The sequence below is a fragment of the Erigeron canadensis genome, chromosome 3 (assembly GCF_010389155.1).
Source record: "Erigeron canadensis isolate Cc75 chromosome 3, C_canadensis_v1, whole genome shotgun sequence".
NCBI lineage: Eukaryota > Viridiplantae > Streptophyta > Magnoliopsida > Asterales > Asteraceae > Erigeron > Erigeron canadensis.
In genome coordinates, this window is record NC_057763.1 from 3,844,348 (window position 1) to 3,909,649 (window position 65,302).

The 65,302-nt window shown below is 33.5% G+C and overlaps 10 protein-coding genes across 12 annotated transcripts; 2 read left to right on the forward strand and 8 right to left on the reverse strand.

Moving 5' to 3' along the window:
- Positions 1-1,667: 1,667 nt before the first annotated feature.
- Positions 1,668-5,713, reverse strand: LOC122594126 (eukaryotic translation initiation factor 3 subunit G-like). The gene is made up of 2 exons (XM_043766602.1): positions 5,272-5,713; positions 1,668-2,357 (listed from the first exon to the last, which is right to left on the reverse strand). The coding sequence occupies exons 1-2, from the start codon at positions 5,624-5,626 to the stop codon at positions 1,822-1,824; spliced, it is 891 nt and encodes a 296-aa protein (XP_043622537.1). The 5' UTR covers positions 5,627-5,713; the 3' UTR covers positions 1,668-1,821.
- Positions 5,714-10,832: 5,119 nt separating this feature from the next.
- On the reverse strand, positions 10,833-12,158 carry LOC122591380 (glycine-rich protein DOT1-like). Its single transcript, XM_043763651.1, has 2 exons — positions 12,009-12,158; positions 10,833-11,111 (listed from the first exon to the last, which is right to left on the reverse strand). The coding sequence occupies exons 1-2, from the start codon at positions 12,156-12,158 to the stop codon at positions 10,833-10,835; spliced, it is 429 nt and encodes a 142-aa protein (XP_043619586.1).
- Positions 12,159-20,842: 8,684 nt separating this feature from the next.
- LOC122591381 (extensin-like) lies at positions 20,843-21,688 on the reverse strand. Its single transcript, XM_043763652.1, has one exon. It carries the CDS (start codon positions 21,686-21,688, stop codon positions 20,843-20,845), a length of 846 nt encoding a protein of 281 aa, XP_043619587.1.
- A 5,023-nt stretch (positions 21,689-26,711) lies between these two features.
- LOC122591382 (vegetative cell wall protein gp1-like) lies at positions 26,712-27,395 on the reverse strand. The gene has a single exon (XM_043763653.1). It carries the CDS (start codon positions 27,393-27,395, stop codon positions 26,712-26,714), a length of 684 nt encoding a protein of 227 aa, XP_043619588.1.
- A 3,240-nt stretch (positions 27,396-30,635) lies between these two features.
- Positions 30,636-31,565, reverse strand: LOC122591383 (leucine-rich repeat extensin-like protein 3). Its single transcript, XM_043763654.1, has 2 exons — positions 31,166-31,565; positions 30,636-31,054 (listed from the first exon to the last, which is right to left on the reverse strand). The coding sequence occupies exons 1-2, from the start codon at positions 31,563-31,565 to the stop codon at positions 30,636-30,638; spliced, it is 819 nt and encodes a 272-aa protein (XP_043619589.1).
- Positions 31,566-32,690: 1,125 nt separating this feature from the next.
- Positions 32,691-40,476, reverse strand: LOC122592951 (serine/threonine-protein phosphatase PP1 isozyme 2-like). Of its 2 annotated transcripts, none has more exons than XM_043765284.1 (4): positions 40,135-40,476; positions 35,601-36,160; positions 34,499-34,714; positions 32,691-32,999 (listed from the first exon to the last, which is right to left on the reverse strand). In XM_043765284.1, the coding sequence occupies exons 1-3, from the start codon at positions 40,334-40,336 to the stop codon at positions 34,541-34,543; spliced, it is 936 nt and encodes a 311-aa protein (XP_043621219.1). In that variant the 5' UTR covers positions 40,337-40,476; the 3' UTR covers positions 32,691-32,999; positions 34,499-34,540. The 2 variants fall into 2 exon arrangements, with proteins under 2 accessions (XP_043621219.1, XP_043621218.1); XM_043765283.1 differs by having other exon boundaries at positions 32,691-32,984; positions 40,135-40,475.
- Positions 40,477-41,213: 737 nt separating this feature from the next.
- On the forward strand, positions 41,214-42,020 carry LOC122591384. Its single transcript, XM_043763655.1, has 2 exons — positions 41,214-41,373; positions 41,811-42,020. Exons 1-2 carry the CDS (start codon positions 41,224-41,226, stop codon positions 42,018-42,020), a joined length of 360 nt encoding a protein of 119 aa, XP_043619590.1. The 5' UTR covers positions 41,214-41,223.
- Positions 42,021-46,818: 4,798 nt separating this feature from the next.
- On the forward strand, positions 46,819-48,016 carry LOC122592774 (metal tolerance protein B-like). The gene has a single exon (XM_043765083.1). The coding sequence runs from the start codon at positions 46,832-46,834 to the stop codon at positions 48,014-48,016; it is 1,185 nt and encodes a 394-aa protein (XP_043621018.1). The 5' UTR covers positions 46,819-46,831.
- On the reverse strand, positions 47,998-50,587 carry LOC122592775 (ras-related protein Rab2BV-like). Of its 2 annotated transcripts, XM_043765085.1 has the most exons (3): positions 50,240-50,587; positions 48,150-48,632; positions 47,998-48,041 (listed from the first exon to the last, which is right to left on the reverse strand). In XM_043765085.1, exons 1-2 carry the CDS (start codon positions 50,402-50,404, stop codon positions 48,162-48,164), a joined length of 636 nt encoding a protein of 211 aa, XP_043621020.1. In that variant the 5' UTR covers positions 50,405-50,587; the 3' UTR covers positions 47,998-48,041; positions 48,150-48,161. The 2 variants fall into 2 exon arrangements, with proteins under 2 accessions (XP_043621020.1, XP_043621019.1); XM_043765084.1 differs by having other exon boundaries at positions 47,998-48,632; positions 50,240-50,573.
- A 2,484-nt stretch (positions 50,588-53,071) lies between these two features.
- LOC122591385 (protein ANTAGONIST OF LIKE HETEROCHROMATIN PROTEIN 1-like) lies at positions 53,072-54,316 on the reverse strand. Its single transcript, XM_043763656.1, has one exon. It carries the CDS (start codon positions 54,314-54,316, stop codon positions 53,072-53,074), a length of 1,245 nt encoding a protein of 414 aa, XP_043619591.1.
- Between the last annotated feature and the right edge of the window lie 10,986 nt (positions 54,317-65,302).

A 65,302-nucleotide genomic window follows, 5' to 3' on the forward strand; every position in this document is an offset into this window, starting at 1 on the left:
TGATTATTAAATTTAGTAACGCATGTGTGTGTTTTTGGTATACTATGTGAGCAACTGTCGGGAAGGGAAGGGACACGCGTAAGAGTTTCTTTTTAGGGTATTTTTGGAATTTCAGGGATAAAGTGTTTGATGGTAGTATAGATTAAAAGGATAATTAGAGATTTTAAAGGTAGAGTGTTAAATTTTAGGAGAGATAGTTTATTTATATAGATTGTATAAAAGTGTAGATAAATCAATTTGTGTTGTCATACAGTTCCAAGTCACTTTTTTTTAACATTACCATGTCCCTTCTAACACATACAATTAAGCTTTTCAAAAAAGGAAAAAAAAAAAAAACATATACAACCAAAGTGTGCCTTTTATCTGGTATATTAGAAAAGTTCTTTCATCTTCTAGACCGTCAGTTTTCTTTAGCCACTATGAGTACCAAGTTTCCCAAGAACTCAAGAAAACAGCATCGCTAAGCATAAATCTTGAGTATTACTGTTTAATAATCAAGTCTCCGAACCTTAAAACGTTATATCTATACTATATTATAAAGCAAATTATTTCTGTCTATATTTTAAGTTTCAACATTTACTTTATCAAAATGTCCCCTATTAATTATATATTTACCTAAAATAATTATATTACCCTTTATTTCTCCTCAAATTTCAACCAATCATTTTTTTCTCAAATCTCAACCAATCATTTTTTTCTCTATCCTCCATAAATCATTTATTCTCCAATTCATTCAAAAAAAATTTATCTCAAAAACCATACATCGATAAATTATAAAAATTATATGGATGTTCTTAAAATTTCATGCTCATTCATTAGAGATGTCATTCGATATACTTTCGACGAATTTTTAAATCCGAGGGCGGACGGCTAAGGCATTTGACTATCACACTCTATGACCTATCACCTCATATGACCAATCACACTCTATGACCTATCACCCCACTATCTCACCACCACTAACTCGACGGTCGCCGCAACGCGCGAGTACCGTTTTCGTTAGATTTAAAACACATTTAAAATGATTTAAAACTGCTTACTGAATTTCATGATATTTTTGTAAACTGGGTTAGCTGTATGCAAAGGTCTAAAAAGTAAAAAAAAATAAATAAAACACAAAAAACTGACTAGCGGAGTTAACATTCCATGGTGAAAACGGTATGCACATAGCAAATCATTAAAAATTAAAATCCATCAGTTATTTTCAGAACATTTTCCTGACAAGAAAAGAGCTTTATACAAGGCAAGAACCAAAAAACCCTTTCAAATATCCATCATGGTGCTCGAATGTAGGACTTACATCAATAGCAACATAACAAACTACAGCAGGATTAAGACGATCTACAAGTATATAATTGTTCTACATCTAAAGAATAGATTGAGTGCAAACTGAAAACACATTTTATGAACTGGTGAACATAAAAAATCTAAAAAATCGACTACAAATGTCTGAAGTCTTTAGAATCATACAAAACTTCGTCACTGAAATTAGTTTGGCCCAATTTTCAAATGTGAAACTTGCATAGGCTGTTAGCTAAACATGTAGGAACCAAAATTTGTCCAACTGGTAATGATATATCAGCACTCGTCAGTTCAAAACTGGTAACTGAGTTAGGCACATACTCCTTATTGCAATTTCAAAAAACTACAAGAGGGGTCACAAACAATAACAGGGAACACCATAATTTGTACCAATAACACACATCTAGTAAAGTTAAATTATGCATGATAAATTTAACAAGACATTTTCAACAAGTCTTTGCTTACACACAAACAACTCTTAAAAGCACAAGCCCGAGTCTCAAATTCCGGCCAAAAAGACTAATTTGCCCTGGGAGCAGCCCATTCAACATTCAAGATAAGGTTATCATATCCATACCCATTGAGTTTAGCAATCGCTCTCTCTCCCTCTTCCCTCCTCACAAAATTGACAAACCCAAACCCTCGGCTCGTTCCGGTTTTCTGATCCATTGCAACATAAACACGAGATATGCTACCAAATGGACGGAACAGCTCCATCAAGTCGGGCTCTCGGGTGTCCTCTGAAAGGTTATTGACCCTAACAGAGTTCTCGTCATTCCTACGTCTCATGTCAGAACCAGCAGTGGTTCTTGCTGCACCAGGACGCAGGGTGGGTGGGACATATGCTCCTTTGGTGGGCCCTGAAGCTCCAGGGGGAGCTGAATCTGCAGAGCTAGGATTCTCGACAAATGTTTCACTTGGCTGTGCAAGATCTTTGTAGGGGCACTTTGAGGTCCAATGTTCACCTTTCTTTCCACACGTCCTACATACCATGAGAACGGCTCCACTTTTTGCTAATGGATCTCCGGATGCATTCGTGTCTTCGGTTTTGGAACCTATTACAATGTCAGAAAGACCAAAACATCAGACTCGTAAGGCAAGAGTGAATTAACAAAATAAAAATAAAAAAATCAAATAAAATGAACAATGGAGTAGATACAAAAAAATCAAATAAAATGAACACTCCTATCGAATTGGGTAAATTAACAAAATCATAACCTAGTGCTAATCAAAAGTTTGTTATCTTGAGCCCTATTCGAAAGCTGGATTGTAGCAAATTACAGCCCTATTCGAAAGCTGGATTGTTACTTCTAAAAAAAGTACCTTCTCCAAGTTGTCCCACTTGGCCACCTAGAAGGCCAGAATTCACTTTTTTGTTTAAAAAGTCAAATCACTTTATTTATATTTTGCAAAACTTTCAAAAAACTACTAAACATTCAGTAATATATAATGGAATCAACCGTTGGCATGCTTTAATAGTAATAAAAAACTACTCGTATAGTATTATAAAATGAAAAATTTCTGATTTAAATGAACCTACTTTTGATTTATTGTATGAGTAAAAGATTAGTAAAAGTAACGAGTCATTTCGACCCAGCCCATATTTTTAGGAGCATGCTATCACCCTGTGTAGCTTTTGACCCAAATCTGTTTTTGACCCGTTACTTACGTCCCGACCGATCAAAATATGTTTCTACTACTGCCGAAAGAGCTAGTAACTTATCTCCACATCCTAAACACTTAAAATAGACAGTATCATAAACTATGCATCTGTTCCAAAAGCGTTGATATATCCAATAAAATCCATCCAAACACTTCTATAGAGTTCAAAGCATTTATGTTATTCATAATACCTTTCGTAAATAATAAAATGAAATACATAACTTGCTCAAAAGCAAATATTACTCTAACGTATCTTACAGTACTAGACAAAAAATAATAATATTGGTCTGCTCAAAAGCAAATATTACTCTAGCGTATCTTACAGTACTAGACAAAAAATAATAATATTGGTAACTTGGTCTTTTTTCAAAACCCGTACCATGATAACTATCCATCTAAAACCAAAAAACCAACAACAAAAAAAATCCTATCTTGTTACATATAAGTATATAACCAAAACACCCAACCATTATATCACAATCTGTATCTATATATCTATATCTAGTGGTTTTCAAAAAATCCGAATCCGTGATTCGAAATATCAGAAAATCCGATCCGAAATTATCCGAAAAATCGGATATCCGGATTTTCGGATTCGGATATCGGATGAACTTTTCAAAAATTTCGGATTTTCGGATAATCCGAATATCCGAAAATTACTAATTTGGCTGGGCTGGATTTGCTACTATGATAAGGAATTGGGCCACTACCACTTGTTCAAGACATAGATCAAAAGAATATATCCCTAATTTCTCTTTTTACTTCATCTGCTCTTTTATTTTGCCCCATCGAGAGATTCACTGCATCTCTCTCTATCTTTGCACTTTTCCCTTTTCATCCATATATTCGATCTAATTTCTCAACCGCCCACCCTCGTTTAATTTATTACTTGTTCTTTTTACTTCAATGTTCAAACTACATCTCCATAATTTGTAAAAAGAGATGTTGTGAATGGTTGGTAAGCACAAAGCATTGAAAGGAAATAGTGGCGGTGGCTTGGTTGATAAAATGGTCATGGCTGTTGTTATTTGATATTGTTAAATCAATAGTTAATTATAATGAGAGAACCAAAATTCACAGTCACACACAATACATTAATGGGGTTTGGGAAACTCAGTGCCATAAATATGATGATATATGGGCATACAAGGATAAGAAAAGTGATGTAGCTGGATTTGGCATTTTGGCCTAAAGATTTTAACATATGTCGTTGTTGGTGGGTGCTATTTTTTTTATTTTTATTAATATAAATCTATTACTAAATAAAAGTTTTGGATATTCCGAATCCGAAATTTCGGATGTCTGATTTTCGGATATCTGAATTTTCAGATTTGGATTTCGATTGAACAAATCCACCATCCGAATTTTCGGATATCCTGATATCAGGTTTTGAACACCCCTGACTATATACGAAAAAGCATGAGATCCCTAATCCCTAAATCTTTAACGTAATGGCCTTAACACATATCCCATAAACTATATATTCACAAAAAAATCATTAAAAAATTCAACCTGATTACCTTATAGCCACTTCCCGGAAACACTATCCCAAAACCCGTATCTACAATTATATATATATATATCAATCAAATAATTATCTAGACCCTTAAATCTTTACCTTAAAACCACAGCGAATATCCCATCAAACATATATATACTACATATATCTCTATCTCTACTACATTATAAAGTATTTGTTCCCGCCAAAAATTTTCAACTTTCAACTTTTCAACCACTCATTTCCATCTCTCTCTCCAAATCATAAGCACTCATTTTTTTTTCCTCTTCTCCATAAATCATTTTAATCCTCTAATTCATTCAAAATCTTTTATTTCAAAAAGAGTACATCGATAAATTATAAAAATTATATGGGTTTTTCTTAAAATTTCATGCTCTTTCATTAGAGATGTCATTCAATATACTTTCGACAAAATTTTTAATCCGAGGGCGGAACCGTGCGGCTAAGGCATTTGGCTGTCACACTCTATGACCTATCACCTACTATGACTTATTACACTACCTATCACCCTAACCATCTCACCGCCACATGGGTATTTTCTCTCGTATAACAAATAATCACAAGAAATAACCAATACAAACATATAATATATATATATATATATATATATATATATTACTTTTAAAATAAGAATGGTGAGAACACGTTAAAAACATCATTTTGATGCATTAAAAGTCCATAAAACTAACATAGTGCATAACTAATTATAATTATTTAAGTGATTAACAACACATTGATTGTCCTATATATTTATATATATATATATATAAGAGATAGAGAAAACAAACCAGCGGCTTTAGGCCTTTCCAAGATAATTTCTTCAGTGGAAACCATAGTCAACCTAGCACCAACATCTTCATGAACAGCATCACCAAACTTACTCCAAGACCTTCTTTCTACAGCGCGTTTGCTCAAACGCGCGTTAGCTAGTTTCCTAACGCGCGTGGTGGTTGTAGTCTTGACCCTGTTTCCTTCATCATTAAACTTATATTCCACCACTTTCTTTATCCCGTGTTCGTCTGGCCCGATTATCTGCTTGGGTGGCAACAAGAAATCGTAATCGGTTCCGTCATCTTCTTCTTCTAACTCGCCCCATCTGGGTTTTTGCGGTGGTGGCGCGGTTGGGAGTGTTTCGATCGCCATGGCTGCTGTCTGTGGGGGATTTGAGAGAATTGAATAAAGTTGAAGTTGGGATTTTAGTGAGAAAAATTTAGGGTAGAAAGGAATAATGATGGATCTGGTTAGTTTAGTCGGTGATTTATATTGTTTGGGCTTTTTTATTGGGCTAAAAGTTTAAAAGGATTAATCACTTTTTTTGGGTTTTTTAGTAACAAGTTCGGCTCAGGTCAAGCTTAAGTCATAGTTTCTAAGGACTCCTTCCCGTTGGTATGGGAGAAAAAAAAAAAAAAAAAGTTTTTATTTTTCTATAATAATTTTTAATCAAACTACAACAATTATAAATATTATACACAGTACATACTGTATGAATCATGCATTGTTATAAATGGCTAAAAGTTATTATAGATTTATCATCTCCCTATTTTCAAGTCACTTATTTTAATGTTTTAGATATGATCAATATATATATATATATATATATATATAATATATGGACAATCTAATAAGAATGAAATTAAAATAAGAATCGGTGAGAACACTTTATCAAAATGATGCATCCAACAAAAAATATAATTTTTTCGATTTTGACGGATCAATGTGTTGTTAAACACTTAAATAATGATAATTAGTTAAGCACTATGTTAGTTTTATGGACTTTTAATGCATCAAAAACCGTTCTTATTTTTAAAGTGTTCTCACCGAAGTGTTACCCATATAGTATATATATATATATATATATCACGTGGCATTCTCTCGTCGCGCCACATCAGCTTTTTCCTAGGTGTCGACTCTATATTACTCCAGATGACACGTCAACTTTCACATAGGCATACATCATGTTTAGAATTATGCATATAATAAAGATGCACTTACAAGGATTTGAACTTGTGATGCATGGATAGCAAGGCTAGCGCTCTTACCAATTGGACTAAAGCTAATTGGATGCCTTTTTTCCATTTATTAATTTAATTAATTTAAAGAGATGAAGAGTATAATATTAATTCTAAACTTTAAAACAAGTGTATTAATGGTCACCATACAAATATCCACTTTTTATTAAATTATTATCTACTAAATTTATTATATTATCTTTTTTATATATTAGTTCATTGTTAACTTAACAAGTCTAATTTTTAACTATTAATAATCAACATATTATTTTACATTTATATTTAATTTTACTAAAAATTATATTTTTTGTAAAAATATTTGTAATTCGATAGTTTTAGATAACTTAAATTTCAGTAATTCATATTGACTTTTATTTCCGTGGTTGAAAATAGTTATTCTTTTTGGTATTTTTAACGAACGTTATTACTAGAACATCTATCGTCGTTAATACTATGATAATTTTTTTTTTTGTATTTCACATCTGTCTTCTATAGATATAGAGATGATAACACTAATAAGTAAATATCATCTATTCATGTAGTTCCGTTTGTCGGGCGGGGGTGGTTTATCAACAAGTCATTATATATGTTATGCATTTAGTTTCTTTTTTATTTTTAAATTACTTTTAATGTTAATATATTGTAAACTTGATACTATTATTGCAAATATAAATGTTTATACCTACATTTAAATAAGTATATATAATCACCTAATTATGTTTATATATTTCTATACTTTTTATATACATCTACTAATAAATTATTAAATTGTTACATGAATAAAAAGTTTATCCTATCAAAGTTATGATATAGTTGATAAACACTAAATATATAATCATATATATCTTCTTATAGTCGGCTACTAAATTTTAAATCTATGTTTAATACAAAGGGATATGATGTTGTTAATATTACATGTAATTTATTATAGTTTAAATATTCTTAAGTTTTTTTATTAATAAAATATAACATGTTACTGTCATTTTATTTGTTTTTGTGTTACACATCGTGTATTACATTCTTACTTTAAACTATTAGATATAATATCTCATTTTTAGATAAAACATATCATAAATATTTAATATGACAAGGTTATGTGTGTTTCATATAACAATGACATCTTTACATGCTTTGTTTTTCTTATATATGTCAAGACAAATATTTTTTTTTAAAAAAAGACCTTAAAAGAAAGATAATAATGCAATTACTTTTAAAATCTTAATATGTTTACAATGAATTTTATTAATCTTTAACTAACTAATTCTGTATTTATAAGATAGATAACATTGATATTACTATTAGGATATATACTAGCTATTATTGATAAATATTAACTATTATTTTTGATTTATTATATTAAATTTATTGGGTAAAAAGTGTAAATTAGTAATTTAAAACAAAAAAGTGTAAACTTTAAAGTCAAAATTGAAAAAGAAAGACAATCTAAAGAAATTGTAGAACTGTAATTGGTCGGTCGATAACTTATTAGAACATTTATGTTTTCGTGTATAAGAAAATAGCCTTATTTATTATATATATTACGTTTTCTTATAGCAATTTACCAGTTTGTTTTGCAATGGCTATCAAGAAAAGTCAGGGTCTTGGCCTAAGTTAGATTGTACTTGAAGAATTCAATTTTTAAATATGACGAAATTATATCGGCCATTTCAAAAGTCAAAAGCAAAAAAAAAGTAAATTAAAGTCAAAATCAAAAAGAAAATTCAACTTAAAGAAATTAAGAACTGTAATTGATCGATAAGTTATCTTTTTGTATATAAGAAAATAGCTTTATATATTATATATATTACGTTTTCTTATAGCAATTTACTAGTTTGTTTTGCAATAGTTATCAACAAAAGTCACGATCTTGGTCTAAGTTAAATTGTACTTGAAGAATTCAATCTTTAATTATGGTCAAGAGGTTTTATATTGGAAAAGTATTGTTTTGAGGAGGTTTTGAGTAATTTATAACTCATTTTATATTTATATTTAAAATATTTGTTTAATGTCAATCAATTGTGCAACTTTTTTTTTATATTATAATATATCAAGTACCTTCATTGTAGATATTTTATTATTGAATTTTTATGAACATTTTATTTTTGATATATTTATTCACTTGAAATTATAAGATCTATTTAAGTACAAGTCATTTATAAATAATTGATCTTTTAACAATATGTAGCTACCCTATGTTTAGTTTCAATTAGTTTGCAATTTTTTATGCGTAATAAATACTAAATATTTTCATTCTGTGACTATTTTTAGGGTTTAGTATTCCGGATTGTAAGTAACTTTGCAACTTCTTCTATTGTGTATATGCATCAAAAATTTTGAACATTTTATGTAAGTACCTCTCTAAATTGAACAGTTAATGTAAAATATTTACGTCGACCAACAAAAACTTTTACGTGGACAGCTCATATAATTGCCACGTATACATTTTTACATTATGCGTTCAATCTAGTGAGATACTTACATAAAATGTTCAAATTTTTTTATGTATATACACAATAAAAAAGTTGCAAAGTTACTTACACTCCGGAATACTTAACCCCTATTTTTATTGGTGAATCTATTTTATTTTTTAGATATACATTATCTATTGTTTTCAATGGAGGGACATACAATCAAGTATATATTACCTATTATTCTTGAGTTATTATATTGGAATTATTTTTAAAAAAGCTTAAATTTGTGATGGAAACAAAAAAGTGTAAATTACAGTCAAAGGTGAAAACAAAATTCAACTTGAAAAAATCGAGATTTGTGATTGGTCGATTAATTATTAGAACAACTGTCTTTTAGTATATAAAAAATATTTATATTTTTTGATATTCAAAACTTGACAGTGAGGAGAAAGTTTATATAAGTGTAGATTCAATATGTGAAAATGACAACGGATCTGATTTTCACGAAGAATTGTACACTCAAGTTTTTCTTAATAGTATTAAAGTATCTAACATACCACATCATCGCTTGATTCTAAAAGTAAGTGTATCGATTATATTACTTACAAACATAGATCAACTAGATCGATTATGAAATGACACCAAACTTTCAGTAAGGAAATTTGGTGAGCGGGTTGACAAAGCTTGGATACTTTTTGGTACAATACTCGGAAATTTATTTTCAACAATGATTATCAACAAGTTGTATGCTGCCTTTTCAATAGTCAAAAACAAATAGTCATTGATAGTTTTGATTTTAGACAGCGATGACAAACGTATGAACAACACATAAAATATTATTATTAAGAAAATTTTGAGTCATCTATAATTCCTTTTATAATTATATTTAATCATGATATTAATTAGTTTCAACCATTTTTGCAACTTTCCTCATGTAATAAATTATAGATACCTTCAATTTGTGGACGTCTTTATTGCTGATTTTTATTTTAATTTTTTCAATGTATATGAAATGTCTGTTTACTATATACAACTATTCACTTTTTGTTAAAATAATATTTTTATTGTATGTAATTTACGTTGAATTACGTAAAAAAATAAAATAAACCGGTGCAACGCACGAGTTTCACCTAGTTAGTATATATTTAAATAAAGTTATATTTTGAAAGTGATTTATTTTGAAGTTTTATTGTCCTTAAATTCATTTTTAATTGGATTATGACTTTTAAATTTTATTGCAACATTTTGTCACCTTAATGTACTTAAAGTCAATATGATTTAAATACCTCAAAGTTTTTCAAGCTCAGCCTTTTATGCATTTTGTTCAAGTCGAATTCGAGCTTGCTCATGAAATCGTCCAGCTATTGAGCAGAACTCAACCTTGGCATGATTTTTTCAATTCGAGTTCTGGCCTTGTCGATGAGAAGCTTGATTCAGCTTGTTTGAAGATATCAATTAGACACAGGTAACAGGTCAGATAGAAAATATTAAGTAGATATTATTTTATATATGCAACCATATTAGGACAATCTAGATAAAGCTGATAGTTTTTGCGAATTTAAGATGTGTGATAACTATAAGCGAGTTTAAAAATGAGAAATTACATGGTTTGTTTTGGTGTTTGAGAAGGTCTACAGGTGAACATTTGTCATTGCCAAAACTTAAAGAGAAAAAACACAATTACAAGTAAAAGCAACTTTTTATTAGCAACAAGTAAAATTTAGATACACTTGGCTGATATTGTTAGAATTTTGTGACACCCCAAATTAAGTTAGAATAATAATATATCAAATAAGTTGATTCAAATTAGAGTGATCTAATAAATGGAAACACTTTTAACATCATTCAAAAACAAAATAAAGTTTACATTATGCCAATTAAGACAAAACATAATATAGACTGGTCGAAACTATTTGTGGCACCAAGTTGTTAACAACCTCCGGAACCATCACCACCAGCATATCCACTACCCCCACCACCACCATGACCGCCATGAGAACTTCCAGATCCGCTCCCACCCATTTCGGACATATGTGTTGCGCCTACCATCACAGCCGCCGCGCCTGAACCTTCATGACCACCAGAATTACTACCAGTATTACTACCCATACCAGGGTTAGCTACATTGTCACCACCATTAACTCCACCTCCTATTGAAGATCTGTCTAGCGAAACTGGTTGTTTGCCAGTCTTCCTCCCACCACAAAACTTAAAACAAAAAGACATGCTTTCACGTAGTAACAATGTATTTGTATATATGTGTGTGTCACAAGTGTAAAATTAACTACCTTTTATAATGTGAAATTAAGACAATTTTTAATTAACAATTGTAATGCAAAATTACAGCTCAATATTGGATACCAAAAGGACAAAAGTATAAATTATTGTTTATAATGGTGTTTCTTAAAAGCATGTGTGGTACAAAAGCTTTGCTTATTCTATATGATTAAAGATAAAGCAAGATGCTAAACCAAATGATTGTTGGTTAATAGAAATTCAATACTACACAGTATATAAAAGCTTTTGTCTTTAATCTCAATGGTGCAAATAACATTTAAGTTTAATGAACTCTATATCAAATAATTTCGTATGCAATAATGGGTATTTTCGATATAAATATAACTAGTTCTTTTTTAACAACAATTTATATTAAAAATAAGGGTTAAAAGCATGGGAGTGTAACCAACTATGACCAAAAGACTATGTAATGTACCCATCTACTCGATTTGCTATCTAGTGTAACCAACTTTGTTTTTTAGGTTATGCTATGTAAGCAACCTGCTACAATAGGTTTCCATCAGGTTATATGTAATGTATCTGTATCTATATGACTATATCATCATCATCATCATCATCCTTACTAAACTCGCCGGAAAAATTAAAATCGCGATAACTTTGTTGTTTCTTTGAAATAAGACTTGAAACTACCACCTATCGACTCAAAATTTGATCCCGCACAAACCTTACCAAAAGTTTTCGAATCCAACACTTGCCCAAAAAAATGGTGATTCGCCGGAAGAATTAAAATCGCGATAACTTTGTTGTTTCTTCGAATTAAGACTTGAAACTACCAGCAATCGACTCAAAATTTGATCCCGCACAAACCTTGACCAAAAGTTTTCGAATCCAACACTCGCCGGAAAAAATGGTGATTCGCCGGAAAACACCCCTGCGGTGGTGGTTAGCTGCTGAGTTTCTCGAGAACTCCATGGAATCTTGGCTTCCTTTATCTATGCTTGATCCGTCAAATTCCATTTCCCCACTAACGGAAAACACCCCGAGGTGGCCATTGGTGTTTGCACATCAGAAACTTCGGAAATAATTTTAGTGGTATGCGTCGAATTCAAAGGGGGAAAACATCAGGGTTTTGATCAGAGTGTTTCGAAGAAGATCTAAGAAAATATTTTGAAGCACGAGTCGGTTCATCGACTGAATCGTCGGAGGAAGCAGCTACCGGATTTTTCACTCCTTTCCCTCGATCTTTAGGTGGAATTGAGTACATGAGTTTGTAGAATACCTTTGTTATATGATTACCTTTGTTATATGGTTTGAGGTTTGATCAAACAAATTTCGTATCTGAGGTAAAAGAAAAAAAAAATGAAAGTGGTAACCTGCAACTTGTTTCTTAGCCTGTTGCTTACATTGACCCAAAAAACAAAGTTAGTTACATTAGATAGCAAGTCGAGTAGATGAGTACATTACATAGCCTTTTAATCATAGTCGGTTACACTCTCATACTTTTAACCCTAAAAATAAAGACTTTTAGCAAAGTGCTAAATGTCGAAAGAGGCAAAGAGCTAGTACAAGATCAAAGCAAATACAATTACAAACACGCCATCTATATAAATATAACTAGTTATATATGTCACACGCGCATTATGTAAATTGTATGTCTAAAGAATTAAAGTATTACGGAGTATCACAAATATTATACTGTACATCCGAAATACCTGAATTAACAGTCACCACTCTAACGCTCCCTATATTAATATCTTAATTTATGAACAATACGTAGTCGCTCATGAACGTATTGGGATTCATTTTAAATATTAATGCATATATTATTGTCGTGTTTTAGTAGTAACATGTGTGACTTTTGAGAAAACACCAATACTTGTCATCCGTAAAGATCGAAATCAAAACCATGGATAAAATCAAGAGTGTTGTTGCCCAACTAGGCTAGACATCATTGACTTTTAATAAATGCAGCTAGCTAGATTATAAATAACTATATTTGTCAAATATGTATATTCTCTAAAGTTAACAGTTTGATCAATGAGACTTTGACAACTTGAATAGTAAGTGGCAAGGGGCTGAAATCTAACTAATGCCTCAACATTAGCAGTAAACCGAGTCCGGGTTTTTTACTAACAGAACTTTTCACATTTTTTGGGCGTGGTATCTTTAATTTCACACACTATTTTTTCTCCACACTTATCTTCAATCAAGATTCGTAAAAGTGTTGAGATATAAATAAAAAAAATATGTGGAAATTTGAGTTTTTTTTTTTTTTTTTTTTTTTATAGTAAAATCGTCTTTGAATTGTGCAACCCAAACAATAATTCTTCCTCTCAATAAGCTCTTAACTTGGGCCATTAATATGAGCCATGGGCTGAATTAGTGAACATTAGCAATCAGCTATACATTGTGTAGTACTTGGGGCTAAATCATCAAGTAAACCGAATAAGGGGACATACGGGTCAAACTCATCCCATATTTAGTTATTTCAGCCGGTACTAATATTAAGGCCGGTGCTTATAGCTATTCTTTGCGAGCGTCCCAAGGTGCCAAGACGCGGACGCCCTAGTGGCCGTTGTCGTCCTAGCGGCTGCGTCCTCTGGGTTGTTCTTGGCGAAGAATATGGAAGACGCGAGGGTGTGGGTCCTTTGTGGCCGTTTGAATGTTTTCCTTTTTTTTTCTTTGTAAAATATATATATGGTTGATATATATATGTCTGTATCATTTAGCTGAGAAAGAAGACTCACTCACACACATATATACATTTATTATATAATAAGCAATTTTCATTTTAACCCCTAGAGAATAGTATATTTATGAAATAACTCTTGAGTTTTAAAAGTTATCAATTTAGTCCCTAACATTAATTTATTATTATTTTTTATTTATGTTTTTTAGATTTTATTAATCTAAATATGTTTTTAATATCAAAAAAATAGTTATTTAATTTTATATTTAAGTAATTGAAAAATATAAAAGAATTAATGATATGGCGAATAAGTTCTGAAGAAGTTGTCCTTATATACAATGAGAGTCCTGGGTAGAGTCCTGGGTAATTTGATGCTGATGTGACAGGGAAGAAGTTTCAAGAAGATCGCCCTTCTAAGCACAAGCCTAATGTGTGTGCATTTGAAAGCATACAACTGCAATATGTCATTGACGAAATTTCTTTTCAAATAATTTGAGTGTTCTGCATCTTCTTATTAGAGTATATTGCTGTAAGTTAGAAAAGAACTACTAAAATATATTAGAAATTTAGAATGAAGAATTTACACAATCACACAAGTATGATATATATATATATCTATATAGGTTTGGGGTAAAATAAAATAATTATTAAGATAAAATAAGTAAGACAAATTGTAAAAGTGACATGTGTCCTTTAATGATTTCCATTAATTAATAATTAAAAATAAAATAATAAGGGTAATATGGTATTTTCACTATAGATCTTTCTTCCAAATTTGTTCCTCTTTTTTCTCCACAATCAAACCTATCAGATACGCAGTTCATATATATCCGTGAATCCGTCCATTTCATTATCATCGTCGAGAATTTTTTTTTTCCATCTATTATTAATAATAGTATTAATACTAATTACATGTGAAGAAGAAGAAGATGGCTGGCATTAAAATGTTGCCGCCGTCCCGCCACCGTGACAACCGTTCACCATCGAGGCACCAACAACAGCCGCCTCATGTCTCTTATTAAAAACCCTAAAAATACATACTTTCTTTCTCTTTCTCTCTCTCTCTCTCTTCTGCTTGTGGCACCGCCACCCTCTGCTGCTGATCGTCGGAGCACCACCAGAATCATACTTGTGTGTTTGTTATTTTTCAAATAGAAAATGGTGAATGGAATGCCGAACCATTTGATTTTTTAATTGATAAAGAGTCACGGTGGATCAGATTGTTTGTAATTTGGTTTGTATGAAGATGCAATGTGTATAAAAATTTAGATTTGGAAAATGGTCATCAAAGTTAATCATTGTGCATCAATACTTTTTGCTAATACTGCATCAATGTTAATCATGGTGAAAGTGAAAATGGATCATCAAAGTTGATCAAAATGTAACAGCGTGCATCAGTTGCTACCTTTGCTGATATGTCATTAAAGTTAATCTGGAGTTGAAGATGGATCAACAGTTTTGTATCAATAGTGGCGGCTGTGCATCAACAAATTTATTATTTCATTATTGTGCATCATCATTCATCATTTTCATACGTTTGGTTTTTGTTTATTTTTTCACTTTCAACAATTTTTTGTTTATCTTTATTAACGTTCTGTACTTTTTGTATAAAGAGACTTTAAAACGAAGAAAAGAAGTCAGACATTTTGGTAGAAAATGAGTAAACAAATAGAGGAGATGACAAATATGTCCCTGGTCGCTAATATTTCAGTTTTAAAAACTTTAATTATCATGAAACTTGATCAAGTTGATCCAAAGGTTCAAATGAAGGTATAGAACTACAACTTTAAGTTGAATGAAGTAGGAAATAAATCTACTATTATTGAATAAGTAATGAAGAAAGAAAATGGGTTGTACTTTGATTGAATGTGAAATTAAGGTACATAGAACATGAGATTAAATACTGAAAATAAAATAACTAACTAGCAAGAAATCTGCCACTATCCCACTAGCTAATTAGACTTATTCTTAAAAACTGAAACCATAAAACTAGGAAAGAAATGCAACGTGTACTATGACCCATTCCCAAAATAACCGTTGGTTCCATTAGCCACTTTCCATTGAGTTTGAAGTATTTTCATCATCCCCCCTTACTTCAAACTCCTTGACTCCAAGCTTATGCCTAAAATGAACCAGTTTCTCACGACCCAAAGGCTTGGTTAACACATCAGCCAGCTGTAAATCAGAACTGCAGTATTCCAATTGAATCAGTGAATGTGCCACCATATCTCGAACAAAATGATATTTAAGTTCAATGTGTTTCGATCGACTATGCATGATAGGATTCTTTGCCAAGTTAATAGATGACATGTTATCACAATACACCACTGTAGGAGAGTTTTGAACCAAACCAAGATCACTTAAAATCCTTCTTAACCATATAGCTTGACACGCAGCTGCTGCAGATGCAATATATTCAGCTTCCGAGCTCGAGAGCGCCACTGTGCTTTGTTTCTTAGAACTCCAGGTCACTGCCCCACTCCCAATTGAAAAAACATTGGTAGACACGCTCTTTCTATCATCTAGCGAACTAGCCCAATCACTATCGGTGTAACCCACTAACTCAATGTTCGTACCGCGAGTGTACCATATTCCAAAACCTGTTGTACCAGCCACATACCTCAGAATCCATTTAGCAACTCCAAAATGCAACTTTGATGGTTGTTGCATGAACCGAGAAATCAAGCTCACCGAATAGGCCAGGTCGGGTCTAGTGTGGGTTAAGTAAATCAAACCACCGACTAGACTCCTAAACTGAACCTCATTTGTTTTATCGGCCATATCATCTCTTAGCAACTTCTCATTTGCATTCATGGGGGTGTTGTCAGCCTTGCAATTTTGCATACCAAACTTGATCAAAAGATTATTTGCATACTTTTCTTGAGACAGAAAAACACCTTTCTTAGTTTGTTTTACTTCTAATCCCAAGAACAACTTTAAGAGTCCCATATCAGATATCTCAAACTCCCTTTCCATTCCTTCTTTAAACTCTTTCAACAGAACACTTGATGAACTTGTATAGACAATATCATCAACATATACACAGACATAAATCAGCTCACTTTGCGCCTTCTTTACATACAAAGTTGGCTCATTTACGCTCCTTACATACCCATTTTTTGTAAAATAACCATCAATCCGAGAGTACCAGGCCCTAGGCGCCTGCTTTAACCCATATAAGGCCTTCTTTAACCGATACACCTTATTTTCATTTCCCGCTTTCTCAAACCCCTCAGGCTGCTCGACATATATTTCTTCACTCAAATCTCCATTTAAGAAGGCTGACTTAACATTCAGTTGATGTAAAGCCCAACCTCTTTGAGCCGCAATAGCAATAATTACCCGAATAGTTTTGAATCGAGCAACGGGGGCAAATGTCTCTTGATAGTCGATCCTTTGTAGTTGAGAGTACCCTTTAACCACTAATCTTTCTTTGTGTCTTAACACCTTGCCATCTACTCCCAACTTTGTTTTGTATAGCCACTTTAATCCCACAACATGTTTGCCGGGAGGTAAAGTTACCAATTCCCATGTACCATGTTTTACTATCGACTCTAACTCATTTTTCATAGAAACTTGCCACTCTTGTTTGGAATTAGCTTCAACATATGACGTAGGATCAGAAGCAGCTAGAGCAAAGAATTGGTCTTCTTCATCAGATGATAAGCCTTCACCACTTACATAGTCTTGAAATCTTATAGGTGCATTCGAAGCTCTTTTTGGCAAGGCTACTTGAGATGAGGCAGTAGGTAATTGAGTATCATTTAAAGGTTGAGTAGTGGCTAAGGAGGTAGTATGAGGTGGAATGATGTCATTGGTTGAAAAAAGAGGAGTGTTATTTAGTGTCACGTGAGTATGGGATGGAGTAAGTAAATCATGAGTGTGGTCATTTCTAGATGAGGTTGCTTGTGGTGAATCAAAGTTTGGTGCATTAACTGATGTATCATGTAAAGGCCCATGTGAGTTGTCTCCATCAAAATCTAAAGTACCTTCACCCATGTAATTTTCTTCATGTAAGGATAAGGGAAAAAAATCATTTAACCCATCACTTGAACTTTTACTTGACGTATCACCGTCGCCCCATTTCCATTCTTTTTCTTCCAGGAACACAACATTTCTCTTTATAGAGAGTTTTTTACTTGTGGGGTTGAACAATCTATAGCCTTTGCTTTCATCAGAATACCCAATGAAAATGCACTTTTCCGACCTATCATCAAGTTTTTTTCTTAAATGAGCAGGTACATGACCAAAAGCTATGCAACCAAAGACCCTTAAATGATGAACAGCAGGTTTTCGATTAAACCAAGCCTCATAGGGGGGTTTTATTTAGTAAGGCTTTTGTGGGGGAACGATTAATTAAGTAAATTGCAGTAGCAACCCCCTCAGCCCAAAAACTATGTGGTAAGTGTTTTTCCTTGAGCATGCTACGAGTCATCCCCATAACAGTTCGGTTTTTTCGTTCCACCACTCCGTTATGTTCTGGAGTGTATGGAATAGTGAGCTCTCGTTTGATGCTGTGAGTCTCACAAAATGAATTAAACTCACGAGAGCAAAATTCACCTCCACGATCGGTTCGTAAAACTTTGATGGGATGATCTATTTCTTTTTCAACCAAGGATTTAAGCACTTTAAATTTTTCAAAGGCTTGTGATTTTGTTTTCAGAAAATATACCCAACACATTCTTGTAAAATCGTCTATTAAGAGAAAGTAGTAACGACTACCACCCAAGCTCTCGACTTGCATTTCCCCACACAAATCTGCATGGATCAATTCGAGAGGTTTTGAAGCTCTCCACGAATGTGAAGAGTAAGGAAGTTTATGGAGCTTCCCTAGTATACACCCCTCACATGATGTAACAAGGTTTATACTAGGAAGTCCATGAACCATGCAATTGTCAGAGAGTGATTTTAAGCCATTGAAATGCAAATGATCATACCTGGAGTGCCAGAGGCGAGATTCTAGATCACATTCATTAGAAGATTCTAGATCATGTAGCAAGGCTTGATGATAGGAAGCTTTTGAAGCATCAAATATAAACATATTGTTGCTTGTAACCTTGATAGTCATAAGATCAGCCCCGGTCACATTATTTTTGATCATGCATTTTTCCCCGTCAAAGAGAAGTGCATATCCCATTTTCATTAATTGGCCAACGCTCAAGAGATTGTATTTCAACGCGGGAGCATAGTACACATCCTCGAGTAGTTTGCACCTTCCACCGCTCAGGTTAATCCGCACGGTACCCTTGCCTTCAACCTGCAGTTTCTTTTTGTCTCCAAGGTTAACTTGTAGTCGAAAGGATTCATCGAGTTTTGTGAAGCTTTCCTTAACTCCAGTCATGTGATGCGAGCAGCCAGAGTCAAGAAACCACAAACAATGGACTTGGGGGTCCTGAGTGTCATGAAACAACATGAATAGATGTTCTTCTTCAGGTTCTTGAGGAGGGTTATCATGATCAGCAACTTGAACAGCAGCAACTTGGACTTGTGAATCTTCAGTGTTATACCAACAATCTTTTTTTATGTGACCAAACTTTTTGCATACATGGCATTGAGGTACATTGCTTCGATCAGAAGAAACTCTCCCACGTCCCCGTCCTCTTAGAGCACTTCGTCCTTTTCCTCGAGAGGACATAGGTTGAAAAACCCGGTTAGAATTTTGAAAAACCTGCAGCGCTTGTTCGTCGGACTTTTCTCCTTTTTCTTTTGAGCGACTTTTGAGACGAGCCTCTTGAGATTGCAATGAACCCATGAGCTTAATCGGGGTGAGTTTGGTCAGGTCCAGGGAGACTTCCATAGAGGAGACAATGTAATCAAACCGAGGGGTGTAGTCTACGAAGCACCTTCTCTATCATGGACTGGTCAGAAACTGTTTCTCCATACGAGCGTTTCTGACTCACGATTGCCATTACTCTAGAAAAATAATCACCGATCATCTCATCGTCTTTCATCGACAAGTTTTCGAAATCTCTTCTCAAGCCTTGCAGTTTAATTGCTTTGACTTGCTCATCTCCTTCGAACTCCATCTTTAGGATCTCCCATGTTTCTTTAGCACTTGTAGCAGCAGCGATTCGGGAGAATAATTGATCGTGGAGAGCTTGCTGTATAATAGCCATTGCATGAGCATCTTTTTTGACAGCCGTTTTGAGTCGGCTTTGATCAGTTTCAGTTGTGTCCACACCTGATTCAACAAGGTCCCAAAGGTCACGAGACCTAAGAATCGTCTTCATTCTAATGCTCCAATACTCATATCAGTCCCCTTTGAAAATGGGAATCGGAGTTGGTTGCATCGGCAATGCAGCGGTAGGTTCAGCCATGATGGGTTTTCGTGATTAATTTCGGACTGGGGTGGGTTTACGAGAGCTGTGCTCTGATACCACTGAAGGTATAGAACTACAACTTTAAGTTGAATGAAGTAGGAAATAAATCTATTATTATTGAATAAGTAATGAAGAAAGAAAATGGGTTGTACTTTGATTGAATGTGAAATTGAGGTACATAGAACATGAGATTAAATCCTGAAAATAAAATAACTAACTAGCAAGAAATCTACCACTATCCCACTAGCTAATTAGACTTATTCTTAAAAACTGGAACCATAAAGCTAGGAAAGAAATGCAACGTGTACTATGACCCATTCCCAAGATAACCGTTGGTTCCATTAGCCACTTTCCATTGAGTTTGAAGTATTTTCATCATCAAGTGTTATCTTATTTGTTTTACAATAATAGTTGTTTTACAATAACTAACCTATATATATATATATATATATATGCGGTAAAAGACAATTAGAATTTGTGTATTGTTTCCGTTATCTTAATTGAAATAATAACCCAAGAAGTAATTAAGCAGAATCAACACCAAATTTATTAATTAGTACCAAATTATTAATAACAAAACAAAATAAAAGAAATGCATAACAATATTATAGAGTCTAAAATTTTAAAATAAGTCTAATGCCGAATGCCAAGAAGCGCCGCAGTCATTAAATAGAAGACAATTGTTGATACTACTATGTTGACGGCGGAGGTTGTTTATATTGCGTGGTTGGTACCGGAAGAGTTTGTCTATAAGGAGTACTTGGTTGGTAGCCACATGGTGAGGGTGGCGGTTGTGAGACTGGTGGTGGGGGTGACTTAAGTGGGGTTGGTGTTGGTGGAGTTGTTATATAAGGAGGTAGTGATGGTGAGATTGGGGTTGGTGCTGGTGATGGTGATGGAGTTGGTGGTGGTGGTGAGGTCGGGGTTGGTGGTGGAGCTTTATATGGTGGTGGGTTGTTATTTACTGGGGCGGGTGGTGGGGGAGTTTTCTTGTGTGGAGGTGGTGGCGATGGTGGTGAGGTCGGGCATGATGGTGGTGGTGGTTTGTTTATTGGAGCTGGTGCCGGTGGAGTTTGATTAATATAAGGAGGACGTGGTGATGGTGATGGTGATGGTGGTGGTAATGTTGGGGTTGGTGGCGGAGTTTTGGGTGGTGGTGGCGGATGACGGCGTGATCGTGGTGATGGCGGATAAGTAGTGTGAGGAGGTGGATTATGATAATGTGGGCTCTTTGGTGGTGTTTGGTCACTAGGGGGAGGTGGATAATTGCGGGACTTTGGAGGTGGTGGCGGCGAAGAATAACTGTGAAAAGGTGGGGGTGGAGGTGATGATGGCGATGGAGGTGGTTGATTGTATCGAGAAGGTGGTTCATGGCCATCAGATGGCGGTGCTACATAAGGTAGGCATGGTGGTTGTTGAGGGGGTTTAGATGGTGGTGAATAACGGACATCCAACAACACTCCTCTAGAAGCTAGTGACAAAGGAGAAGAAGCCATTGAGATTGCAATTGCTACAATGAAGAAAAGTAACACTCCCATTTTTGTTAATTAGAAGCTTTTCTTGCAAGTAGAGGTTGATGTACAAAATGTTGCAAGAAGGCTTTATATAGAAAATGAATGCACGTGGTATGCACATGTAACTACGACGTTATGCAGCATTTATGCCATGCGGTACTTATCAATTTACGTTTGATAATTTACTATGCTATATTGATTTGAAGCTTAAATCATAATTCAATAAAACTTACTATATATTATGTTACAAGTCAAAATTTCACAAACTCTTGAATACATTTTGACCAGCCATTTGACGTCAATGATATCAAATTAATAAAGTTGAGTATCCGTTAAATGATGTTTCGATTATAAATTCTTATGAAAGTCAAACGTACATAATTATCGAGTTATTAAGCCAATAACTAAAGTTTGGTTATATGTTTGGGCCATTAGATACTAAATATGTGAGATCGTGAGCAAGCAAAAATCAGACAAACGTAGAAAGGCCCAATTGGAAGCTAAATGTATGGGCCTAGATATGGCTAAAAGCAATAGTGGGAAACTAGATCTTGATTAAGCATGGTTTGTTTAAGTTTTTTTTAACCAAAAATTATGATCACTGACAAGTGGCTCACATATATATGTTATGAGGAAAAAAAAACCCCTGCCTTCACAGGATGCCCAATAAACCCATCATAAGTGACGGAAATCCATGGCCCAATATGAAATCCCCAATATTTTGTTACATGTGATATTGAATTAATGAGTTTCCCATTATTGAAGTTACTAGGTATACATTTCTTGTACTGTAATAAACTAATAACATAATAACGAACTAGTTTATAGGTCCATTCGATAGACGGTATTGAACTTCTCATCATGTATTGAACATTATGCATATATTATTTAGATGGTTGTATGCATACATTTTCAAATTTTCATATTGTATAGATTGTTAATTATGACTATGGGGATTAATTTAATGCATTTGTTGAAGGGTTTTAAAATGGTGATTGTGAAGTCCCATTTGATAGTTGTAAGTTATTTCAAGAACTTGTTTCGTAATGTTTGAAATCAAAATTATTTGGGTATTTTGTGTGGCCGGGTTAAAGTTACAAATTATATATATATATATATATATATATATGAAAGTTATTTTTAGTACAAGGGTTTAAAAAAGTATAAAAAGTACAAGGTATTTCCTCCTTTTTCTTCCTTCTTCCTTCCATCTCCGACCACCACCACCACCACCATGATCATCTCTGACCACCACAATGATCCTCCTTTTTAGCATTTTAGGGTCTAAAATTTCTAGGTTTTTTCCTTCGCGAGACAATCACCACCAGCCACCATCATCTCCGACCACCCCAACCACGGCGCCGGCGCCGGCATCAAGGGCTTCGCCCGTACCGTAGCAAACCGTCACCATCTCTTGGATCGCCGCCCATCAAGTCCATACGATTCCCATATGTGTCCCTTGACGGTCAGCTTAGAACAGATGAGGGCCTCTGGCCCGTACCGTATCCACCCGAAAATGAACCTGATTCTCGCCGGAAAGTTAACTTACACATGTGTAAGTCTCGCCGGAGATGGTCGCCGTCGCCGGAGAATCACGGTGGTGGTCGGAGATGATCATGGTGGTGGTGGTGGTGGTCGGAGATGGAAGGAACAAGCATGTGTAAGTTAACTTAGACATGTACTTTTTGTATTTTTTTTAAATGCTTGTATTATAAATAACCCACCCCTATATATATATATATTAAAAACAAACCCTCGATATACGTCCAAAAAATAATGCCCAACTTTTTTTTTTCCACCTATATCTTTTTCCTTCCTTTTTTTCCACCTATATCTTTTTCCTTCCTTTTTTTCCCCACCTATATCTTTTTCCTTCTTTTTTTTTAAATGTTGTCCTTACCTATCTATTTTTAAAAATTTTTGGTTTGTAATTTTTTTTTTTTTTGTATTTAAACTTCACGTATGTGTATAGACTGCATCACCAAGTGTTTTCCTAACCACTAGGCTACAGAAATGTCGTTATTAATACTAATAATATATAGTTGATATATATATATATACGGATTCGCGTGCAAAGAATAGTAAACTTAAAACTCTTTTTATTTTCACCACAATACTTTAACTCTTTACACTTTTAACACTAAACTTTTATACCTTTTTATTTTCTTTTATTTTCATAACAAACTTTCTATTCTTTTTAGTTACACCACAATATTTTAACTTTTTACACTTTTAGCACTAAACTTCTATACTTTCGATTTTTTTTATTTTCACCAAAACAATTTTATTCCTTTTGTTTTCACCACAATACTTTAGCACTTTTCACTTTTTAGTACTAAACTTTATATTGTTTAATTTTCTTTCTTTTTATTTTTACCACAACACTTTAACTGTTTACACTTTTAGCACTTAACTTTTATACCTTTTTATTTTCTTTTATTTTCACCACAAACCTTTTTTTTCTTTTTATATTCACCACAATAGTTTAACTCTTTACACTTTTAGCACTAAACTTTTATAATTTTTGTTTTTTTCATATTTTTACCACAAAGTTTTTATTCTTTTTATTTTCATCACAATACTTTAACTCTTTTAACCTTTAACACTAAATTTTATACTTTTTGGGTTTACTTTTATTTCACCACAACATTTCAGCCTCTTACACTTTTAACACTAAACATTTATATATTTTGATTTTCTTTTATGTTCACCACAACATTTTAGCGTCTTACACTTTTAACACTAAATTACTATGCGAACTACTTTCACTTTCACACAAAAAGTTTATTGTTCGTTTTTTAACAGTCGCATGCAAAGAAAAGTAATCTTTTTATTCTTTTTATTTTTATCACAACATTTTAAACCCTTACAATTTTAGCACTAAACTTTTATGTGAACTACTTTCACTTTCACACAAAACTTTTAATGTTCATTTTTTAATTGACAAATGTCAAATTTTGTTTTATTCTTAATCATTTAAATAATACATGTTTTCTTCGAACAGTTTGTGATATGTTACCTCGATCCATGAACGCACACCTATTTGTAACGCATTATCTCATCGTTATCGAAACGTCGTAACTAGCTAATATACTTATTTCTATACATTTTGTTATTTCTATCAAAAATTTATTTTAATAAATTTGAATAATTTTTTCTATTAAGTCGTAACAAATATAATGTCTCATGGGACAACGCTCAGATGTCTCGTTTTGGCTTAAAATAAGAGAGGGGGGATGTCAAGAAAAGCACAATTAGCACTACCAAAAGAGCACAAGTGGCAACGCCCACACCTTAATCAATAACTACGTAAATATATGTCTTATTGCATTACGAATCAAGCAACATTTATGCCGAAATTTTGATCTTCATCTTTTTTTAATCAATTATAAAGTCTCTGTATACAACTTTGATTAATACATTAATATGAAACTAATTGAACAATCCTCTTTATACTAGTCTAAAATGGCCGTTATTCATGTTGCTTCTTTAGTCATATACTCATATCGATCGTTTGGCTGTGAGAGGACCAAAAGCATTGGCCTCTTTTTCGAACAATATATCATGTTGTCTCTTGCCCAGTGGCGGCTTAAGGTTTTTGAAGGCTTCAAACGAGATCAATTTTAGGGGCTTACTTCATTATCATATAAATTAAAATTAAAAAAAAAAGTAGTTCGACTTTTGTTGTTGAACTACTAGGAATAAAAAAGATGCATATAGTTGATGCAAAACCGATAAGAGTGTTATTTGCAATGCAAATTATATAATCGTACTTAATCCAAAATCCAAACATTAAGAATAATATATAAATATTGAGGCTTTAAAATTTTAGGGAGCCACCTCTGCTCTGTTCCTCTTAAATTGAAATTAGTCCCGCTAAGTCTTAAACCGGCCATATTAAAAAGTCCAACAAACATTAAGTACTTAATTCAATTCACATCTTACAGGCTTGAAAGACTGAATTTGGAAGCATAAATGGTATTATTTTGATGTTTTTCTATGCATACATTTTCATAACTTTAACTAAAATGTTCATTCTCTTCAAAGTAAGTGGCCATTTCAGGAGTTTCTACATGAAAAATACAGTACTATACATATATACTATGGTATATAATTAAAAAGTTTAATGAAGCGTATAACTAGTTCCTTTGCCCGCATATATATGATTTTAAAAGTGCAATTGTTAAGGTCTTTCAATGCTCATTCTGGCTAATTATACCTCATATCTAGAACATATGATATTGATTATTAATTAACAAGCTATATAATTAGACTGATACAAATGTCAAAGTTCTCGCAGAACGTTATGGAACGTTAACGTTGCTCTGTGTAATTAAGTATCCCCGATGCTTCCAAGCAGATACCTCAGGGCCTCAGGTGAATCTTTAATTTTGAATTTCATTTGATGCCAAAAAGAGGGGAAAACTGAGAACTGTTTTCTCAGTTATGCATGGCGGAACGTTAGCGTTGCACTTAATTTGTGAGTGATGTTGGAAGATCGACCATGCATGGAGAACGGGATATACTACCTGGAATTAGTTTGTTGTCAACCACTCAACGGTATGAAAGTGTTGTGTACAATCTATATATTGTTATGCAAGTCATATGCTTATAATTACGTACAATGTTATGCAGTGAGTAAAAAATTGAATGACAATGCTTAAAAGTAAATAATGATATCCCCATGGTATTAGGCATTTTAACATGAACTTTTACTATTCTTATTAAGAAGGTCCATTATGTGTTAATTATAATGTTAGTCACTATTAATATGTTATGTGTACTTAACAATGCATGGTTGTCTCTAATGGGCTCAAACATAATCAAAGAGTCATGAATTTGACCTACTAATAAATAGTAAGTAGCAAGATGAATGATCGAACATCAAGTTTTTTATTTAATATGCAAACTATTGATAATATAACGCAATAAAAGAATTGCATAACGACCTTATGGAGTCTAAAATATTAAAAGCGAGATAAGTGTAACGCTGAAGATCTAGAGTCCTAGCAGTCATTGATAAGAAGATAGTTGCATGTTGATACTTCTATGATGACGGTGGTGGCTGCTGATTTTGCGTTGTTACTGGAGGAGTTTGACCATAAGAAGTACTTGGTTGATCATCACATGGTGGTGGTTGAGAGGTTGGTGGTGAAATATTATGTGGTGGTGGTGGTGGTGGTGTGTTAAGTGGGGTTGGTGGCGGCGTATAAGAAGGTGCAGGTGATGGGCTCGGGGTTGGTGATGGAGTAATAGATGGAGGTGGTGCATTTATCGGGGTTGGTGCTTGGTTATAGGGAGGGCGGAGTGGTGATGGTGACGATGATGGGGTTGGTGGTGGAGGAATAGATGGGGGTGGTGTGTTGATTGGTGTCGGTGCTGGTGGAGTTTGCTTACAAGGAGATGGTGGTGGCGGCTTGTTTTTTGGGGTTGGTGTTGGGGGAGTTTGCTTGTTAGGTGATGGTGGTGGTGGTGGCTTGTTTAGTGGTGTTGGTGCTGGGGGAGTTTGCTTGTCAGGTGATGGTGGTGGTGGCGGCTTGTTTGCTGGTGTTGGTGATGGTGATGGCGATACTGAATAAGGTTCGCATGGTGGTGGTTGATTAGGGCGTTTATAAGATGGTGGTGAAGAACGGACAGTGTACGTATCCATCACGGATCTAGAAGCTAGTGACAAAGGAGAAGAAGCGATTGCAATTGCCATTGCTAGAGTGAAGAACAATAACGATCCCATTTTTGTTAGAAAGCTTTTCTAGCAAGTGGAGGTGGATGTAGAAAATGTTGCAAGTAGCAGGGGTTATATACGAAATGACTGCACGTGACCTGCACATGCAATTTCGAGTCTATTGGCATAAAGTCTTTATTAAACGCTTGAATGCTTGATGTTATATGTAGTCTTTACGAGCTTGCAGTAATTACTTTACGTTTGATATATGATATAATTTGAAATTTGACTTATAAAAGTATAAGTTAATCCGTTACAAGTGACATCTAGCAAATTAAACTTTAGTCGATCTATCGGTCAATGCAAGTTTCTTTACAAGGTTTTTTTTATTATTATTTGCAGTTCCTAAAACTTAAAGCCACAAAATTAATTATAATAATATCTATGCTTTATAATATATATGATTTTAATTAATATTAATAATTTTACAAAAGTAATAAACAATCAAAACAAAACTTTAAAATTTAAAACCTTTGTTGCACATTGATCACCATTTTTACAAACCCTTAAAAAATTGATCAAAATTGTATATTATAAAATATTCGAAGTCACTCAAGTTAGTTTCTCTCTATATATATATGAAAAGGATAATAGAGCTTTTCCCGGTAGAAATAGGCCTTCACCAGGGTTCGGTGTTTAGCCCTTACCTTTTTACCTTGATCTTAGACGAGTTGTCCAATGGCTTTCATGAGGAACTACCGTGGTGCATGATTTTTGTCGATGACATTGTGCTTATTGCGAGATCGACGGAGGAGTTAAACCATAGGTTAGAGAAATGGAGAAAAACCCTAGAAGACAATGGTTTGTGCGTCAGCCGAGAGAAGACAAAATACCTACAATGTGACTTCGATAAGCACGAGATAAGACAAAGTGGGGATGAGGACATTCACATTGGGGAGCGGACCTTGTGTCTGAAGGATTCTTTTAGATACCTAGGATCAGTGATACACAAATCGGGGGGGGGGGGGGGATAGACGAAGATGTGACACACCGAATCCAAGCTGGATGGATGAAGTGGAGAGCAGCTACTGGAGTCATGTGCGATAAGAGGATCCCGCTAAAACTGAAAGGCAAGTTCTACAGAGTAGCTATTAAACCGTCTATGCTATACGGGTCAGAATGTTGGCCGATGACGAAAGTCCAAGCGTCTCGAATGGAGGTGGCTGAGATGAGGATGCTAAGGTGGACTTGCGGGAAGACCCTATCAGACAGGATACCTACGGGAGTTTTTAGAGCTGAACTTGAAGTAGGGACAATCATTAACAAGCTAAGGGAAGGACGCTTGAGATGGTTTGGCCATGTTAGAAGAAGGGATCGAACAGCACCACTAAGAAGAGCGGAGGCTATTCACGTTGACGGCACACGCAGAAGGGGAAGGCATAAGATGAGGTGGGAGGATCGATTAGCGAATAATCTTATAGAGCTTGGCTTGTCGGAGGACATGACGGCGGATAGAACGGCCTGGAGAGCTAGGATTAGGGTAGAGGATTCGATTAGAATTACGGAGGACATCTCAATGTTATTTTAGTTTATTTGATAGATAGTGGCTTTTTATTTATAAGATAATATTAAACATAGTACATAATAATGATATTAAATGAATTATTGCCGTATAGATATATTCCTAGTCCGATTCAAATTTAGTATTATATGATCTATTTATATAAAATATAATAATAATAATAAAATAGTAATAATAATATGATAAATAATAAAATAAAATATACTAACTAAAAAAGGACATGTGTCGTATAGAGGATATGCCACATGTCGTGTTAAGAGTTCCATAATTCTGGTTTAGTGTATTGGTGGATAGTAATTGATAATTTGTGATTTAATTGACCGGTGATACAAAATTTACATATTCAAGGTTGTGAAACAAGTCCATCCAGATATCGGTATCTTGGGCAAGGCAATGGGTACCATGCATGAACTCTTTCATTAATGACACATTTGAGAAACTTCTACTGAGGCCTCAAAAAGCAGTATGGTTGGATTAGTGGTATACATCTTGGCCTCTGATTCCCTGAAAACAGATGTCATGGGTTCGATCCTCATCCCATGCAAGATTGGAGGGTCTTTTCTAAAATTTAGGTAGAAAATTGGAGGGTCTTTTCTACAAATTAGGTAGAAAATGGAAGCAGCCTCTCTACTTAGGTAGAGGTAAGGTATGCCTACATCTTAAACCCCCCATATACACACCGTCGAGGTATTAGAGCTCAAAACCCACGAAAGGCGGCACTGAGCAGTTTCTTTTTTCTTTTTTTTTTTGCTCAGGACGCATCAAAGTTGGCGACGTACTCCAAAACGAGCATGCTTTCTTCGAGGGAGATTCAAAGCGCTGTGCGGCTTGTCCTTCCTGGACTCCTGGTGAATTGGCCAAACATGCTGTCTCTGAGGGCACCAAGGCTATCACCAAGTTTACTAGTGGTTAATTAAGATCTTGTCTTACTAGAATGTTTTTTCTCTTTTTTTTGTAATGCTGAAATATGAAAGGAAATGCAATTTGTGTTTTAGTTATCTATTTATTAATTAATTGTTTGATAATTGATTAATTATTGGTTTCCTGAATGTGACTTTTCGATTTAATTTGGGATTCTGATTTAGTTTCAACCAATTATTATAAGTAGTACCATAATAAATCAAGAAATAAGAAATAATACTACTAAATTGTTCATTTACCCAAGATTTGTATAAGTAGAGGATTAATGTATATACATGTCAATGTAAACCCATTGTATTGTAAATTTGTGATTTGGTCAAATTAACTATCTTTATTTGTTTTCAAATTGTTAGCAACGGCATAGAGAAGGCAAGGTTTGTCAGAAAAGTGTCACCAATAAGCCGTTGGCAGCCCCTCAAGCTAGAATCCGTTACAATTATGGCCAGGCTTACAAATTTTCTGTTGCACTTTTTTTTTGTTACTCATATGATACTTTCCGTATACAAGTTCACATTGAGGAGTACTCATTAGAAACACATATATATATAAGAAGGCATATAACATTATTTAAACTGTTTGCAGTTTGCACAATATATTGAAAACATGATATACTAAGATTAATTGCATGAAGTTAACAATTCCATTAATAATAAATTAAAAATAAAATAAAAAAGCCATGAACATTACGCTTATTGGAAACGAATAATACTGCTGAAAATAAGAACATATAGCTGAATGATATATATTATAGTAGTACTAAAGCTAGAAGAATTAAGGCTGAACATCTGGAAACTGCAAGCTGTTTATTAATTAGGAGGCGGTTGCTGGTAATAATAATAGGGGGGCGGTGGTGGCTGTTGATATTGTGTTGGCGGTGGATTACTTGATGGTGTTGGTGGTGGTTGTTCCGGGAGTGGTGGTTGAGCACTTGGTGGGCCCTGACCACAGGATGGAGGTGATGAGCTTGGTGGGGTTGTTGGTGCTGGTGTTTCATGACCTGGAGATGGTAGTGGTGGGAATTCACTCGGAGGTGGTGTGCCGGGCTGCGGTGGTGGGGTACCAACTGGTGGTGTTGGTGGAGTTCGTGCAAAAGGAGGCGGCGGTGAGGCTGGAATTGATGGTGGAGTTTGAGGTTGAGATGGTGGTGGTGGATTTCTTGTAGGAGGTGGTAATTGTGGGATTGATGGAGGTGGTGGTGTATGTGAGCTTATTGGTGGAGTTTGTCCTTGAGGAGGAGGTGCATGATGGTGGTGGTGGTGGTGGTGGTGGTGGTGGTGGTGGTGGTGATGGTGATGGTGATGGTGATGGTGTGGTGGTGGTGATGAGCAATCATGACCAGGTGGTGGTGGGGATGGATGCCCTTTTGGTGGTGGAGTTTGTGGTAATGGGGGTGGTTGTTTGCCTTGATCAGAAGGTGGTGGAGGCTGATCACCTTGAAAGGGTGGTGGAGGTTGATCACCTTGAAAGGGTGGTGGAGGTTGATCACCTAGAGACGGTGGTGGTGGTGGTGGTGGTGGTGGTGGTGGTGGAGGTTGGAAAAAAGGAGTAGGTTGAGAAGGCAGTGGACTACAAGAACATGGTGGTGGATTTTGAGAAGATGGGGGTGATTGATCAAATGGAGGTGAATAGCCGTACTGGTCATTCATCATCACTCTTCCGGCAACCATGCATGGAGGCTCAACAACCATTGCAACTACTAAGATGAAGAGAAAACACAATGTGCTATGGAGCTCCATAATTTTCTGTTATAGAGCTTCTTGCAACTAGCTATAGGGGGTTATATAGAAAGTGTATGCACGTGATCTGCACATGCAAGTATTAGTCCATTGGCTGTGATACATATATAAAAAGTGTTGTTTGAAGTTTATAACAAACACTTAAATCTTAATACTAATACAGTAGTTCTGTATATAGGCCAATGAAGGTGCATATTGTTATGCAAAAGAAGATAAGTGGCAGAAGTAAGCTTGGTAGCATCATTTATACCACCTTAAATTTCCCGTAGAAATGGAGTAAACGTTCTGAATTAGCCCTATAAAAAGTATATACAAAGCACTAGTTTTAATCTCCACTGCAGAATTTAGTAGCAAATTTTCAGCAAAATATTTATGGAGCTATCTTAATTATCCAACAAATAGGTCAAAACAGGCAAACCCCTGGGCCAGAAACGTATATACAAATATGAGAATTCACATCCTAAAGTGGGGGTGTATGATTTACGTCAGGATTTTGAAAACCAAAAACCATTTATTGCATTTTGAAATTTTATTGTATTTTTGTCTGCTTTTATATTATTTCTTCTACAAAATCTTTCAATTTATCTATATAAAAATAAAACATAATTAAGTCATTGATAAACATATCCAAAAACAATTAATTTAACCAATTCTATCGTTAAAATGTTGAAAACAAATTGATTTTGTTATATATTTTCACATAAAACATACATTTTGTTTCGCAAACTAAAAAATAAAATTTAAAAGATATGTACATATTTACCTAAAAATAAGTAACAGATATAATACTAAAATGATATATGTATATACAATCAATCAGGTTCAGTTCGGTTTAATAGGTTTCTAAACTGCAAAGTTCGATTTTTCAAGCAACCAAAACTATTTGCTTTTTTTCTTGGTATATTTTAGTCTTCGATCGACATTTTCTATTTTTCACGGGTAGAGTCGTGTAGATCCCCTCAAATTAAAAATAACTTGAGAGGTCAAGTTAGAACAATCTTGACTCTTAGATTTTAAAAATAAGGATTAAGACTACCCTTTATTTTAAATCAAAAAGTCAAGATTTTCCCGTCAAGTTGATTAAGTCTGCTCACCCCTGATAAGGAAGAATTTAAACCACATAACAAAAGGTCAAACATACTGATCAACCACAATTAAAATAGATATTTTGCAGCGTCAAAAGCGGTACACTAAAATGACAATGCGATTTACAAAGCCAAATGTATTTACATGTCACTGTAAATCGCATGCCAAGAGATTAGAATCAAGATATTTTTCACAACAATAATCATAGAATTAATTAACTAGCAAGTCGTCATAGCCAACATCCAAGGCAGCCTTCATATCACAAAACATTAACTATCTTCTTAACATCAGAATCTTCATGAATGTTTTCCTGCCTCTCATAGCCAATGGGTTCTGCAACATTCTAGGCTATTAGTAAAACTCAAATCAGTGAAGAAATACAACGAAACTTCAAAAGGGTCACCTAAATTGTTGGATCCAAGATGAGAAAAAGAATTTAAAAACTTAGAAAAAGGGAGCTGATTTTTACATGAAGGTTTTTGATTTACATACGGAAAGTTGAATTGATTTGACTATGATACCCCTAACTATGTTCTCTCTACTTTACCCATTTTACATTTACAGAATTTTTCAGACAACTTTTCTCACTATTTTCCACATGAACATTATCTCCATCTGAAGAAACATTTCATTTCTCTTTTCATTGGCAACTAGCAAACTCCATTCATCTCCTCCACATAAGTTAAACTAAAACAACAACATTCAATCTATGTAGGAGATAAAGACAAACAGGTTGTGGGTGTGATGGTGAAGGGGTGCTGTGGTGGCACTCGTTAAAAGGGGTAGCCGGATTATTGTTTATATTAGAGATATGACCAGTGGTGTGGATGACACTTTCAATATTATAAAAGTTTTACTTCTTGTTGTGGAGCGGTAGTTGGTTGGCCGTAAGAATGTGAAGGAGGCAACGGTTTATCTGGTTTTTCATTCAAATGATTTGTAAAGATGATAGGGTTCTTCAAAGATATTGTATTTTTGATCTTCCAAATATTGTATTGAAAGGGGTAAATATATGATGTGTTTTCGTGTGAATCAAATTGAATACAGTACGTTAATCAAATTGAAAGGGAGCTAATACGTTTATAAAAATTAGTAACTATAACAATACAAAGTGTTAGTTTGACTTTTGCTCCGATCTTTCTTTTTTTTCCCCAAATGATAAATTAGATAACAGCAGCCGCTTGCTAGTGAAAAAAAAAATGATGTTTGATAGTTGTGTTTGGGAGTAGATACTAGATAAGATTTGAAGATGGGGTCAAAACCAAGTGAATAAATAAATAATAAATTAAAAGTTAAGGGTATATTTAGTCAACTAACTTAAATTTCTTGTGTGTCAAATAAAAGTTACAGTGTAAATATCACCCCCTTAGAAAAAAAAGACAACGCCTCCTAGTAAGGTAGCAACTTCTTGTTTATGGGTCTACTCGGGTTATGTCTCATCCTTAATGGGTCAAATTAGTAAACTAAAAATTCTCTGATTAAATTGAAACGGGTCAAAAGGGTTAAAAGTCACACAAAGTGAATTTTTTATGCACCAAACCTCCTAAAACATTTCACCTAATATATTAATTAATACTATTATAACTAACATTTATTTGACACGCTAAGTAATTATGTATGGAAACATTTTGAAGGCATTTGGACAATCTGCTTCAGATTAAACCAACATGACCTCGACAGCCTGTACATAATGTTTTGAATCATTACCTAAACACCCCCATTCACCAACTTTGCTACCTCTGCTACATAGTAACATATGCACATAATAGAGTGGCTAAACTACTCCATGAAACTCACCATTCACCACGGTAAATTCTTGCCAGGGATAAGAAATTTTTAATGCTGACCTTAAAATTGTAGGGTTTGCATAGTAATCAAGCCTTGGTAAGTCATAGAAATCTAGGCTTTCTCTCAGCTGGCTTCAAAATTTGAAAAGAACACATTAAACTTTCATCAACACTCATCATTGTACCGGCATTATCAAATTCACCACAATAATTCGGGGCAGAGAATATCGTAACAAGCTGTCTCTCAGCAAAAAACTCATATCCATCTTCTACAACCTGCAAAAAGGAGCATTTGAATTACATTTAAGCTCTCAGAACGAGAACAAATATAGGTAGCAATTTATACTTTCTTAAGTTATGAATTAGTATTCAAACAATGTATTATCTCTAATAGGTCAAAACCAGTTATATAAACAAAAATAGCTTAAAAAAAACAAAAATAGCTTAGAAAAAAAGCCATGTCAGATGGGTCAAAACTTGTCCAACGTATATTCTTAATCTTAATGCATAAAACCTCTAATGTCAATTATTTCAGAAATTTGGATTATAGTATTAAGACCAAGGTTGTAAATATCGGTTTCGGTATCGTATCGGCCGACCCCCGATATGAGATATATCGGATACCCTAAATTGTAAAGGTATTCATCTAAATATATATATATACTAACAATATATACAATTTGACATAACTTTACATACCTTTAATCTTAATTACTATGTTATGAAGCAAATTTTACATACCTTTTAAACTTAAAGTCAGTAACCCTATTTTTGGTTTATAAAAATTAAAAAGAAAAAAGAAAAAAAAAAGTCAACTTTTTTGACCCATGTTGACCGATATTGACCGACATTTGACCGAAACGATAAGTTCAGCCGATAACCCATATATCGTATCAGTTGAAGGCCGATATCCGATATATCGGCCGATATGGCGATATGCTATAATATTATAGTGTTGAATATAAGTCGTTTTAGGTCAAACCAAACGTGTTTCGTCTCGTACATAAACCTACTAAAATGACCTGTTACCCAGCCAGCTGGCCTATTCTGGCTAGTATAAAAATAATTGTTGACTCAGACCCATTTTGACCCTCTACATAACCCATCCATTTTGCCACCAGTAATTCAACATGACTAATTGACTACACTACGTCAAATTTACCTGATGAGCACGGCAAATAAGATCCATATCATGCTGCATCAAGAACTCGGCCACCTTATCAGGGCCAAAGGTGTAGGACACCCCCCTATCATTCATCCCCCAGCCCTTAGCATCCCTACTAGGGTCAGACCAAAGTAGATCACAAAGCAAACCAGAATCCGGAACATCAGTGGGCCGGGTCAAGTTCCTTATCTGGTCAAGATTAGTTAGATCAGGAGAAAGACCTCCATGCATGCAGAGTATTTTGTCATCTATAAGAGCAGCCACAGGAAGACAATTAAAACAATCGGTGAAAGTTTTCCAAAGTCGGACATTGAAACGGCGTTTACATTCATCATAAAATCCATATATTCTGTTGATAGAAGCACATTCATGGTTTCCTCTCAAAAGGAAGAAGTTCTCGGGATATTTGATTTTGTAGGCGAGCAAAAGACATATGGTTTCCAGACTTTGTTTGCCACGGTCCACATAATCACCTAAAAATAAATAATTTGACTCCGGAGGAAATCCACCATATTCAAATAACCTTAATAGATCGCCGTATTGCCCATGTATATCACCTGGAACTCAAAACAGACAAATGTTAAACCTCAACTTTAACGTATTACATGTAGTACTAGCATAGTGACTACTGACTAGCATTGCAGGCCCCCAGAAGCATGTTTGAGACCAAAAAAATTAAATAAAATCAGCGTTTAAAGGTAAATGATTCTGTAGTTTGACTAACCTAAGCATCCAAGAAGAAAATACAAGTATGGTCACAATATCCACTAAACAGAGTAGCCCTACACATAACATAGTATATAGTCATGTAAGCCAAATGTTCTATGGTTTTAAAAGGTGCTATTTCAAGTTAGTGATTTACACAGTTACACTTTCAAGTGCAGTGTGCATGATCACAGTATGTCCGTATTGCAGGCCAGAACATACGGCAGACTTTCTTTTATGACAATGCTTATTCTCAACAAGATCCTTATCCAAATTTAACAGGAGTAGGCTAAAAAGGAATCACGCCAAGTTAGTGGCAAGATGAACGACGTAAAGGCGTATCCCTGATCCCGGGACATGGACATCCTGCCATGCACTCCATATATGGTCATCTATTTTGAATTTTTCAATTCCAGCACCAACCTTTGCTACACCGAGTCAATTAAAGATTATCTCTCCCACAAAGGGGTTCTACAGATGTCCAAAGTGTGTACTTAATTTTCTGCCTTATCATACGCTCACCCTACCACTTTGATTACCTATTCATCAATTAAATATTCACACGCTGTAAAAATTAGAAAATTGGAAACAGTCAGCCACAGTGTCCATAGACAGGGTTCTATGTTACACCATACCAACATGTACAAAGTGGATTGGAGTAGCTACAACTTCAAAACCCAAATCAAAATCCAATCCAAGTTTCTGTTGAATTCATTGAGCCAAAGGTGTTTATTCTAACTTGATCCCAAATTCCCAATTCTCCTCTTTGACTAAGTCAAAATAAATTAGTAAATTACTCCCCTAAATTATCAGGAGGTTAAGAAAGAAACATTAGAAGTTGCAGAATGAAAGGTAACATGCAATCATGTAAGACAATGCATCATGGAAAATGCATTTCAATAAGCACAGAGACTTCATACATATCTTTGACACGCATCTATATTCCTCGAAATCCAAAAAGAGGCGGCCAATTACTCAGAAAAGTAATTGTATAGATGCTTTTAATAAATTCGCCATGACCTTCTTCTGAGTACATAAGCCGCCAAATATGATTACGTAATAAAAAAGAAGGTATTTCTCTAACAAACTTATGATATTCGCAAATTCCTGTTGAACAACATAAATGTATAACATGTTTTGATGTCAATATGTCAGAAATTGGTCACTCTACGCAATTTGAATAAACAAAGAGAAATTCTAGACTTACAAACTTCAAAAACAAATCTTTACAAACACACATGTGATGTGATCCAATCAACAAATGTAGAAAAAAAAAAATATATATATATATATATATATATAGACATGATTTAATTGGTGAAAGTTGCCTTTTTAGTCATTTGTTTGTAAAATGTTTGTAAACCGAGCATTACTCTACAAAGAAACAGCAAAATAAACACAAAACCCGTCTAACTTACGTGCCACTACTAAAAAGAATTCGCCTCCAGAAATGAACAGATTATCTATTTCTCAAAATAATTACAACGCATCGTATATCAACAATCTAGCAGCATAAGCCTCCATTTAACAAATGCATCAAAAAATCACCTACAATGGTCATATTGCATTATTAGATTTTAACTTACAAATAACCTCAATTAGTAAACACCATGATCTTTTCTGTTATACATACCCAGACTACTAGTTAACATGATAAAACAATGCCGGAATATGATTTTGAATGTCACAAAAAGATATTTTCATGATACAATACCTTCCATCTTCATCATTCCTACACTCAAAGTATCAAACTTTTTTTTTAATGGCACTCAAAGTATCAAACTATCACCTTTTTACTCCTTCCTATCATAATTTGTGGTGGTTGTAATTAAATAGCAACTATACCCACCAACCTCAATATTTCAACAAACAAGAGTCCTCCACTTTAGCCAACTAATCATACATTCGAAAGAAAGCAAGACAAAGTATTCATCAATACACATTAGAGGCTTGTTTACTTCTGACTTAATGAGCTTAATAAAATTACTTAATGCATTAAGTCAATTAAGAATGTTTCTTTTTAGACTTAATAAACAAAAATAACCATCAATTGTCTATTTATTACTTTATCTATAAAGATATTATTTATTCATTCAGCCACTTAATCAACTCAGCACTTGATAATCAAAAAATTAAACGGGCTCTAAGCCCCTAAGTCTCCTCACAAATCCCTCACTGCGTACACAATATTCAACCTTGTAATATTCAGTGTCTCCATTAGCTTCTTTTAGATATGCAAACCACCAATAGTGACTAATCATTCTACTGTAATAAGATAAAACTCCCTCAAATATTCAGTGAACGAAAAACATGTTCTTATGCCAATGAAATATTATCACTCTATGCATTTCTAGAACACAAGGAAAAAGCAAAGGAAACATGAAACCCGCCTAACTTACACGTCGCTTCTAAAATGACTAAGCAAAATCAAGTTGAGATATATTCAGATTTCAGAAATTGAAAAGGATTAACTACTTTCTAATACTAACTTAAAAAATTTCACATAGCAATGTTCTGCCAATTGCTTTCACTCACAGATTCGATATATTCAGTGAATGATTCATGTTGCATGATTAGTAGATTTTAACACATGAGAAACTCAATCGTTAATCACAGAGGCAAAAAGATTCTAAAATATAAAAGTAAAAATGTTAAATGTCATGAAAAGATTGCACATGTGTAGCCAATGTAACATTTTAAATAATCCTATGCAGCTGTTGTCATAAAATAGAGAGCTTTCATATTCACCAATCCCTCCTGTAAGTATCACCTTTCTAATCTTCTGTTCTATTCCTTTCTAAAAAGACTTACAGCAGCTATTACCCTGAAACTACTAATCGGCATTCCTCCATATTCCAACAAAATACAATACTTCATTTTAGCCATTTATCAACTCCCTTAATCCACACAACATCAACATGTATAACCGCTGTCCATCATTATCCCCGATATGAAACACACAATATCTAACCCTTCATTTACTACATACTAGGTGTAAACCTACTCAAAATTTCCAAAAATCCCAATCAAGCCTAACTGAATCAATACAACAGAAATGTGCCCCAAACAATCTCTCATCTATATCTATATCTACATCTACATATCTATACTACTTATACAAAGCATTTACCCTACCTCCATTTAAATAAATGAACTCCAATAGAAGCGCACCGTGTCACCTTTCACCGCCACAATAAAAATTGTGCAGCATCACCATCTCTTCTCTTCCTTCAATCACACCACTGTCATCCCCTCTCTTAGACCACAACCATCGACAATCATCAGCAACCTCGACCACCACCAGATAGAGCTAAAAAATCACCCAAAATCCTAAATAAACCTCCTGATAAGCCATTAAAATTCAGAAATCGCCAGAGACTATTCACCATCTCTTTCTTGCATTATCAACTCGAAAATGCTCTAAAGACTATTCACATCACCATCTCTTCCTTCTACAATACCACTGCCCTCCCTCTCTTAAACCACACCCATCGACAATCGTTAGGCAATCCCCGCCCACCACCAGATACAGCCAAAAATCACCCAAAATCCCAAAGAAAAGTCCAGATAAGCCCTAAAAATTCAAGAATCGCCAACAACTATTCACCGTCCATACATTTCGCAATTATCAACAAACAAAATGCTCTAATTCCTTAATTCCCTTACACACAATATATAATCCATACATAATTTCTCTACGAAAATAACATAAATATATCAACAAATAAAAAAAACACCTATCTATCAAACAATCACATAAATATACATATAGATATATAGATACAAATATTCTAATATATATATAAATATAAAGATAACAAATTACCGCAGATCTTAATAGGAGCTTCGAGTTCTAACAAATTAGGTTGATTGAGGAAGATTTCACGAGAAGTTGTACAAAGTAATCGGATCTCTGCTTCCGATAGCTGAACCTGCCGTGCCGTTCTGGCTTGCCGGAATTCTAACAATCGGTTGATGATGTCATCAAGTAAAGCTGCGTTAATCCCTCCCTCCACATTTTGAGCCATTTATATATAATAATAATAATATATAATTACAAACCCTAATTTTAGTTAGATCCCAAATGGCTGAATGAAACCCCAAAAAGAAGGAGATAAATTTGTTTGTGTAATTTACAATGTATATGGTTTGGAGTTTTTGGAATAAACAAATGGTATTTGCTTTAATTTTTATTTTTTAAATTGGATGTGCGCGCATAGGCAAGTTGTGATAGCGATGAGATCATGAAATTATTATTGTTACTATTATAATTTTTATGTTATTTAATGTTATTGAAAAAAAGTGATTAATATTTGATCAGGTTTGAGTTAGGATTTAGATTTGGATTTTCCTTTGGGGGCAAAATATGCTCATGATGTCCTTTAAAGGTTGCATGATTTTTTAAGGGGACGTGTAAGCCGACCACCCCTCATGTAACCCGACCACCTCTTTTGGAGCGACAGTCGCTCCTAAAGGGGTAGTAGGATACGACAACGGGCGACAGCATACGACAACATTACTGTACGATTCGTACCTACCCACCCTTTAGGAGCGACAGTCGCTCCAAAAGGGTGGGTGGGTACGAATCGTACAGTAATGTTTCTGTTTCCCCGTGACGATTCATCCTTTATAACATCTCGTTTCATATTCATTCTTGGAGCAACATTTCCATTTTGATATTCAATCGTTTTGATATTCGATTGGTTTTATATTCATTCATTTTGATTTATTCGTTTTCATTTATTACTGTTTCCCCGTGACGATTCATCCTTTATAACATCTCGTTTCATATTCATTCTTGGAGCAACATTTCCATTTTGATATTCAATCGTTTTGATATTCGATTGGTTTTATATTCATTCATTTTGATTTATTCGTTTTCATTTATTACTGTTAAGTGTTTTTATTATTTTAGATGGATTGCTTGGAGGAAATTTTCTTAAATCCAAATGCGCCGGAAGGTGTAAATGAAGAGTTTGTGTACGAAGAGCCCGATGACGAATTTGAATCCCCAGATGTCCGTGATGAATTTGATTACGATCACGATGTTTTTTATACCAAGGAGGTATGTATATAATCCAACCTTTTCATTTTTGTATTATAAAAAGTGTATAAGAAAGTGGATTATAAAAAAGTATATAAATAGTGTATTAAAAAAAAATGTATTATAAAAAAGTGCATAAAAAGTGTATTAAGAAAAAGTGTATAAAATATTGCTATAAAAGTATGTAAGAAAACTAATTATTAAAACTACGGATAAAAATTGTTTATAAAAACATATTAAAAAATGTACGTAAAATGTAGATTAACAAAAGCTATTAAAAGATTGTTAAAAAAAAGGTGTACAAAAAAGTGTATTATAAAAAGTGTATAAAAAGTGTATTATAAAAAAGTGTATAAGAAAGTGGATTATAAAAAAGTATATAAAATAGTGTATTAAAAAAAATGTATTATAAAAAAGTGCATAAAAAGTGTATTAAAAAAAGTGTATAAATATTTCAGGTGTTTGACACACACATAGATTTGGTAGACTGGGCTCAAAGAACGGCAAAGGAGCTTGGTTATGTGTTAGTAACACGAAGATCAAATGTCACAAAAGGCGGAGAAGTTAAAAAGGTGGTCCTTATTTGCAACCGTGGTGGAAAAAAAGATAAGCGGTCAACCGGGGCACCCAAAGGGAGTACCAAATTGACTGTCCATTCAAATTGGTAGGCCGTCTGACAAAGGACCATAGTTGGTGGGTTGAAGTTATAGATCACCGACATAACCATCCATCAGCTTGTAATTTGGAAGGTATTGCGTACGCAAGACGACTAACCGATGTTCAAAAAGAATTTGTGGACGAAAAGGCGTTGCTAGGTTTAGGGCCAAATAGCATAAGGGACCAATTGAAGGATGCATTTCCCGGTATCTTGACCCGTTCACAAGACATTTCTAACTACCTGCGGCAACACCGGCTAAAGCACGCCCAACAACGAGGGAAACTCGAATGCAGGTGAAATAAGAAACATACCTGCATGTGGATCATATAACTATATGTTTATTTTTTAAAAAAAATACGAATTCCTTATACTTTGGTTGTTTACCCGTTGCAGATCGTGCTCCAATTACTATCTGACCATCAGTACACGTATTAGTACACGACGGATAGCAAAACCGGATGTTTGACCAATCTCTTTTTCGTACATCCTACATCACTTGACATATGGCGTGCATTTCCTTGGATCATTGAAATAGACGCCACGTATAAAACCAACGTTTACAACATGCCGCTTGTTGAGATTGTGGGTGTCACTCCAACTGGCAAGACATTCAGCATTGCGCACGCACTTATTGAAAATGAGCAACATGCGACATACACATGGGTGTTACAGTGCTTGAGGTCGACGCTCGAAGAAGGCCCCGTAGTCCCCGATCGACTGAAAGGTCTTTGATTTGTAGTCGAAGTACATGGGTAACGGGCCTCCATTTTTCTTCAAGGCAGCCTCAAGTTTTAGATTTTTGGCTGCCCCTCTTGGTGGTGGTGGTGTTTTCTTCGAGCCTACAAAACCAATAAGTAACAATAACATAAATAAGTTACTTTAAACGATAAGAATAAAATTATTTCAATGCATAACTAAATTTAATGTAAAGTCAATTTTCTTACCGCTGTTTTTGCAGCCTGATATTTTCTTCCACCACGATCGGTGCGGATCCCTCCCATCGCCGTCGCCGCCGTGAGCTCCTAGCATTTTTCTTATATCTACATAAATAATACACGTATTATAATACTTTTTATATCAACTTTTTTAACAACTTTTTTTTAACTTAATTTTTTATATGACTTTTGTACTACTACTTTTTCAATATATGTTATAATATCTTTTTATACTTATGTTTTAATACTTTTTTTACTTATACATTTTCCTAGCATTTTTCTTATATCTACATAAATAATACACGTATTATAATACTTTTTATATCAACTTTTTTAACAACTTTTTTTTAACTTAATTTTTTATATGACTTTTGTACTACTATTTTTTCAATATATGTTTTAATATCTTTTTATACTTATGTTTTAATACCTTTTTTACTTATACATTTTCCTAGCATTTTTCTTATATCTACATAAATAATACACGTATTATAATACTTTTTATATCAACTTTTTTAACAACTTTTTTTAACTTAATTTTTTATATGACTTTTGTACTACTACTTTTTCAATATATGTTTTAATATCTTTTTATACTTATGTTTTAATACCTTTTTTACTTATACATTTTCCTAGCATTTTTCTTATATCTACATAAATAATACACGTATTATAATACTTTTTATATCAACTTTTTTAACAACTTTTTTTAACTTAATTTTTTATATGACTTTTGTACTACTACTTTTTCAATATATGTTTTAATATCTTTTTATACTTATGTTTTAATACCTTTTTTACTTATACATTTTCCTAGCATTTTTCTTATATCTACATAAATAATACACGTATTATAATACTTTTTATATCAACTTTTTTAACAACTTTTTTTTAACTTAATTTTTTATATGACTTTTGTACTACTATTTTTTCAATATATGTTTTAATATCTTTTATACTTATGTTTTAATACCTTTTTTACTTATACATTTTCCTAGCATTTTTCTTATATCTACATAAATAATACACGTATAATACTTTTTATATCAACTTTTTTAACAACTTTTTTTTTTAACTTAATTTTTTATATGTCTTTTGTACTACTACTTTTTCAATATATGTTTTAATATCTTTTTATACTTATGTTTTAATACCTTTTTTATTTATACATTTTTATATTTTCTAATACAAACATTTTCTAGTACAAACTTTTATAAACTTTTTTTTAAATATATTTTTTATATACTATGTAATACACTTTTTTTACATTTTATATTATTTACACTTTTTTACAAACATTTTTACATAACAAAAAAACAACAACAACAACAACAACAACAAGAACAACACAACAACACAACAACAACAATACGTTAAATCTATGGGCATATAAGATCGATCCTAATACATTTATGCATAACAAGAATAACATCAAACTAATACATATACTATATAGCAAATTAATAGATACAAAATAAAAAAAAAAAATTAAAACTTACTTCGACGTTCGGAAAGGGATAACGACGGGTCGCTCCTAAAGCCTCACTGAAAAAGTGGGTCGCTCCTAAAGCCTCACTGGAATACCTTGGCCGAAAATATGGGGAGAGGGGGGTTGGATCGGTTGGGGTTTACGAAAGAGGTAACGACGGGTCGCTCCTAAAGCCTCACCGGAATATCTTGGCCGAAAATATGGGGGAGAGAGGGGTTGGATCGGTTGGAAAGGAGAAGAGAAAAGCGGGGGTCGGAAAATATGGAGTAGGAGTATGGAGAAACTGATGAAGAAGAAGGGGGATCGATCGGTTTTTATTTATTCGAGGCACCCTTTAGGAGCGACCGTCGCTCCTAAAGAGGGGGTTTAATGCACCACTTTAGGAGCGACCGTCGCTCCTAAAGAGGGGGTTGACGGGTCAGCGGGTCAGCGGGTATATGCATAGGTATCCGCGAGCAATTAATGGGTCTACCCTTTAGGAGCGACTGTCGCTCCTAAAGAGGGGTGGTCGGGTTACAGAATATTCCGTGGTCGGGGTATGTGGCCTGTTTTTTAAGTATGAAATGACCTAACATTGTATATCATGTTAAACTCTGCATAATATATTTTCTTGTAAATTATCAATTATGTTCACTTAAAATTTCAGTTTTTTTTTTAATTTAAAAAATTGAATTTTGTTTGAAACTTCGTGTCACGATTTTAGAGCAAAAGATCTAGTATACGTTGCCTTAACCGGTTATGCGCTAGAAAACTCCCTCGAATTAGATTTGTCTTTTTAAAATACCCGATCGGGAGAAAACTTCGTACTAATCCGACCAAATACACGACGATTAAAAATTATTTATGTCTTATTATTTGTTGCTAGCATATTTCATATCATACCTTATCTATACGTATTTATACAAATACTTAAAATCTTTTAATTTTTTCTTTTTTGAACAATAGACTTTACCTTCAATCATACAAACGTTTTTACTTATCTTTATTTTATATACAAATCAAGAATAAATACTATGGATATCTTAAGGATATCTACGTATTTACATATCTCTATTTTATATACAGATCACGAATAAATACTATGGATATCTTAAAGATATCTAAAAATGTGTCCTTAATTGTGGACAAATACCATAGGCTATCTCTTTGTTCATTAGATAAAGCATGTTTGTCCTTGTTTGTCTATAAGGGTATTTGTCCATAGTATTTATTTTTTGTTTGTATATGAAAGAAGGATACGTAAGTATGTTTGTATGATTGTAGGTTAAATTAAAAGACTTTAAGGATTTGTAAAGATTTTAAAGATTTGTAATAAAATGATGTGATAACCAAAGGACGCCTAATGCGCCTTAACACTAAAGATAGTCTATAACAAGCAATAACGGACATGCTTTAATATGATTTGAATAAGAAAAGACAAACAAAGGATATGGAAGTATGCGGTAAAACATCTCATTGGAATTAGGCTATGTTGCTTATAGAATTAGTTTTACATAGTTTCACTATGTACAACATCATGAAGTTGTACATAGTTTTATGGACTTTCAATGCATCAAAATGATGTTTTTAAGGTGTTCTCACTGTTCTTATTTTAAGAGTGTTCTCACCGGGGTGTTACCCTATTGGGTTTAAAAAAGGAAAATAGCACATCCCCGCATCAAAGCCTAGACCGAAGGGGTATATATTCTACTGCACAGTGTACAACTGTGTAAAACAATGATTGTTGTGGATGACTAAATTGTGTTGGGGGATATCATTCCCAATTGCAAATAGTGGGGTAAAAATTGCTACTAGTAGTCACCCAAAGATAGATACATATAGGTTTACATACCTCAGATCTTTGTTGTTGATGTTTTCCTGTTGTCATTTCATATTACAATTGAATATAATATGAGCCTATGAGAAAGTCAGAAAACAATTACCAATGGTCACAAACAGACAATCTTTAGCTTCACTTTGAACTCCTTGATTGTTTTCGTATTGGAAATTCAGAAACATTTTCCATCAGATCACATCACATTCTAAGGTAAAGTCAACCACTACTTCATCCAATTGTTACATGGGTTTTTAAATTTTGAAGTACCAATATATTAACAAATCTAAAGTAATTTCAATCATGTATATTATGATTGTTGATCTCTAGTTTCTGAAAATTTTGTTCACAGAATGTTATCTTTGTAAAAAAAAAAAAAATGGTTTTGACTAGTTCTTAATTAGTTTCGTAAGAAATATGTCAACACAACTCGAAGTGTTGTATACGTCTACTTAAACAAGCTCTAATGTTAGTTATATGAGTGTTTTTACCTGCTAAAATAGCTTATGTAACTGATTCTCAAAACGCATTATGCATGGATCGTTAATTATATATAGTTGAAGATGAGACACCATGATCACCAAATGCTAATTCTTGGATCCGAGGACCATCATCCAAAAGTTGAGATGACAGAAGGTTATAAGGAAACTGATACATCTAAGCTACAAAAACAATTAAGTGACACTTCTTGTTACTTCTCCAAGCAAGAAGGTAGCACTTCTGACAAAGAAGAACGGTCCAAATCTATGACCAAGCTCTGTGGACTCGTGTTTTTTTACTTGATTGTTATGACAGTGGAGATTGTTGGTGGTTTGAAAGCAAATAGTCTAGCGCTTCTTACTGATGCCGCCCATTTGTTAACTGATATTGGTGGATTTTCAATATCTTTGTTTAGTGTGTGGGCTGCAGGGTTTAGTGCGACTCCACATCAGTCTTTTGGTTTCAGCAGGATAGAAGTTTTGGGGGCTCTTTTATCTGTACAGTTGATATGGATTGTTTCCGGGTATTTGATCTTTGAAGCAATTGTAAGACTAGTTCATAAGCAATCGGATGTAAATGGTGCACTAATGTTTCCGATTGCAGCATTTGGTTTTACAATCAATTTTGTCATGATAATGTGGCTTGGCCATGGTCACAGTCACGGTCATGGCCATAGTCACAGTCACAGCCATGACCATGATCATGGCCACAGCCACGACCATGCTCATGGGCGATCTCGTGATACAAGAATTGAGATTGAGATACATCATGATTCAAATGAAGAAGAGAGTACAAATTTGATGGTGTCAACTTCTGAAGGCAAGAACGGGGCAATGAACATAAACATTAAAGGGGCTTATTTGCATGTAATGGTGGATATGATACAGTCAGTTGGGGTGATGATTGCTGGACTAGTTATTTGGATCAAACCGGAATGGTTGATGGTTGATCTGGTTTGTACCTTGATCTTCTCGATTTTAGCCTTATGTACTACTCTACCGATGCTTAAAAATATCTTTTCTATATTAATGGAGAGCACACCAAGTGAAGTCGATGTTGTGCGCTTGAAAGGTGATCTAAATAGCATCAAGGGACTTCATGATGTTCATGATCTACATGTATGGGCAATAACTCAAGGCAAAATTGTATTGTCTTGTCATATAATCGTCGAGCCAAGTGTAAACTCACATGAAATACTTCACACTGTTATAGATTTATGTGAAGGTACATACGGAATTCATCATGTAACTGCACAAATAGAATCCTTGTCTGAAATTTTAAAAGGTTGACGCTTCCTTTCTTCAAACTTCCACACTGTATCATTTATGTAACACAATATTCTATTTTTCTTAGTAAAAAGAACAAAAAAAAAAACAAACGATCATGACGAACAAGGCCTAAATTAAAATATGTGATTGTTACCGAATCTTGAACTCAAGATGAACAGCAACCGTTTGTGTTCCCAGATGAATCACCAATATAAATGGTAGTTCCCTTCCCAGGCAATGCTACATCTTGGGCTGCCAATGCTTTCTTGCTAATTATGTGATAAATCTCAGTCAAAATAGTTTGAAATGCTTTTTCGATATTCACTGCCTCAAGTGCTGATGTTTCAAGAAATGAAAGCCCTTCTTTTTCAGCCAAAGATTGACCATCTTGCTCAGCCACAGCTCTGAGATGGTTCAGATCGGACTTGTTTCCTGCCATCAGGACCACAATGTTGGAGTCGGCATTGGCTCTCAACTCATGCAGCCACCTCTGAACACTATCAAAAGTTGGCTTCTTGGTTATGTCATACACTAGTAGCGCTCCAACTGCACCTCGATAATAAGCACTGGTAATTGCCCTGTACCTTTCCTGCCCTGCAGTGTCCCAAATTTGAGCCTTTATTGTTTTTCCCTCAACCTGTGTTCAAATCATCCGTAAATGTTGTTGAAAACATACTACATCACAAGCATACATCATAACAATTCCAAAGTCTCAAATACAAATAACATAAACTATAATAGTATGTCCATAATGCATTTATGCCTTTACGTTTGAAATGACCCAACATCGAACATCTGTCAAATCCTATACTGTACTTTTCCACTAGCAAGCTGCAGAAGTTTCAACTTTCAGCTGTAGTTTACAGTTTATCAAAAGGTCAATTGATATTGTTTCATATTAGCTGAAAATGTCAACTGTATAACCGTATGTACAAAGTTTGTGTTATAATAGAAAGGTTATTTTCAAATATATGTGTCCAGCCTTACAATATGGAAAATTCAAGGGAAAGAAAAGTTCATCTTATAGCATATATCACAGGATTGTAAGTATGTATGTACAATCTACTGAAAAGAAGTAAACTCAGACGGCAACTAATACATGCCTATATTGATTACTTATTGCCAAATGTACACACATATTATAATGGGTTTTAATTTACATGTAAATCTTTTACTGTTGAATGTATCCCTCAGAATTCACATAATGAAACCTAACGAAGTGTATTAGTGAAACCAAATCCTGCCACCAAAAACACACCTAGGATTGCAAATGAATCAAGCCGAGCTTGGCTAGACAACTTTAAGTTAAGCTCAAAATCAACTTGCTAGCTTTGATGAGCCTTCGAAATTGAGTCTTGAGCTCAGCCTGGGAATAATTTTAAGATATGGCTTGAGCTCGACTAGAAAAGCTCAAATATTTAAAATTTATAACTATTTTCAATTTGTAAACTTTATTCATATTCATAAACGTCCAGCCTATCAAAAGCAATCATTAAAAATTCCTACTTAAGTAGATTCTTATTTTATGTAAGCTCGACTATCATCATCAACTTCAAGCTCAAACTCTGAACTCAAGTTAACTTGATGAAACCTCGACCCAAATTTACTCAAGCTTGAGTTCTTCGATATGCAGCCCTATAGAAACAAATTTTGAATCCAATAAGACTGCGATGTTCTGTCCTCTCTTCTAAAAAAAATTTAAGAGCCCGACAAGACTCCAATACATAGATGCACTATACAAAACAATTGTCATATTTTTCACACTCTCGCTAAAACACCCCAACATTACCAACCGAGCCCGCAGAGGGGCCGGTCCTCGTTTAAGTTTAAGCAAACCCACAGCGGTTTGATCTTCACACTTTGGCCCCCTAAACTAAATTCCTGGCTCTGTTATTACCAATGACATAATCTTAACTATATGCAATCACTTTGCCTTTCAAAAAATTTAGGAAAAATACTAATTTCTTTTACCAACCGACAAACTGACACACACCATTGAGTACACATCGTTTGTTAAAATCCTAGAAGGCTAGAAACAACTGTTTATAGTTTTTTTTTTTTCTAATCAAGATTTAAGATTATGTTTTTTTTGTGATTGTAGATCTACAACATATACATTCAATATAAGCAATGCATATACAACTTATCATCTCACAAATTTATTTATTTACGGAGTATAAAAAAAAAACAATGGCAAATAAACATAGAAAGATAGAAGAAAGAAAAAAAAGCAAAGTAAATTACCTGAAGAGTTCTAGTAGCAAATTCAACACCAATGGTGGCTTTAGATTCCAAATAAAACTCATTTCTAGTAAACCTTGACAAAATGTTGGATTTCCCAACACCTGAATCTCCAATCAACACAATCTTTAACAAATAATCATAATCTTGATCTACCTTACCACCCATTTCTTCTACAGATATATATATAAAGATCCAGCAAGCTATATATATATATATAGATCTATAATAACAAAATGTACAAGTTAAGGTATATAAATGAAAGAAGTAACTGAAGAGGGTGGGAGTGTGTAATAAAATCTATCTTTACCAACTGGAAAGGAGCTTGCAAGAATGTATTTACTCTTTATTTTAATAGGGGTGAAAATGAAAGGACTATGAAACTGCCGACATTTTGTCAAAATGTATGTGTTTGTATGAAAACTATGCAAAACCATAAAATCCAACAGCTTTCCATGTGTTGTACTTTAATACTCCGTAAATCATTTAATTATTTTCATATTAAATGTAACGTAAATACATACATTTATGAAAGCAAGTGGCAATTAATACTCTATTTGCCAATCTACTTCACATAACGATTCGAATGCTTAATTTGGTTTGAAAAGACCTTCAAGACATAGCAAGCTACAAGTTTAATCATCGTCGTGTTTATGAACGGACGAGTTGATGGTTCTTTCACACATTGCAAGACTAACGAGTCTTGACTTTATCCGGATAGGTTGAATCTGACGGTAGCTTTTAACCGTCACATTATCTTAGACATAATTCAATCTATAAAGTATTTAGTTCACCGTTAAAAATATCAATTAATTTGTAATCATTAAAATGCATTTTTTTTTACTAAAATGCACTAGGATAGAAATATGATAAGCAAATTTATATTATTTTCAAGATTTTTATAATGCTACTAAAAAGTGATGTATATTATTATTAATAATGAAAAGTTAGCAAAAAGAAGGTAACAAAAACAAATTAGAAAATATTATGTTTCTTACATTAGCTATGTCAATCAAACGCCATCTTATTTTCTGTACTCAAAATCAACAAATAAATCATATCTCGAATCTCATCGAAAATAATTGTGGGTGAGACAAAGATCATCTTGTGAACGACAATCGTCACTCGCTTTTCAGAATGCACAATTTGTGTTCATGAAACTGGTTAGTATTGACTTCACCGACAATTATCATAAATTTGTGGAACAATAAAAAACCTTACTCTCTAAATAGTTTTCTTTTTTGTTTTGTTTTGAACGATGATATCGCTTTTAAACCAATTCATTTTCTCAAACCAATTCATTTTCTCACCGATTGGGACCTACAAGTTTACAAAAGGAAACAATCCCATGGATATTTTATTTGCCATTGCCACATCATGTAACAATGAGGGTGAGATAATACCAATATTGAACAACTTGAACTTTGAAGAATAATTAGTCCAGAAATTAGGTATACATTCTTGATATTATTAGCCGACTAATTCCCAAGAACAATACATCATCCGAGAGAGAGACAACCTAAAATTAAGAGGCCAATTACCTTTTTCATTGTGTGGCAAAAACTTTTGAAATCACTCTAATTGGCCAATAGTCATTTAGCCAAGTCGCAACACAAGACTTAGGAATTAAGGCAATGAAAGAAGAAGAATTATCTCAACTGGTTTCCCCCCACTATAAAAGAATTGTTGTGAAAACAAACCATTGATTAAATTTAGCAAATATATTTTGCTTCAAATTTGATTTTGTTGGTTAGATAATTACTATGCAAAATTCCAAACCGAACATATAGACATTTTTGTTTTACATGATAGTGAAAACCAAACCATTGAATTTTGTTGGTCAAGTCCATTTATGATTTACGAGAGATAATGTCCGCGCGTTGCGGTTGTGAGATAGTGGGGGTGATAGGTAAAGTCATAGAGTATGATAACTAAATGCCTTAGTCGTACGGGTTCTGCCCTCGGATTTCAAAAATTCGTCGAAAGTATATCGAATGACATCTCGAATGAAAGAACATGGAATTTTAAGAACACCCATACAATTTTTATAATTTATCGATATACGCTTTTGAGATAAAAGATTTTGAATAAATTAGAGAAATAAAATGATTTGTGGAAGGGGGGGGGGGGAAAATGAGTGTTTGAGATTTAAGAGTATTATAGGTATATTAGGTAAAGATGTTTAAATTAATAAATAAAAAAGAAGGGTAATTTAGGTAGTTTAATTACTTAATTGAGATTTTGAAAAAAAGGCAAACTGTTTTATATGATAAATATTAAATATATGAAAGGAAAAGTCAAAGAGATTTTATATATATATTGCTACCGGTGATTACATTTTCTTTAAAAAAATGAGCCATCCGATTAAATTTTCATTTGATCACCACCGCTTAAACTCTTCCTTTTAAAGTGGACATAATCTATAAGTTTGTTAATTTTATTAAGGCATGTGCTTATAAAAATATACACCATCTACATTCATGTAACGCTAAGGGGGGTGGGAGTGGTTTCCCCAACCCCAAAGTTCCCCAGATATCCACATCACCATCTTCCAATAAAAACTCTCCACCTCAAACTTCCCCAATTCACCCCAAATCATCCCAAAATGGTGGCGTCACTCACCCCAACCCCAATTTCCACATCATCTTTTTTATTTCCATTTATTTTTACTTAACAAAATCACAAATTATATTAAAATTAAAAAACATACCCTTTTATTATATTAAAACAAAGAAACATTACATAATACTTAAAAAATAATAATACTTAAAAACAATAAACATTAAATAATACTTAAAAAAAAAAAAGAAACATTACATAATACTAAAAAAAAAACTAATCATCGAGATACGCCAAATCTTGAGCCCATACGTGCTCCGTAAAATCATATCGAAGGCGATGGTGAACTTCTTCGTCAATCAACTCCGCATACACACTTTCATCGAACACCGGTTGCACTGGCGGGTCCATTATATGGACCGGTGAGATTGCCCTCCCGTCCCTCTTAATGATCATGTTGTGTAAGATAATACACGTATGAACATACTTTCCAATTTTGTCTTTCGTTAGAGGTCGAAGAGGTCGTTGAAGAATTTTCCATTTACCTTTGAGGACACCAAAAGCTCGCTCGACCTCTTTTCTGGCCGCCTCTTGCAATTTCTTTAATCTTTTTTCCTTAGGATCGGTTGGATACGGGTATGCTTTAACAAGTGTTGACCACTTGTTGTAGATCCCATCACTAAGATAGTAGCCACGTTTATAATCTCGGCCATTCACGCGGAATGAAGAATCCGGAGCCGTTCCGTTACGCGCTGTGACATACAACTCGGATTGGTTCAACACGTTGATGTTGTTGTTCGACCCCGGGGCACCGAAAAAAGCATGCCAAATCCACAAATCTTGTGACGCGGTGATTTCAAGCATAATAGTTGGACCGTTGTGGTCACCCCTCATGTATTGCCCTCTCAAACGTCTAGGACATGCCGACCACTCGACATGTGTGCAATCGATGCTACCAAGCATCCCAGGCATATGATGTCGAAGCTCGTGGGCCTCGAAGATGCGTGCAACGTCGTGTGACGTCGGCCTGCGTAGGTACTCTCGGCTATACAACCGAATGATGGCATCACAAAAATAATCAAGGGTCTCTCGTGCGGTTCTGGCTGCCATGCACAAGTACTCGTCATACTCGTCTGGTGCGTTACCCGTCGCGAGTTGCCTAACGGCGGATGTGCATTTCTGTATCGCCATAAAACTTTTTCTTCCTCTTGCATCGTAACGTTCTTGGAAATACAGAAAGTTTGCTTCAATGTCGCGTACGATATCTAAAAACATGGTCTTGTCCATTCGAAACTTCTTTCGAAAGTAATCGTCTTCGTATTTTGGTTGTTGAACGAACCAATCGTTCAAAAGAGTGGCAAGACCAATTTCCCGACGCCGGTCCGTATACCGTCGAGTTTGAGGAGCACTAGAAGTTGTCGTATCTTCAAGAAAGTGTAACGCATTAACAAAGAATTCCATAGAGCTATCGTTTGATTCGTCGGTAGAGTCGCTCGAATTATCCAAAATACTGGAAGCCATATTTTTTGGTGTTGGCTGTAAGAAATTAGTGATGAAAAGGTTGGGGTGTTTGAATTTTATAAAAATGTAGTGAAAATGATAGTAGTTGTGTGTTGTTTTGGGAAGAAAAGAGTGTATATATATAGAGAAAGAGGTAAAAGAAAAAAAAAAGAAAAAAAGAGCAACGGCTAGCTAGACCCGCTCCCCTCGCCACGTGTCCAGCCACCATTGGTTCCTTTCCTGCATGCGGGCCCCACTCCGGATTCTCTCTCCTCGGGCTACCTTCCCCGTTTTCAGCCATCCTTTCCCCACCCCGACCCACCGGCGGCGGTGTTCCCACGCGGGGCCGGGGTTCACCGCGCCTCACCCCACATCCACTCCCACCCCCCTAATTCCGTAAAGTTTAGTATCTTTTAGATTGTTGTTATTTAAATAAAATGGCATGTGCTTAAAAGAATTATCATCTCCGCTATTTTTTAAAGCTAACTTAAGCTAATATTCAGGACATCTATACTTCCTTATAAAAGGTATTGGATATCTTAATTCAGCACTTTTTTTCTTTCTAAAATACCCCTACTTAAACATAATACCCTTATATACCCTCATTTCCCCATTTGATCTAATCATTACATACTCTTATCGACTTTCTATCACCTTCCGCCGCCGCCCTCCTTCTCCACTGCTGCCCTCGCTCTCCACTACCGCCTTCCTTTTATATTATCGTCACTTTCTAGCCGCTACAATACGCGGGCACTATGCTCGTTTCCCATGAGATAAATTCGATTTTTTGAAATTAATATACGCACTTTCCCTCCATCTATTTTCACAAACATATCACTATATAAACACATATATACATGTCACATTCATTTGTATTTTACTCATTATATCATATATATAACCTTTATCAAAATACTTCGAAAATAAAGATCTCTTCAACCTGCAAAGCAGATATTATATTATCAACCAACAAAGCAATGCTTAGATGCCATTTATTTCATCATTCTTGAATAAGTTTTTGAGTTTAGTACTTTAATTATTTTGCTCTTTATGTTTTGATTTTTAATTTTATAGGTCGGTTTATTCCATGTTAAGTTGATTTCTTGCCATTCAATAAAGATTTACCAAATAACTTTTCTTCATCATTGTATTATATTGTGACATATTGAAATGGATTGTTTGACGGAAAATGCTTTTGCGTATTTATAAAGTTTACTTAAAATATTGTAACACTCGAATTACATCACATTGAATTTTAACATCTCACATTCTCACTTATCATAAATTGGCCAGTATGCAAATAGTATTATACTCATACATTTCTATTAGATAATGCATTAAGCCAAAATGATAAACATTCATATTAGATGATTCATATATGACCTACAAATAACAAAACTTTGTAATTTCATATGCGTTTAGCAATTTTATTTCCCTTTACTATTATGACTGATTTTACATTGATTTGGTATAATCGGTCTCATTTTTAATTGCATAATGTGACATATAGATCTACTTTAATAACCGTAACACAAGCTACGTACGGGTATTTTACTATATATATTGTTTCCGGTGCGTTGGAATTTTAATTAATCTTGACCATCCATTTGAATTTTGTTTTGATCTCAACCGTATAAAACACCCGTTAAAAATGGAGAGATGGTTTGATTTATCCAAACGTCGGTTAAAAACGACTATGTGTTTGAATTATGGATAATTCATACGGTTCAACATGAATTTAGAAAGAGTCTTGAGTTGATCGAATTAAGTGCGAACATGGGATAATGATGGCTGAAAAGTTGGAGTCGGTTGCTACAAGAGGGTGTACGTGAGTTTAATTTTGTATGTGTTTATATTTTTTTGTTTCACTATATAGGACTATGTAATGTAATTTTACTTTTACTTGTACTCTCAATATCAGTTGTAGTACGAGTTTTTTTCTTCACTTTTTACATACTCACATATATAAAATTGCTAAGTAGTATTTTCTTTATCAGGACCGTGTACGAGACTACCCGCCCCGAAGCTAACGTATTCCCATTGCTACCTATAACTATTTGCCTTTATGTATATCAAATCTTAATTTAAGTATTAGTAATAAGACTCCCCTATAAATATGTAAGTAAACTAAAAATATATTTTGGGCTTATTAATGGGGATAAGATACCAAGTTGGTTTTGAGCAATATTTTATCCCGATAAGATACACGATAGATATGAGGTCACGTTCAGGTAGTATTTTCCTTATTAGGTTTGTGTACGAGACTACCCGCCCTGAAGCCAACGTATTGCCATTGCTACCTATAATTATTTGCCTTTATGTATGTCAAATCTTAATTTAAGTATTAGTAATAAGACTCCACTAAAAGTATGTAAGTAAACTAAATAAAATACTTAATAGTTGATATTTAAGTGTAACCCGAGCAACGCACGGGTATTGTTCTAGTTATGAAAGGCAGTAATAAGTTATGATAAATCAAAAGTTTTTGCCATATGCAACAATCATTATTTCAAAACACGTACTTTATGTTGTGTTTGTATTTGTTGTATATGATAAGGAAAAATATATCATTGCAAATAGAGGGTGTTTAGTGTTGCGACTTCAAGTTAGTTGATTAATATGTTGATTAATATAAAGTGTGGGTTGGCATTTATATTGTAGGTATTTTGGAGGGTTTGATTACCTTAGTGCTCATCTAGAGTCTCGGTTTCGAATTTCATAAGTTGAGTTTTTAAGAAAAATTTGATTTCTTTTTGAATTGGTAACTTGGTGTTCAGATATGATCGAGTGATACTATTCTAATGGTTTATCAATGATCAAAAATCAAATTTACCCGTAGAGACGTTAGTGTTGTAGGTTAGTGCTTTGAAGGGTTGGAAAAAGCTGGTGGTAGATTGGTTCTTTTTGTTTTCCAATTGATTATATATTTTCTTTTAAACTATTGTATCAATTATTTTCTAATTTTTAATGAGTTTTCTTTTAAATTATGATGGTGTTTTAAGAGAATAATTCAATTGTTTTAATGTTTATCAAATACAGAGTATAATTTTCCCTAGCCTTATTTATAATCGGTTCTGTTATCACAAAAAGTTCCCTAGCGTAAAAAAATGAATTGGTTATCTAGCGCATTCACAGCCATCAAACTTAGTTTGTGCAAAAAATTACATATCTATTCGGTACTTATCTTGTAAGTTGTAACTTCTTTTTTCTTTCTAATGATAATACTTTGTTATGTTTGAATTATTTTTTTATGATATAAAAATATTTTTTAAAAATATTTTCTTCCACCGAAGTACGGTGTAGACACGATTAATTTATTTATTTCTATAACAACTAATAACAATTTTTAAACCATAATAAAAAAAAATGAGATTACCCCATATATATTGTTGATCTACGTATTTGGTGTGTATTACTCGACTCTCGACTGCGGAAAACAACATTGTTTTCTAACCCATTGCAGGCCCAAACCATCGATATGGTTTTAGTTTAGTGAATACGAAAGTAAGTATCCGTGCGTTGCGGCAGTGAGATGGTGGGGGTGATAGCTAGGTGATAGAGTGTGATATGTCATAGAGTATGATAGTCAAATGCCTTTTAAAAGTATTTTTGGAAAAAAAAACACAATTGTCTTTTAAAAGTATTTTTGGGAAAAAAAAAGTGATGTGGCAAGTTTACATCTTTTCTTAAAAGATTTTTATTTTAATTATGATGTCATAAATAACTTACAATACTTTCAATTAAAAATAGCTTACTAAATGTTTATTTCAAGCTCTTAAATTTTTATTGCAAACAAAGAAATTATTTTTTTACATAATATAATAAAAAAATTTTTTTATGTTTTGTCAATGTAATAGGTACTCTTATTTATAGGTTATTTTGTTATTCACTTCATTATCTCCAAGATAATACAGTATGAGGAATTAAAAAAAAAATCCAATATAAAGAAGATTTGTAAGTGGCAAAATATGAAGACCAAAGTTTGTGGGTAAACCCAAGAAATTCAAAGTTTAAAGGCAAAACATAAATAAATTAAAGTTTGTGATAAAAGCCAAAAAGTTAAAAGTTTAAGGGCCAAAATATAAAAAATCAAAATTTGTTTAATGTTAAAGTAATAAAAACAAAAAAAGAAAAGTTATTGTACCTAAGGCTACTTAAAGTAGGGATGTGCACGGGTCTAGAACCGGCCCGCCCCGGCCCGAACCGGCTTGACCCGGGAACCGAAAGTGCAAGAAAAGTGGAACTGAGAACCGGCCCGTTGACCCCACGGGCGAGTCGGTTCAGATCCGGGTTTTAACGGGTCAGGCTCGGGTTTACAAGGGTGACCCGAATTTTATACCCAAGAACAAAAGTGAGAAATCATTAAAAGAAAAGTAGATCTTAAAACCAACCTGCAAATCACAAACCCAGTATCTTATATCTAAATACCCACATAAATCAACCCACATAAACATGTTTATATATTCAAACATGTGTACACCATTTTTTTTTGTTTGCCGACGATGACGAAGAAGTAGTTGAGAAAGAAATGTAACAACTCTACCATTTGGGGATTATTCATCAGAATACTACAATTTAGGTTTTTTCGAAAAAGGAAACTAGAATTTAAGTTGTTGACAGATTTGTTTGGCTATTTACAGGCTGTACAATTTTATTTTTCCGTAAATACAATATATAGGTATTGTATACTAGTAATATGAAAGTGAGAAAAGGTATAGGAATATATGTATTAATAATAACATTATTTCTTATGTATGTGTGTGGTAAAAAAAAAGCGTTACGTCACCAAACTAGGTGATTCAATTGTCTCCACTCTCCACATATTCACAAGGCTTATCCTTTTTTTTTTCATTTTATATTTACTTAAACTAAAATAAGAATAGTAATACCCAAAACCCAATTTTACCTGCTATCTAAATGTCTCACATTCTCTCTCTCTCTCTAAAGCTCACTTTCAAATGCTCGTCTTCTCACATTCTTGTAATATTCACTCGACGACGGATGGCAACATACTATATGGATATAGATCTACAGAGACACCACCATAAATCCACAGAGACACCACCAGCCTTTTGAAGAAAAAAAACACCACCATAAATCCATCATCATCATATATATATATACAATAAATTATATACATAACATACGGAAACATTCAAAAGCCAAAGAAAACTACTCTTACTACATTTCGGGTTTACCGGGTCAAACCGTCAAACCGCGGTTTCTTACCCGGACCGGCCCAAGAACTGAGAAGCATCAATATCATGAACTGTGAACCGGCCCGTTTGGGTGCCGGGCGGGTCGGGCACGGGCGGGTCAGTGGCGGGTCACGGATTCCCGGTCCTAATTCTCATCCCTAACTTAAAGTGTTATATATATAATTGAGGTGAAAATTACACAACAGGCCAATGGTGGTGATCATCATTAGAAGTCTACATCAAATGCTATTTATAGTTTCGAACTAACGAAGTTAACATTACGATTAAGATAAGTAAACAATCCTATCTTATCTTAATCTTAATATATACTATAAGACAGTTAAACTAATGACTTATTAACCAATCAAATTGCTCAATTTCATCAAATTGACTTTCGCTTATGTCATCATTTAGATTAATATATAATATAAGACAGTTAAAGTAATGACTTATTAACCAATCAAATCGCTCAATTTCATCAAATTGACTTTCGCTTATGTCATCATTTAGATTAACTATAAATTAAAAATCCTAATAATCATTATCCAAATATATTATTATATTAGTATTTATATTACTTTGTAGAAAAAATCTCATTAATTTACACTTTTTTGTTTTCCATCAATAATTTACACTTTTTAACCCTGAATACTTAATTTATATTTATTTTTAACCATCAACTTGAGAATTTCTTTTAAAATTTATAATCATTTAATTAGTTAAAAAAAATTTCAATATATTAAATATTGTTTACAAAAAATTATTTCAAAACCTAAAGACTTATTAACAAATATTAGATTAGATTTTTATAAATTATAAATATTAATATATACTCCCTCCGTCCCAATTTAAGTGTCCACATTTGACTTGTTGAGTCTTTCTTCTCTAACTTTGACCGTAAGTATTTTTGTTTGTATAATATAATACTTAATGAAAATTATATCAATGAAAAGTACATCCAAAGCTCAATCTATTCATATAATTTACATCAATTATGGCTTAACACACACGAAACAATTTATGGTCAAAGTTAATAAAAGAAAGACTTTAATAGTCAAAATAAGACATTTATATTGGGACAGAGGGAGTAGTTTAATATTTAATATAAACACAATTTGAACTCTAGATACATATCCAAAACATAATAACAGATGACGATATATAACATCATTATCTTAAACACAATATGAATCACAATACATGAAACGATCACAGAACAGAACACGATTTACAACATAGGGTTACTTGAATACTAAATTGAAGTCAATATGAACTCTATTCAAGATGCATTATATCTCTCAAATCAAAAAGGTACATATATATATATATATTTGTATATTAGGTTTGCGTATTAATGTTTAAAGTTACCATTGTCACTCAAATCAAGAAACCTAATTGTTATCAAAGAGTATGAAAACAATCTTAATTGTTATGTAATTATCATAGGACAAGTGATTGAAAATAAACCTATGCGTGTTATGGGTCCGCATCATGATCACATACATATACTTGAATATCAAATACATTATCAAAAGTATGTTTATATATTAATTCTTAATTATCTTTCATAATAATATCACATTATGAGTACAACTGGTTTCAAAAAGTTATATAATAGAGAAATTATTATAACATGTGCCTTGTGGAATGAATACGACAAACAATTTCATCAATATATCTCAGCTAATAATGACAGTGACGAACATATGATTATTGTACTACAATTTGCAAAGTGTAACACTTAAAACCTTATATCTTCAAAATTATAAACTTTTATGACTTAAATATATGTAGATCTAATATTGATAATATCATAAACCCCGTATTCAGTGTTGAACACGAGTCTAAAATCTAGTAACAAAATACACTAGGGGAGTTATATACTTATACCAACTCACGTATACTATACCTTTGAATTTACCAATATGCTATTTATAATTTCAAACTAATGAAGTCGTTAGTTGGTAAACTCATTGACTATTATGAAGTAGTTGATTAATATAAAGTATGGGCTAGTATACCGATAGTTTTCTTCGTCTTTTATTCGAACTGTTTTCTCTAAAGGTAATAAAGTATAAAGTTATATTAGTGAGTATATGCATTTTGAATCTGAGATTTGTTTCAGTATTCATATAAAGTTTTGGGTTCAAATCTCATAAAGAGATTTTTTCAAAAAAAAATTGACCCCCTTAATTTTTAAGTTGACGACTTGATGTTAAAATATGATCTGGTGATATCACTTGTATTATGATTATACTTTAATGGTATGTCAATGATTTAAAAAGTTATCTGTTAAATAATAATTAAACTGTTGTAGGTTATGCTTTATAGGATTGGAGATGGTCGATGGTGTGTGTTGATGATGGAGGGCTATCTGAAAACCTTTAGTGGTGTAGGTGTTAGTATGTCACTGTTAAAAATACTAAAAGTTGAACTTATGTTAAAAAAATATTTTCACACAATTACTAAATATACACGACCGATTTATTTGTTTCTATGACAACTTACAACAATTTTTAAACCTCTAAAATCGTATTAGTGTTTTAACACTTTCATATGATTTTTATTTTATAAAATAATACACTTGAAAATTGAAATATCTAATAAAATATAATGAATGGTAAAAAGATTAGAAAGAAATAAACTAGTTAGTTTTATAAGGACTTTTTACACCATGTCTTACACCATCACATGCTACCATCTTTACTAGCTAATTAATCTTTATAAAACTAGGAATAAGTTATAAAATATCTAGTAAATATAAATATATATATATATATGCACGAATTATATATATGTATACATATAGGATATTTTCCTTAATACTTAGGTAAAAGAAGTGCCACATGAATACTTACTATTTCACCTCCATCACATTTTCACCACATCACCACCCTAGTAACTAAGTGATGAATCACCCTCCTACATCACCACCACATAAGGCCATACCACCACCACTTTCACCATTCTTTTCTCAAATCTTTTCCTATAAATAGCAAGCTTTATTCTACATTCTAACTTGCTAATTCACATAATCAAACCTTCTCTTCTCAATCTCAATCATTCCAAGATCTATACTTGTTCAAGTTCAAGCATATCTTTCACAACCCTTTTACCATCCAAAGCTTTCAATTCAACCAATGTTGTATTGAATTCGTTGGTTGCAATTTGTAAACACGACGTTGTTATCAGGAATTTTCTCAAGAACTTCTCAAAAAGTCTAGTTTTAATGGGCACTTGGAGTTAGGATTATTCCATATTCTTCAAGTTTACAAGTCCAAGTTATAGTCGATTCTCTCAAGATCTTCTTCGGAGTTCATTCCTATATCATACTTTTATCTTAGAATTTATAATTCTCAAACTTGTAAGTGTTTCTATGAAACCTTACTATTTATTGTCTTACGATTATATGATTATATGTTATGTATTGAAATGTTTGTCAACTTATTTTATACTCAAAAGCGATATTTAACGTATTTAAGTGCAAATACATATTTTTTGAGTATAAATTGAGTTGACAAGCATTTCAATACATAACATATAATCATATAATCATAAGGCAATGAATAAGAAGGTTTCATAGAAACACTTACAGGTTTGGAAAATTATAAATTCTAATTAAGATCAAAGTAACGATACAGGAATGAACTCCGAAGAAGATCTTGAGAGAATCGACTACAACTTGGACTTGTAAACTTAAAGAATATGGAATAATCCTAACTCCACGTGGCCATTATAACTAGACTTTGGGAAGTTCTAGAGAAAATTCCCGATAACAACGTCGTGTTTACAAATTGCAACCAACGAATTCAAGACAAAATTAGTTGAATTGAAAGCTTGGGATGTTTAAAGGTTGTGAAAGATATGCTTAAACTAGAACAAGTATATATCTAGGAATGATAGAGATTGAAAAGAAAAGATTTGATTATGTGAATTAGCAAGTTAGAATGTAGAATAAGACTTGCTATTTATACTAAAAGATTTGAGAAATGAATGGTGAAAGTGATGATGGCATGTCCTTAGGTGGTGGTGATGTGGGAGGGTGATTCATCTGTTAGTTACTAGGGTGGTGATGTGGTGAAAATGTGATGGAGGTGAAATATTAAGTGTTCATGTGGCACTTGTTTTACCTAAGTAAGTTTAAGCAAAATATCCTATATACACTAGATATGTTATAACTTATTACTAGTTTTATAAAGATTAATTAGCTAGTAAAGATGATAGCATGTGATGGTGTGAGACACGGTGTAAAAGTCCTTGTAAAAACTAACTAGTTTATTTCTTTCTAATCTCCTTACTATACATTATATAATTAGTTAGATTTTTCAATTTTTCAAGTGTGTTATTTTATGAAATATAAATCATATTAAAGTGTTAAAATACTAGATATTAGGTTTCCTTAAGTTTTAAGTTCATATGAGAAAGGCTCAAGCGAAAAAATAAACATTTTATGATTTCTCATGAAATTTGAACTTTTTATTTTTCTATTTGCTCATCATCAAGGTATTTAAACTAGTTAAGATAGTTAATTTAGTAGATTGGTTAGTCACATAATCAATAAGAAAGCTTAACACATACTCATACACTTAATTATGCTCTTTCTTAGCTCAAATTGCCCTAAATAGCATAAACGAATCCAAATTACATATAATTACGTTTAATTAATAGACTGAAATTTTGACGGATGTCACATATTCGAGACGGTTTAGGTCTTATAAAGAAATATCGACACATCTTGCTTTTTAAATATTATAAGCGCCGATGTAGTGTGTTAATAAGGATACTTATTTAGGTAATGAGCCTAAAAAAGTGAAGTAATGGATTTATGGGAGGCAAAAGTAGCTATGTGTTGTGTGTTACAAAGTTGAAGTATATATAGATCGCTTGTAGTTAAGGCTAGAGTCTAAGATAAGAGCTAATGGAAACTGTATTTTCTATAGTCGTTCGAAAAAAAGAAAGAAAACACAAAAACAAAAACCATAGAGGGTGTATTTTGATACTAAGCTAAATATAGGGTTGACTAGGACGTGAATATACCAGGCCATATGGCAAAAAAAAGGTTTTGCGTTGAGCTATAAGGTTAAGAATTAGACACAAAATTGAACAACATACGCCAGTGCATACAATGTCAAAGTGATAACACTTTATAAAACATAGAGACTAAATGGCGAATCAACCGTCAATGCGGCAAAAGTAACTATATATGTATATTTAAGCTTTTTAGGGTTTTTTATATTGATAATCATGTACAAGTCAATGCGGGTCAACGAGTGTGGTGACCGATAATCTTTACATTATACATATATAGATTTATATGATTATAAATCTATGGGATAATGATATACGTATATTTAAGCTTTTTAGGATTTTTTATATTGATAATCATGTACAAGTCTATGCGGGTCAACGAGTGTGGTGACTGATAATCTTTACATTATACATATATAGATTTATATGATTATAAATCTATGGGATAATGATATACGAATGTAACCACTTATGACAAAATAGTTATGTAATATAGTGATCTACTCGAATGACTATGTAATGTAAGAACTTTCAATTTATGGGTTATGTGATTTATCACGTTACTTGTTGTAAAAGTTGGTGCAAGTAGCATAACATTCCTTTTAGCCTAAGAGTGAATTTTATGTACATTTAAAATTGAAAAATGTGACATAATTCTTTTTGTAAAAGGAAATTCTCAATTTTCAAAAAGAATCTTGTTACTTTTTTCAATTTTCTAAATTTTTTTTTAACTTAATCAATTTCAAGTTGTATCAAAATGATAGGTATTAGGTAAAAAATG

Coding starts and splice junctions, on each gene's coding strand:
- LOC122594126 (XM_043766602.1), bottom strand. CDS start 5,626: ATGGCGATCGAAACACTCCCAACCGCGCCACCACCGCAAAAACCCAGA. Junction 2,358..5,271: donor GGAAAGGCCTAAAGCCGCTG/GTTTGTTTTCTC, acceptor ACATTGTAATAG/GTTCCAAAACCGAAGACACG.
- LOC122591380 (XM_043763651.1), bottom strand. CDS start 12,158: ATGGAATTTGACGGATCAAGCATAGATAAAGGAAGCCAAGATTCCATG. Junction 11,112..12,008: donor TTCGAAAACTTTTGGTCAAG/GTTTGTGCGGGA, acceptor TTTTGTTTTAAG/TTTTGTGGTGGGAGGAAGAC.
- LOC122591381 (XM_043763652.1), bottom strand. CDS start 21,688: ATGGGAGTGTTACTTTTCTTCATTGTAGCAATTGCAATCTCAATGGCT.
- LOC122591382 (XM_043763653.1), bottom strand. CDS start 27,395: ATGGGATCGTTATTGTTCTTCACTCTAGCAATGGCAATTGCAATCGCT.
- LOC122591383 (XM_043763654.1), bottom strand. CDS start 31,565: ATGGAGCTCCATAGCACATTGTGTTTTCTCTTCATCTTAGTAGTTGCA. Junction 31,055..31,165: donor TCCATCCCCACCACCACCTG/GTCATGATTGCT, acceptor CTCCTCCTCAAG/GACAAACTCCACCAATAAGC.
- LOC122592951 (XM_043765284.1), bottom strand. CDS start 40,336: ATGGCTCAAAATGTGGAGGGAGGGATTAACGCAGCTTTACTTGATGAC. Junction 36,161..40,134: donor AGCTCCTATTAAGATCTGCG/GTAATTTGTTAT, acceptor TTTGAGTTCCAG/GTGATATACATGGGCAATAC. Junction 34,715..35,600: donor TTATTTGCCGTGCTCATCAG/GTAAATTTGACG, acceptor TCCTTTTTGCAG/GTTGTAGAAGATGGATATGA.
- LOC122591384 (XM_043763655.1), top strand. CDS start 41,224: ATGGATTGCTTGGAGGAAATTTTCTTAAATCCAAATGCGCCGGAAGGT. Junction 41,374..41,810: donor ATGTTTTTTATACCAAGGAG/GTATGTATATAA, acceptor TAAATATTTCAG/GTGTTTGACACACACATAGA.
- LOC122592774 (XM_043765083.1), top strand. CDS start 46,832: ATGCTAATTCTTGGATCCGAGGACCATCATCCAAAAGTTGAGATGACA.
- LOC122592775 (XM_043765085.1), bottom strand. CDS start 50,404: ATGGGTGGTAAGGTAGATCAAGATTATGATTATTTGTTAAAGATTGTG. Junction 48,633..50,239: donor TTGCTACTAGAACTCTTCAG/GTAATTTACTTT, acceptor ATTTGAACACAG/GTTGAGGGAAAAACAATAAA.
- LOC122591385 (XM_043763656.1), bottom strand. CDS start 54,316: ATGGCTTCCAGTATTTTGGATAATTCGAGCGACTCTACCGACGAATCA.